General features: G+C 39.9%; 1 protein-coding gene and 1 long non-coding RNA gene across 2 annotated transcripts; both read right to left on the bottom strand.

Annotated features, from left to right (window-relative positions):
- Positions 1 to 23,307: 23,307 nt before the first annotated feature.
- On the bottom strand, positions 23,308 to 25,646 carry LOC140779828 (uncharacterized). Its single transcript, XR_012107405.1, has 3 exons — positions 25,591 to 25,646; positions 24,594 to 24,700; positions 23,308 to 23,417 (listed from the first exon to the last, which is right to left on the bottom strand). It is a non-coding gene; the product is annotated as an uncharacterized lncRNA (long non-coding RNA).
- A 24,433-nt stretch (positions 25,647 to 50,079) lies between these two features.
- On the bottom strand, positions 50,080 to 51,326 carry LOC140778439 (thaumatin-like protein). The gene has a single exon (XM_073123152.1). The coding sequence runs from the start codon at positions 51,119 to 51,121 to the stop codon at positions 50,363 to 50,365; it is 759 nt and encodes a 252-aa protein (XP_072979253.1). The 5' UTR covers positions 51,122 to 51,326; the 3' UTR covers positions 50,080 to 50,362.
- Between the last annotated feature and the right edge of the window lie 20,763 nt (positions 51,327 to 72,089).

The following is a 72,089-nucleotide window of genomic DNA, read 5'->3' on the forward strand; positions in this document are numbered from 1 at the left end:
TCATGAGGCCTTAAAAAGTAGGTGGAGCATTGGTGAGACCAAAGAGCATCACCCAAAACTCATAGTGCTCGTCTGGAGTCCGAAATACAGTTTTGTGCACATTTGCTAGGTGAACTCTAACTTGATGATACCCGGCCCTCATGTCAAGCTTGCTGAATATGGTCACGTATGCAAGCTCATCCAACAGCTCCTCTATGACCGGAATAGGATATTGATCCTTGACGGTGATAGTGTTTAGTGCTCGGTAGTTGACAAAAAACGCCATATCTCGTCCTTCTTTCGCACCAATAGCACAGGCGATAAGTGAGAGCTATGACTTGGTTGTATGAGGCCTTGCTCCAACATCTCAGCTACCATCTTGGAGATAACTTTCTTTTCCACATGTGGATACTGATATGGTGTCAGTTTATCACTGCAACCCCGAGTACAATCTTTATGCGATGGTCCACTATTTGCCTTGCTGGCAACTCCTTTGATTGCTCAAACAGTCCAACAAATTTATCTAATAAATTAGACAACTCGATGATAGTATCTGGACTCATTTGAGGCTCGTCTTCTACTGGTCCTAACTGAAGAAGATAGGCCAAATCACTCCAACAAGACAGCCCCCACCATCGGCTGCATCGCTAGAATCGGTGAAGATCGAACGCCATCAAGCCGCACATCTTTGTTTCCTTGCTTAAATTTCCTCCACATGCTTCAGAAATCAAAAGTGATAGGTCTCAAACTTTATAACCACTAAGTGCTTTAAACAATGTCCGCTCCTCACAGTGCCAATGGATACAAGTTCACAATGATGTCGTGTCCTTGCACCCGTATATCGACCCAACGACACAAGCTCTCCACCCGAAGCTTCGTGCTGTCCCCAATAGCAACGTCAAACCCCACGATTAGTTCAGCATCCAAGCCCAACTTCCACACTAATCTCTTATCTAGAAAGTTGTGTACTCCCGAAACTAATGAGGATGTGCACGTAATGTGAAAAACCCCTAGACACATGTATGTATCTAACCTCTAGGCGATGATATTTCTCGTTCGCTTAAGTAAAAGTCAGAAGAAATAATGAAAACGAAAGTAGAGATGAACGCCAAGATTTTAACGTGGAAAACCCAAACGGGAAAAAAACCACGGATCCAAACTCGGATCAAAACCAATCACTATGATAGTAGCAGTTACAAGACTGACTCACAAAACAACCCGTCGATCCAAACGACTTTGTTCCTCTCAGTCTTGATCGCTAGAACCCACGATTCACTGCTTCTTGTGATTGAAGTCCAATCTCAGTAGCCCTCGAGATTGATCTTTCGTCTAGATAGCCCTTAAGACGAAGGATTAAGATTTGTAGATGCGAAGGGCCTTGTTTGTTGAAGAACCGATGTAGCCTCCAAAAAGTCTCCTTGAATAATCTTCTTCAACACCCCTAGGTTAGGGCAACACTATCCTTATATATGATCTCCAAGATAGAGCCAAATCCAAGTCATATTTGTACTCATGAAAATCCAATAAATTGCAAACTTCATAGGTGCGTTCGAACGCGGCCCGAGTGCGTTCGAACGGCCTAACTTAATCTCAGGTGCGTTCGAACGGGCCCAAGTGCGTTCGAACGCGACAGCTTGAATTCTTCAGGTTGCGTTCGAACGCGTTTGTGAACGCTGCTCTCGGTCTGTGTGAACGCAGTACCCGCGTTCGAACGCGTTTGTGAACGCGGCTCTCTGTCTGTGTGAACGCACTGCCCGCGTTCGAACGCGCTTGTGAACGCGGCTCTCTGTCTGTGTGAACGCCGTGCCCGCGTTCGAACGCGCTTGTGAACGCGGCTCTCTGTCTGTGTGAACGCAGTGCCCGCGTTCGAACGCGTTTGTGAACGCGGTGAGAACGCGAGGATTTTCTCCAATGATCTTGCAATTCTTCACACCAGTGATATTCTAGACTTGTGTAAAGCTCAAATACATGAAAGAATACACTTAGAATATTTTGTACAAAATTGCCAACAAATAAAAAACCTAACATAATGCTTTCTAACGAGTTCATCTACCCGCAATGTCCTCGGTGCGAAAATACCCGAATATGCATGCATCAATAGTTCAGCTTAGATATCTTCCTCCTTGCCCTCCTCCACGGCCTCCTCTGAACACTCCCCATCACCAACAACCTCATTGTCCTCCTTGAGATCGTCGATGAGCATCACACTCCCAATCGATTTGGAACACCAATGACCGAGGGTGAAATGTTTATTGCATCGAAAGCAAAGGACATTCGCTCTTCTCTCCTCCACCTAGGCAGGTGTGAGAGTCTGAACGGGGGTTCTTGTGCCTCCTCTAACATCGGAAGAAGGTCTCAAATATGGTCGTGGTCTAGTACTAGCAAACGCTGCCATCTTGAGAGCCTTATGCTTTTGCTCCATCCTCAAGTCCTTCTCAAAGGCCTCCTCTAGAGTAGTAGGACAAAGAGCATAAGCATCCGCTTGTATCTCATGCCGCAGCTCTGAAATGAATGTTCTCATCAATATCAGTTTAGGCCAAGGTGGCTCACAACGACTACTAACTCTTTCAAATTCTGCTTGGTACTCTAATATGGTCATCCTTTGAACCATCTTCCTTAATGTGGTAGCAAAATCATCATATGCCGTTGTCCCAAATTTGCATGTAATCCTTCTATAAAAGTTAGCCCAATTAGTAAATCCTCCACCACAAATAGTCGATCTATACCAATACAATGTCGTTCCTTCATTCCTTGGAGGTGAAAGCTTGCCATCTGGACCTTTGCATCCTCTGTGTGGCAGCAAAATCATCATATGCTGTCGTCCCAAATTTGCGTGTAATCCTTCTACAAAAGTTAGCCCAATCAGTAAATCCTCCTCCACGAATAGTCGATCTATACCAATACAATGTCGTTCCTTCATTCCTTGGAGGTGAAAGCTTGCCATCTAGACCTTTGCATCCTCTGTTGTCCCTTAACAATCAAAGTATTGTTCTACTTGAAACACCCAATTCATCGGATTGCCGCCTTGAAATTTTGGGAAGTCCAAGTGTGCGGTTCTCCCTCAGATAGAATTGTCGGGTTCGCAAAAGATCCTTGGTTCAGATCTAAACTTATGTGCTTGCTGATCTCCTTCTCTAAATCCTCGAGCACATCCATCACCATCTCCAAAGGGATCAACATCATCCTCTAAGTGCTAATCCTCTTCATCGACAAAGTGCACCAGTGCCGCACGCCTTTCGGGTTCGACCACCACTAGTCTTGGGTTATGTATCAGAGGAGGGGAATGTGATACACTTAGTTAGGATTTAATCTAATTAGCTAAATCCAGCTCTGCGCAGTTTTGAAAAAAATATTTATAGAATATTCGACATATATCCTAATATCAAACCAGTTGGATAAGGTCGAAAAACTGTAGATCTACAACTTTGATATTCATGACTTCTCCAGATTCGGAATATATCTATGACAAAACGATAGCTTAATCCAAAAGGTATTCGGAGAAGATAAGAAATACTGGTTTAGTTGGTTTGTTAGAGTTTCATTTTGTTTTAGAACTTGTTGGCTAGCCTCTATAAATATGTGGATGGCACCCAACTTTACATTGCTATTGGATTCTTGATTTCTTACCTCCTATCTTCTCTCTAGACTCCTCCCTCCTCCGTCTGTCAAGTCACCCCTCTTCTTTGGGATCTCGACCACTTCGTTCCCTTCTTCTACTTCCCTTAATCACTTCCACAATCCACCCTCATCGATATACCCATTCATAACCCTAACACACTCCACCCGTCACCACCACCATCACCCACGTTATTCCATATTTTCGTCCCTACTACAGTTCGAATCTGCGAAGGGCATAAATACAAAAGTTGTAGATTAGGAAGATACAGATCCAACCCAATTAGTGTTGTAATTTTCTAACTACTGAAGAATATCTGACGAATATTTTCCCACAGTTGCACGGACTACTTTCTACAATAAATTCAGATCTTCAGAAATTATTCTGTAGCCGATCTTTCGGTTCTAGATCCCATCAATTTGGTATCAGAGCTTTAACAAATTGGTATCAGAACTTAACAATTGGTATCAGAGCTTATCAATTGGTATCAGAGCCTATCAATTGGTATCAGAGCTTATCAGAATGATGTGTAGGAATAGTTAAAAATGGATCATTAACATTAACATGTCGTACCTAGACCTGTGTTGTATCAATTCAGTGTGGTCCCATCGCTAGTCCTTCTTAAGGCATCGATCTTCGTCGAGGAGATGACAAAGCCAATCGATTCATGACATATTCCTTTAAAGCATTATGATCATTTTGTATTGTGTCAACCCTATGCAGCAATGTTTGGAACATGCCCCTCTAAGTTCATCCGCCAAGCCCATGTTCACACCCATGGACATTGGTTGACTCGGTCCTACCGTGGTCACTCCGAGGGTTATCGTGGATTGAGTATTCTCTTGTCGGTGTGTTCTCCATTGATCTCCTTGTTGATGCCATCTTCTTTGTTTCCACCATTAATGGAGGTCTGAGGTTCGCCTAGATCTAATACCAATGATATGTTATGGAATGACTCCTTCAAGATCTGGATTTATTGTAGGAAGTAGTCCGCGCAACTAAAGGAAAATATTCACTAAATATTCTCTTGTAGTTAGAAAATTATGAAACCAAGTAGGATCGATCCATAACTCCCTGATCTATATTTTTTGCATTTACGCCCTTCACAGATTTGAACTGCAACTGGGACGAGAAAACAATATAGTGCGGATGATGGTGGTGGTGATAGGTGGAGTGGATATTAGGGTTATGGATGATAATGGAGATGAAGGAAGATGTTTGACGTTGTTTAAGGGATAAAGATGAAGGGAAAGAAGTGGTTGAGATTCCAAAGAAGAGGGAAGACTTGACAGATAAGGGTATTAGAAATTAGGAGAGACCTTACCAACAGTAGAGGTGGTAGGTTGGTGAAGAGGGAGAAGGAAGATTAGGGTAGAGAGAAGATAGAGAGATAAGAAACTAATATTCCAATAGTATAATAATTTTGGTTGCCATCCACACCTTTATAGAGTTTAGCCAAGAATCCAAAATAATAATTATTAACCCTTATTCTAGTGGACTCCCATTGATCGTATTCGAACGCACAAAAGGCATTATCTATTCTTGCGAACCTGATGCAGGCGTTCGAACGCGCCCGACCTTGTTCGAATGCGACCCTTCCGCGTTCAAACGCGACCTACAGAAAATTTATTTTAATGAAAATAAATAACTGATGCAATAAGAAAAGACTCTAACAAGATGTATCAGTCTCCAATATGATCTCCACACTATAGAGTGCAATCGGGTACAAGTCCATGACAAAAGTATGATCCTGAACTCAAACCTAAATTGTATCGCATATGTTGTCGACTCTGAATATTGTCTCCAATACTGACGTCAAACCCCCACCATTGGCTTGGAAGTGAGTCCAATCTTCCAAACTATTCGCTTGTCAATAAAGTTGTGTGCGCTCCCCATGTCAATGAGGATATGCACAGTATGCTTCCTTATCAAACCATTCCTCGAAGAGTCTTTGGAGGTGTTGTGGAGAGAAATGCCCACACTAATCTCCTTCGCCTCAGCCTCTTCTACCTCGATCTATTACTGCTCATCTATCCCGTCCTCTACAACATCCTCATCATCCATCTGACCGTCCTCCTCGGCCTTCCTATTGATAAGCATCAATTTACCAATTTGTCATGCACAGCAATGTCCCAAGGTTTTTTTCTCATCGCACTTGAAGCACAACCCCTTGGTCCTTTGCTCCTCCACCTAGGCAGGTGTGAGAGTTTGTACATAGGTCCTCGGAGCTGTCTTTACTTCTAAAGAAGTGTGAAAGGTAGGCTGTTGTCTAGTTGTACCTGTAAGGATCCTTGGTAGGTAAACCTAGCCGCTAGTGCCACCTAGTGTCATGAATGAAGTTGGATCATGGATGCTTCATATGCCCTCTAAGTGCTTGATGTTTGTCCTCCACGAGCAAAGCGACCTTCATTGCTTACCCTAGGTTCAGAGGTCGCAAGGCACGTACATCGGCTTGAATTTCTTCTCTTTATTCGGCGATAAAAGTGGCTTTGAGTTGTCGATCCATCTAAGGTGACACACATCAACTAGACACCCACTCAACCTCCTCTTGGTATGCCCTCACCATTGTCTTCTAAACCTTCTTCGCCAACATAGCATCAAAGTCCTCATATCCTGATGATCCAAACTATTTGTAGATCAAGCAGTAGAACTTCACCCAAGTTGCTATTCCCCTGTCCATTGTCGCTGAGCGATACCATCGTAATGTCGCGTCTTCCAAATAAAAAAGATGCAAGGAGCACCTTTTGATCTTCTTTAGTGCCATGGAAGTTGAAAATTTGCTCAATGTGGTAAAGCCAATCTAGTAGGTCACCTCCTTTAAATTTGGGAAATTCTAATAGCACTATTTGCCAGCAGATACCGGTGTCATAATTTGGATTAAAGTAAACTCCAACAATAACTGGGGCATAAGGCTGTCAAGCTTGACAAGCGGCTCGGGCTTGGCTCAGGCTCGGCTTGATCAGAGCTAAGCCAAGCCCGAGTCATTGTAACCGGCTCGAAATTAATATCAAGCCGAGCCTAAGCTGGAGCTAGCTTGCTTAGGCTCGACTCGATAGACTCAATAGCCTAACTAGCTACAACTAAGGACACATGGCATACAAAAATATTGCCATGTGTCCCTCACCAACCCTATCATCACCCATCCATCACCCGTCACCCATCCATCGCCCTCATCCATCACCCTCACCCACCCCACCCTCACCTACCTCACTCTCACTCATCACCATCACCCTCCCCATCCTCACCCATCACCCTCACCCTCCCCACCCTCACCCTCATCCACCAGATCACCACCCATAGCCTCACCCCATTCGTCGCCACCTCCTCCCTCTCTGTCGACCTCCTTCTCCTTCGTCGGCCTCTTTCTCCTCCGTTGGCCTCCTCCTCCTTCATCGACATCTCTTTGGCATCACCTCCTCTTCTTCATCCACTCTGTCGAGTTCCTCCTCCTCCATTCACCATCTCCTCGCCGTCACCTCCTCCTCTATTTGTCTCCTACTCCTTCTTTGGCAAGCCGCCGTCCACGCCACCACCACCCATGCCGCCACCGTCTCATTCTTTAATCAAGCCCGAGCTCTACTCGGGCTTAGCTCGGGCTTGGTTAGGCTCAGCTTGAGTTGAGCTGAGCCGATCCTAGGCAGAACTATGAGGCTCGAAAGTAATTTCGAGCCGAGCTTGAGCCGGAGCCGGCTCGCTCAGGCTCGGCTCGTTTATATCCCTACTAGGGGAGGATGCTCCTCAAGCCACTCCACCTCTCTATGGTGTCTTCTTGTAGCAGCCATGATATTATCTTCTTCTTCATCCTTCTTAATCTAGGGATTATCATCATCTTTGTCAACAAACCGCACTTGTCGATGTGGTTCACCTTTAATCAGTTTGAGCGTGGCCTCTCTCCCTTGCCCTTGGTTGACTGGTGGAACCATCATAGAGGGCTCTAGTGAGGAAAATCTAGGTACCTCATGTCCTCGTTTTGGCCTTTCTCGAATTGCCCGTAATAAACCAGTGTTTTGTTATGCAATCTTTTAACTCATGTTTCCAATGGTTTGGGCAATGATGGTGGAGATGGTTTGTCTCAATGCTTCAATGGACATTGATAGCATCTCTATGTTTGGGTTGATGATGGAGCGTGGGGGAGGCAGCGCTGTGTGTGCATGCTCCTCTTGCTCTTGGTTGCCTACTAGTGGAGGTGTAGAGTTCCTCTCTCTCACATGCGTGAATGTCTCCTCTTCTTCTCTTCTTCATGCCGCCATGGATCTAATGGTTGGCGTCATTACTGATGTGTGCCATGAAAAGCTGGCTCCAATACCAACTTGATACGATCACCTTTGTGGAAGATGATTTTCTATCTAAGTTGCTAATCTTGATAGAACTCAACGTGGATCTTTCAAAAAAAAAGGGATTGATCCAACCATTGAAACGATCTGAGATTTGGATATATTATTCCTCTAGAAGTTAGAAATCCAACGTAATTAAAATCTCATTGATTTAGGTAGGTAAATAAAAAGTTATAAATAAAATAGTGACCAAAGGTCAAAGGATGGCGGGATGGATGTGGATGATTTGGTTAGGCGTATGGGAGATGATGAGGGCTATGTGGATAGATTAGTATCTTAAACAAGATGAGGTGGGAGAAGGAAGCTTTCAGGTATGGTTGGTCATTAGGGCTGTCAAAATAATCAAGCCGGCTCAAGCTCGGCTCGATAATGCTCGATCAAGCTCGGCTCGATAATGCTCGATCAAGCTCGGCTCGAAAATAGGCTGAGCCGAGCTTGATCATTAAAGCTAGGCTCAAAATTAAATTCGAGCCAAGCTTGATCATTAAAGCTAGGCTCAAAATTAAATTCGAGCCAAGCTTGATCCCGAGCCGGCTCGATTGAGTTGGCTCGATAAGGCTCGAATATATATATATATATATAAAACTAATATGAACTATCAGATCAAAACTCTTTCACCCATTCAGAATTTCAGCAATTATTTTCTGACATAATTATCTTTATTGTTTGTAATTTATATTTTGATTGCTTGTAGTTTTTTGACACAATTATCTTTGTTACTTGTAATTTATTTGATTGTTTTAGTTTTCTAACCCCATTTATCTTTATTGCTTGTAATTTATATTTTGGTAATATTTATAGCTTTATAATTGAATTAGGTTTTATTTCAATCTTGATTCAAGCCTAAATTAATTCAAGTTTGCTCAGGCTCGAAAATGGTTTGAAATTGATAAGGCTTGAAATTGCTAATTGAGCAGCTCGTTTAAGCTCGAAATTGGCTCGAGTTCGAAATTGGCTCGGATTGAAATTATTTCAATTCAAGCTTGATTACAAAGACAGGCACGAAATTAATTTCAATCCAAGCTTGATTAGATCCAGGCTCGATCAAGCTCGGCTCGTTTACACCCCTATTGGTCATTGGATTAAGGAGGGAGAAGCAACGGGTGGATTAACCTTATCTACAAATGGAAGCTCGGGTTAAATACCGAGGGGGAGGAAGGAGTAGGGAGAAGATTGACTCAAGCATAAATGCAAAACAAAGTTCAATATTCAATAATCCAAAGATGGCTAACTTTTCACATATTTTGGAGGCTAGCCAATTATCCACAAATCTTAAACAAATCTTAATATAAAACAACTTAGATCGGGCATTCGAACGGCCAAAAATAGGGCTCTGAATATGCAAATGTGAATCAGACGTTTGAACGCACTTCGATTGTGTTCGAATAGCAAGATGAGGTGGGAGAAGGAAGCTTTCAGGTATGGTTGGTCATTGGATTAAGGAGAGAGAAGCAATGGGTGGATTAATCTTATCTACAGATGGAAGCTCGGGTTAAATACCGAGGGGGAGGAAGGAGTAAGGAGAAGATTGACTCTAAGCCTAAATGCAAAACAAAGTTCAATATTCAATAATCCAAATATGGCTAACTTTTCACATATTTGGAGGCTAGCCAATTATCCACAAATCCTAATATGAAACAACTTAGATTGGGCATTCGAACGGCCAAAAATAGGGCTTTGAATATGTGAATGTGAATCAGACGTTTGAACTCACTTCGATTGCATTCGAATGGCAAAAAACTATGATCTGTATATGCGAACGCCCTCCACTTGCATTCAAACACGCCTGCTAGAACACGCCTGCTAGAAGTTATCTTTTTTTTTAAACAAAGACAAAAAATAATTTAATTTGAAGTGGTTTGGTCATGTCCAATCTGTATCTCAATCAAGAAACGCAAGATGATAAAGGAAAATTAATTTACTTCTACTTTTAGGTTATCTTACTCTTACTCCTAAGATTACCTTAAGGCTAAAATAATTTTTCAATACTCGAATGATTAAAGTCTTTAAGGACCCCAACCCCTCTATATATAGATGTTGGATACAATGAGTTCTACTAGAACGAGCTCTAAAGGCTTATATGATTAGAATCAAAAATTGTTTTAAAGGCTTATATGACTTAATTAGACTTATCTTAAAGGCTTATTTGACTTAACTAGACTTGTTTCAAGGGTTTACATAATTTAATTTGACTTGCTTTATAAGCTTACATAACTTAGTTGGACTTGCCTTATAAGCTTATATAACTCAACTAGACTTATTTCAAGGGCTTACATTATAAATTGATTAAATGATAAATAAACCTAATCCATCGAGCACAATAACCCCCGTAAATCAATCCGATTAAATCTAAATCATATCACCAAATATGTTTGAGTGCTGAGTTTTAATAGAGGATATTCCTAAAGCATTAAAGGAGCTGAATTAAGTCTACATCGACTACCATTGAGCAATTTGAGGCATGATTTGTAGACTAGATGCATAGGCAATCTAACTATCGACTAGTTAATAGATACAGACTTTGAGCAAGAGACACGGACTTCAACACTTAGACACCAAATTGTATAGAGGGTAGTACTTCTTATTTCTATAAATGATATGATATAAATTGATCCAATTTGGACAAAGTCACAAGTTTTTCTTTTTGATAAGTTAGTCGAGTCAATCGAATCAAATTGAGTTAATTAGCTAGTTTTATTTTATTGCTTCAAATTTTAAATAAAGCGAATAATATATATGCGATCTGATCCGCTATGATTTCATTCCTATTAAATAAAAGGGCGCAACTGTTTATCTTCTTCCTCTCATTTACCCAATATGAAAGGGCGCGACAACACTATTCGTCGGAGCACCATCAGAGAAATCCAACTAATTCATCTTAACCACTAGTGAGTCTTCTATCTCCCCTCTGAATTAATATCATTCTAGTTATTTATTTAGACATAATTCCCTAGTTTTGTATTTTATCTTCATCGGAAAGATTTACCGATCGGCGACCTTGGTAAGGTTTCGTGGCTTCTCTATGAGAAGCTCGGCCTTATTAGTGTCTTTGCAAGAGCCCTCGTAGTCTGGATGCCCGTATGAGTTCTCACCATTGTCGTCGGCTGTGGAGGTAATGCCCATAGTTGCTAGCCACTCCAGCCGGCGACCCTTTAGCCTTGGTGCATTTCCCTCACTTCCTTCTATCTCTTAGAATATTTTCCAGGCCATTTCCTCCACTGAGAGGTGAAGTATTCTTCCCTGTCGCTGCAAGTCTTCTTCGGCCTTTCTTTTTCTACTTTCCCTCTCAGTTCTCTGCAAATAGGCCGGTAACCTATTTAACTCCTAGTCTTGTCCATAGAACGACTGAACACTTAGTCTACCTTTCCATCTTTTTTATAACTCCTTGTTTAGCAGATAATGCAGTAAGGCAGAAATTTTGATTAATAAGAATTTGTAAGTTATGTTATTTATAGAATTACTGCAGAGGCACTTTAATTAATACTTACGAAAATGATCCTAACTATTTGTGATGGTTATAGAAATTTTTGTATCCTTCGTAGCTTTTTGTAATTATACTTAATTAAATTAAATTAATAGAATAACAACCTAATGTAGATTTTATATTAAGAGCACCGATATTTAATAACATTTTAGATTATTGTAACATCTAAAATTACATGTGGACATTTAATTTAAACCTACCCAAATTGATAGTGGCAATGCATAGCCTAGATAATTAGTTGAGTCTAGGTAGCTATGCTTGCTACACTATTATTTTATTATTTGATAGATCCATTATCATACGAGGAGAATCAAGAGACATAGGAGGAGATCGACGTTTAAGGAGGCCTTATGGATAAATTTCTCGACAAGTGAATCTTCCGTAGTCTAGAGATAATATAGATTTTAGCATAATGTGGTGAGTATTATAATAATACAGATATATTGTGGCATACATCATATTCGTACGCTCTTATTCTTTGTTATATGTGCTTACTATATTTTAATGTTATGATTTATGCACTACAGAATCATGTATGCTGTGATTATGATGATTATGACATAACAATATTGATAAAAGAACTTATGAATGTGAGGATGGGATATTAGACCTAATGGTACTCGATGACATAAGGTTAAGCATCTTTTAAGCTATGTGCTCCTTTTTCATTGTGTGCGATGATTTAAAACTATGTGCTCCTTATTTTACTATGTGCAATGATATAGAGGTAGGTTATGGGCTTACGATTGAGGTCCTTAATCTGATGGCCATACATTATCGGTCATATGTAGCGTCGTCAAACATGTACTGTTGATGTTACTGTGTGAGAATATGATGGGTAAATAAGACTTGATATAAGCTTGGTGTGAGCCTTTATTATGACATAAAAATTGCATGACAAAGTAAGAAATTTTTTTTGGATATCTAATAGTTATAACTTTGGTTATTTCTTACATTCAACATTTTACTTATTGCCTTATTCATTTAAGTATGAAATGCACCTTTGCTATATTTATATTATCTTTAGATTATTGTGGGTTACACTTGCTAGGCATTATGTTCACCACCCTTGTTGGATATGTTACAGATTTAGAGGAGGATCATGAGTTCACCATAGAGTAGCTGCTGCATAGTTGAGACATTTTATCCTTATTATATCAAATATATTTTAGCTCTTACATGAGCTAGATATTTTGGAATTGTATGGGCATATATTATTAGAGGCTTGTTGCGACATATGCCTTATGTTAGTTACTTTTCCGATAGACATATTTATTTTTCTTTAGCAAATTGGTTTTATTATTTAATACTTTGTGAAAATGTTAATCATCAAGACACTTGAGTAACATGCGGAGTGCGTAGCATGTGGCTAGCACATGTTACTAATAGTGGGTGTTTCAACTTGGTATTAAAGCTTCAATTTCACTTGATGATCTAGCAAGTCTTCTAGAACATTGTCCATATGAGCTAGGTGCAGAAAAGTACTGAATGTGTAGATAATATATGAGAAGTTAAATGACATCTAAAATAATTTGAACTCTGACGTTGTTATTACAGATTTATACAGGGATGCCTCCTAGGTATGCACAATTGATACACCTTGTTAGAGTATTTTCTTATTGCATTAGTTACTTATTTTCATTAAAATAAATCTTTTTTAGGCCGCATTCGAACGCCTACATCAGGTTTGCAAAAACAGAGAAAACCTTTTGTGAATTCAAACGCGATCGGCGGGAGTCCACTAGAATTAGGGTTAATAATTATTATTTTGGTTTATTGGCTAGCCTCTATAAAGGTGTGGATGGTAGCTAAAATCATTAAGCTTAATGAATATTGATTTCTTACCTTCTCTATCCTTTCTCTAGTCTCTCTACCATAATCTCCCTCCTCCTTCTTCACCAACCAACCACTTCTACCATTGACAAGGTCTCTCCTAACTTCTAATCTCCCTCGCCTATCGAGTCCTCCCTCTTTCTTGGGATCTCGACCACTTCCCCTTCGTCTTTATCCCTTAAACTACATCAACCATCCACCCTCATCTCTATTATCATCCATAATCCTAGCATCCGCTCCATCCATCACCACCACCATCATCCTCATTATATCGTGATTGCGTCCCAATTGTAGTTTGAATCTGTGAAGGGCGTAAATACGAAAAACATATATCAGAAAATTACAAATCAATCTTACTTAGTTTTAGAATTTTCTAACTACGGGAGCATATTTAGTGAATATTTTTCCTCAGTTGCATAGACTGCTTCCTACAACTAATCCAGATCTTGAAGGGATCGTTCCGTAGACCTATCATTGGTACCAAAGCCTGGTTAACCTCGGACTTCCATTAATGGTGGAAACAAGGAAGATCTTCTCTCACTTTTTCTTTCTTTGACGAGCTGTGGTATGCATGTACATTTGACCTTAATATTTTGAGATTATTATAGAAGGTGTTGGATGATTCGAAGCGCCATCTAAGTTGGAGTTTTGTCCGTGCTTACGAAGTCTGTCAAAAGGCTAAGGCAACCACATTAGAACCGACCAGATTACTACAGCCTCTACCGATATCGAACCATGTTCGGGAAGATATTTCTATGGATTTCATAGAAGGTTTTCCATTGGTACGTGGTTATTTTATTATTTTTGTGGTGGTTGACAGGTTAAGCAAGTATGCGCACCTTTCGGCATTGTCACATCCATTTTCAACCAAGTCAGTGGCTGAAATTTTTGTTAGACATGTTGCTCGGTGAGGTGCTTTATTGGAGATATACCAAGACGATGGTTGGAGTTCTTACCATGGGAGGAGTGGTCTCACAACACTGCCCACCATAGCAACATTGGCATGACTCCGTTTGAGGTAGTGTATGGGGCGCACGACTCCAACATTACACACTTATGACTAGTGGTATCTATAGATTGAATAGAGGTGGGTTTAGCTTTGATAGATAGAGATGCCACATTGAGGAGGTTGCATGCCTATCTTAAACTTGCTCAAAATCACATGAAGCAAGTTTATGATTGTAGCTATCGGGAGTAGGAGTTCGACATCAGCAGTTGGGTGTTTATGAGGGTGCAACTATATCGACAGGTGACCTTGCATCTGATGCAGAACTAGAAGTTAGCGCATCGCTATTTCGGTCTGTTTCAAGTGTTAGAGCATATTGGTCCTATCGCGTATTGCTTGGAGCTGTTGAAAGGGTCGAGAGTGCATCTTGTCTTCCATGTTTCATTGTTGAGGGAATAGATTGGTGATCATCAGGTCGTTGGATCAGTTCTACCGGAGCTATTGGAGGAGACAGAGATCATAGAACCAATTCTTGTACTTGTTAGGCGTCGATGGCATCATGGTACTAGATTAGAGATGGAGATTTTAGTCAAGTGGCTCGGCAAGCCATCCGATGAGGCGACACGGGAGTTGAAAACGAATATTTTAGAGCGTTTCTCTAACTTTACACCTTGAGGACAAGGTGAGGGAAGCGTGGTGGGCTGATACACCTTGTTAGAGTCTTTTCTTATTACATTAGTTATTTATTTTTGTTAAAATAAATTTTCTATAGGCCGCGATTGATTAGCGGGAGTCCACTAGAATTAGGGTTAATAATATTATTTTGGCTTATTGGCTAGCCTCTATAAAGGTGAAGATGGCAGCCAAAATTATTATGCTTAATGAATATTAGTTTCTTACCTCCTCTATCCTCTTCTCTACCCTAATCTCCCTCCTCCCTCTTCACCAACCAACCACCTCTACCGTTAGCAAAGTCTCTCCTAACTTCTAATCTCCCTCATCTATCGAGTCCTCACTCTTCCTTGGGATCTCGATCTTTATCCCTTAAACTACATCAACCATCCACCCTCATCTCCGTTATCATCCATAATCCTATCATCCATTCCACCCGTCATCACCACCATCATCTGTACTATATGGTGATTGCGTTCTAGTTGCAATTCGAATTTGCGAAGGGCATAAATGCAAAAAAAAACATAGATTAGGAAGTTGTGGATCGATCCCACTTAGTTTCATAATTTTCTACTACGGGAGAATATTTAGTGAATATTTTCCCTCAGTTGCGCAGACTGCTTCCTACAATTAATCTAGATCTTGAAGGGATTGTTCCATAGACCTATCAGCGATCTACTCGTGCGACAATTTCTAAGGGAGCTTCAACTCCAATCGATGAGCCAACTATTGATGGCCTTAGCAACATGGAGGCTATCAAGCAATTGATTAGACAACAGGGAAGACTCATAGATGTAATTGTACGGGAACGCAATACTGTGGCACCTCAAATGAACTTGCTTGGTGGGCAGTCCGAGTAGACCAATAGGGGACAAGCTTGGCCACTTAATCAGTTTATGCAGCTTAACCCTCCTCTTTTTTGTAGGACGATTGATCTTATGGAGGCAAAGAAATGGATCTTAGATGTCAAGAAGATATTAACAACGTTTAGGTGTCTAGATGATCAATTACTGACTTTTTCTACCTTCCTTTTTTTGGAGGAGGCAGATCAATGGTGGAAGGCTACTAAGCAGTTGATGCCAAGTCACTCTACTAGCGAGTATATTACCTGGCAGGCATTTGCTAACGCATTTGACCAAAAGTATTTTCTAGAGTCGACAAGGGCTTAGGTAATGAGGGAGTTGGCTCAACTGTAGCAGGGCATTATGTCAGTGGCGCAATATGAGGAGATATTTAACACCCTATCTTATTTTGCCCCTAGGATCGTACTAGATGGTGCTACCAGAGTTGAATAGCTTAAAATGGGTCTTCAGATAAAGATTTGCAAATAGGTCAATACGACAAGGAATCTTACTTATGCTGAATTGGTGGAGAGTGTGGATATAGCTGAGAGAGACTTATTAGAGGAGCGCTCACACCGTTAAAAGCGTGCAACTAGATGGCTAGATTGTTTTGATAGTCATCGCCGAGGGGGTGGATTAGCTACATCTTATCAACTAAGGTTTCATCCTTATGCTAGTGGTGCAGATTCTAGTTCTGCTATGAGCAAACTAGTTACGGTGATCTTAATAAGTGTATTGACTTTATTTCTCTTTCAATCTTTGATCTTCTTTGCACAAGCACTCTTCCATGAGGTAATGTCTTGATCTTACATTAAAATAGATTGTACATTATATTCTGAACTATTTTGTGTCTATGAATTTCTCATTACATCAAATTGCACATATAAGTTTCTACAATAAAACATTATTTATGGCATGTTATATAGGGAAAAAGGTTCAGTGCAAGCCTTATGATAAGAAACCTTTCGAATTATAATTTAATAGAAAATTAAATCTAAATCATTTTAAGGTCTGGGTTATGTAGATTAAGTCTTAGATCCTTCACAAAAGAGATCTAAGCTAAGCTAGGAAGTAATCCCCTCTTCACTTAAGGAATAATATTTTTTATTCTAAAATATAATTTTTTATTCTTGAATAATATCTAAATATCATAATAACCTAATTCTAGAATACAAACATTATTCATTAAAATTACATATTAAATGACATACTAACTCAATTACTAATTTACCCTTAATATTTATTCCACCAACCTACTTTATGTCAAACCAAAGAGTATCTATGGTAATTTTATTAAAAATAAAAGTTTTTTTCTCATCCTTTCCTTCACTTTATATCACATTAAAATTAATTATTATATTCTTATTTGAAAATATAAGTGGATATAAAAATAATTATTTCTGAAATACAGACTTCATTTTGGGAATAGCAAAGAAAAATATCTATTCTAGAATTGATATTATTCCTGAGCTAAACAAGCCCTAAGTTATATAGTGTATATTTTGTGAGTATCTTGAGAATAGTGAAGATTGTACAATTTTTTCAATTCTAATAGTATTTTTGAGGCTATGCATGCAGAATTTTTTTAGAATTTGACTATTAAGGATGTTAATTCTATAGAATTATAAAAGAACTTGGCATAAATGTTATCATCATCAAGCCATTTTCTTTGTTGGCGTATTCCCTTTAGGGTGTTTATTTGGTGGGAAAGGAGTGTTGATCACGTGGCTGCCAAAGTGATCATGCATCTCTACTACCTTATAATTATAGGGTAATTATATGAATTTATATGAAAAAGATATTGTATCAAATTTTATACTTGTGTAAACTTATTCTTATATAATTAGGAGTTGGCATGTTCAAGGACAGTACCGTGTAGTCTATATTGTTTGCATTGATTTAGTAACTCATTGTAAGTCATTTAAATAAGCTTATTATATTGTTAGCAACAATAGGCATGCATTGGAATATGTATTTGTGATTTCATTATTATAGATTGTATAAATTCTACTCGCTGGGCTATGTGCTTACCACCTCTTGGTGGCATCATTTTAGAGTTAGGGAAAGCAGATGCAGGTAGCGAGAAGTAGCTGCTTTTACTTTATTTAGAGTTACCTATATTTCAATTAGTTGTATTGAGCGCCTGCGAGTGTATTGTGATTGGAGTTGCATTTTGGACGTGTATCTTTGAAAGCTTGTTGTGACCTGTGGAACTTGTATTTGGACTCATATTTTGCTTGAGATCATTTATGGTATAAATCTATATTTATATATACCTTGTGAAAACATATTACTGACAGATCACACGTGATGCACCACATGGGGGGAATTACCCACGCGATATACACATATATTTGGAGGTTTAGATGTTTCAATCAGTCCATTCAAATTTATCTTCTATATTTTTTGTAATATTAATTTTTAATTGCTCAATATAAATATCTTCTTCTAATTTACTATTTAAAAATACTTTAGCATTCAATTAGTATACTTCTACATTATACATGAAAGTAATAGCAAACATAACTCTAATAGAAATTATCCTTATCATCGATGAAAAAGTCTTCAAATAATCAATTTATTCTCTTTGAGTACAATCTTAGCTACTATCAAGCCTTATTCTTTTTACGTATTTCCATTAAGCTTAAATATCTTAGTAAACGCTCCTTTACTTCCTATAGGCATAGTAGTAGGAGATATATTTACTAGCACCCAAGTTTTATTTTTCCTAATAATCTAATTTTATGATATGACTCCGGCCAACCTAGTCGTCTCGAGTTGAACGGATGGGGGCAAAACCCCTTAGTTTAATTATACTTAATTAACTTTTGCAATTTAGTCCTTAGTCAAATTAGACGGGTCGAGCTCTTTAAGATGGTTGATTGAGTTGAGTTAGGCAACTACCAACTTGTGGCGGGCACCTGACTGTAAACGGATGTTAGGCGTATTTGCCTTCAGTTCTTTAACTCGGGTTAAGTCTAAGCGGTCATACTAGCCGAACCGAGTATACCGTGTCCACCTATAAATATCTAGGTGCTAACCACATTTGGAATTATCGAATGAATATTGAAAAATTGGCTTTGTTGCAAGACTCTTGTCCCCCTCTCTCCTTCTCATTGGATATCACTCTCTCTCGCTGAGCTTTATCCTCGGCTATGGTTATCACCACCGCCGCCCTTCCCATACGTTAGATTGTCCCCTCTCATCCTAGAGAGTACGGTTACCATAATTCTAGTTACGTTAATCTCCTAACTTTCAACGGAACAACTTACAAGAATTTTAGGCCTTTTGGAAGATTAGATCGATCGACATTGCCTTTCAAAATTTTGGTTCTAGATCTGATCAAAGCTAGGTCTTATGGCGATCACAACCACCCTAAGGGTGATCGTAACAACTTGGTAATGTAGCAAGTTGTTTCTCGGACCACTAGCAAATGACGACCAAAAGATCTATGGCATCGAGGTGCATGACAGAGGAGGCTGTATCAGAGGCGTCGATGCGCACAGAGGAGCAGAAGGGTACCTCCCCCAAAACACCTTGGCTCATGAGCAACTGATCTAGTCTAGATCTACCCGCCACCATGGAGACCCTCATGCTGGAGATGATAAGGATGATGAACCGCAACCAAGAGCAACTAGTTCAGCTCCTTACACCGATGGTTGTGAATGAAATAGGGATGACGAACCAACAAAACCAAACACCAGCGCTACAACTGCCAATCCTTTTGATCTGTCTCGAGCCGAGACCCACAGCTAGGGTATTGCTAGGGTTGCATGAGGAAAATGAGGATCATTAGGTGAACCATGATGATAACGCGTGGGATGGACTCAAGTTTGAGTCCGAGCATGAGTTGATCTAACCACGAAGACATGCACCGATTCGGAGACTACTTAACCAGCCACAAGTGGTGCACCGACCTCTTATACTAGATGGGTATGGGTTTGACCCAAACCGAGAGAATTGCACTCAAGACTCGAACCACAAGGCTCAATTTTCCTAAGTACAATGAAGGTGATTCACTCGAGTGGATCTTCAAGGTGGAGCAATTCTTCTAGTTCCAAGGCATGCCCGAGGAACAACAAGGTAACCATGGCCTCACTCCTTCTAGAGGACACTCCCCTATGATGATTCCATTTGACGAGCTCATATCGCTAGTTCCAGACCTGGACCGAGTTCACCAATGCTTTGTGCAAGCGATTTGGTCCAACCAAGTATGACAACTTCCACGCTATGCTCAGCAAAGTGTACCAAAAGCCAGTGAAGGCATATATGGATGAGTTTGAACACATTCATAGCCAATGTGATCCATTATGATCCAATCTCCACCAACAAAGTGCCTCCCTCTTGAGTCTTCACAACATGTCAAGGCCCTAAGGCCAAGGACCTTACAGGAGATGGTGGAGGACGTGCCAGTTATGTAGGAGAAGCACCACGAGTTAAGGATGCACCTGGGAGCATCATAGATTGGGCAATACACGCACCAAGCTAGTCTATCGAGCGTAACCATTGGGAACGCCACAACCAATTAGAGAACATCAACAACTACTACTTGATCGAGGGCTTTATTGAAGCTATCTAATGATATGAAGCATCAATTTAGACCCCCTGGACGGACCTACTTAGGTAGAGGAGCAATGCTTCAAAGGGCTATACTTCCATTGTGACGAGAAGTTTGTGCCCAGACACTACTTCTCACAACCTAGAGGCACCATCTTACCCGACAGCCTAGAGGAAGAAAATGATGACAACACCACGGTGGAGAGCCTAGCTGAGGAGTTACTGGGGGAAGAGGAGGAGGATCAAGAAGAGATGACTGCAAGAGCTTCATTGCACATGCACTCGAGTGAGGTTGCATCGAAGGCATTATGGGTGAATGGGATGATCTAGCGAGCCAGGGTCCAAATCTTTATAGATACAAGAAGTACCCACAACTTCCTAGACAAAAGGCTCATAGGGAAGGTTGAACTTGAAATGAACTAATGAGGGTCATGACGGTGATGCTTTGTGATGGCTCAATGATTGAGAAGGACAAGCAATGCCAACATGTGTCATTGCGAGTGCAAGATGCCATCTTTAATGTTGATATGCACCCCACTAAAACTTAGAGTAAATGCCATCCTAGGAGTTCAATGGCTATAGAGCTTGGGGATGGTAGCAACTGACTTTGTCAGCATGTGGATGGCATTTAAGAGAGATAGGTGAGTAAGGCTGTTTGAAGGCAAGGATACAAGGATGAGCTCCACCCTGCACTCTATGGCCAAGCTGCCTAGGCCACAAGGAGTTGAGGCAAGGATGGCGCACCAATGAGAGGCCTCATCTAAGGCCATGCAAGACAAAGTCCCGTGGGCACTCGAGATAGATCCACACCCAACTGAGCCATGCAAGGTGACTAAAGGGGTGCATCACAAATCATTTTGTGTTTTGTGCTTCAAGCTGGATGGGTGAACAATTAGAGGGTCTAACCATGGTGTAATAACCCAAAAAAAAATAAAATATAATAATAATAGTAACCCAAAAAAATAAATAAATAAATAAATAAATAATAATAAAAATAATTTATAAATTAAATAATAATAAAAAGACAAAAAGAAAGAAAAAAAATTTGGTGTTCCATGGCATGCAAATTGTGGGCGCACGTTGAGGGTGCCAAATGCTCCCACAACTGCCAGCCCAGCCAACCTAGCCGGGCCAGTTGGCTGCGGCGGGCCCCACCGCTGCCGCAGTTGCCGCCCTTCCCCTCATTCACCGCCTCTCTCTCTCTCCCTTTAAATCTCCCTCCCTCTCTTTCAGTCTCTCTCTCTCACTTATTTTCTTTCTCTCTCTCTCTCTTGCCAATGCCGACCTACTATCACCGTCGCCACTGTAACCCCCCTCACCGTCTCTCTCTCTATAGCTCCCTCTCTCTCTAAGACTCATTCTCTCTTACCCTCCTCTCTCTCTCTCTCCCAATCACCTCTCTCTCTCAAGCTCTCTCTTTCTCTCCTTCTCGATAACGGCCTCTTACCGTCGCCGTCATCGCCACCGCACCCCTCACCACCTTCTCTCTCTTTAACGCTCTCTCTCTAACTCTCTCGTTCTCTTTCTCTCTCTTACCCTCCTCTCTCTCTCTCAATCACCTCTCTTTCTCGAGCTCTCTTTCCCTTCTCTTATCGACGCCAGCCTACCGTCGTCGCCGTCGCTGCCGCCGCCACCGCACCCCCTCATCGCCTCTCTCTCTATAGCTCTCTCCCTCTCTAAGAGTCTCGTGCTCTCTCTCTAAGACTCTCTCTCGTACTCTCTCTCTCTATTACCCTCCTCTCTCTCAATCGCCTACCTCTCTCTCTCTCTCTCTCCTCTTATCGATGTCGGCCTACCGTTGTCGCCGTCACCACTGCCATCGCCACCGCCACCGCCACCGCCACAGCCTAGGTGAGCCTCCCTCCCTTCCCTTCTCTTCTTCTTCTTCTTCTTCTTCTTCTTCTTCTTCTTCTTCTTTTCCTCTACTTTTTTTTCCTCTCTTCATTTTACCTATCTGGCAATAAAACACATGTCTAAATTACTTATGTTATTTAGTTAATCTAAATTAGATTTTTAGTTTAATTTTTCAAGAATAGATATATTTAGTAACATGGTTATTAGATAAGTGTAATTAGTGTGATTTTAGTTAATTATAATTATAAATATGTACATAAATATATTTTTAACTTCATATATTTTTATTAGATTAATACATGTCTTTATAATTAGGTATATATATATATATGTACAACTTATTATACATTATTATGCATGTAATATAATAGTAGGCTTATTTAATGTTTATATTACATGATTAAGTAAAGATTATTTTATATGCAACTCTTAATTCGTCTAGTAAGGGTAGTAGTGATAAAATAATTAAAGTATAATTATATAATATTATATAATATAGGTGTTTGTATTTTAAATTATATTATTGTACATGTTGCTCTTTTACGTTCTTTTTTTATCAAAAGAGATTGACTATTATATACTTAATATATAATTAGCAAACTATGGTTTTATAAATAAATCTACAATAAGAATAATAACATATTAATATTATTATAATTAAATATATGAAACAAAAGAAGAAATTTTAAACTTAATAAATCATGATATGTTACACAAACGGATCCCAATTGGATAAACGACTAACTTCATGGTACTTAAATATTTTCAAACCCCGAACCCCTTTATGTGAGACCCCATGTGTAACGCCCCCGCCCGGCACGGCACGTGCACGCCCACGCGCCCACACAACACGCGCGGCGCACAAGACAGGTCGGGCGGGGCCCGTCACGCACAGATACTCTCCTGTGCACATACAATCATGACATCATCAAATAACACCTACTAACATATCCATGATTACATAATCCATCACCAAATAAATCATACTCTTAACCAAATAAATCTGTTAGTATATGAATATCAAAGTCTATAATAATATACACTAGACCGCCACATAATCTGGCAGGACCCACACAGGCCACAACAAACCATCAAGATACAACTAAAATAACTAATATAAGGTTACTCTATGATTCGACATGTATTATACAAATCATTGTCTAATACAAAAGAGTACAAATATCAAATATTGGTACAACTCGATTTCTATATAAACTATCATCTATACCATCTCGCATCTATAGCTCACCTCATCATCGCTCTAAAATATCTTCTCAAGTCGCTATCACGTACCACATATCTGAGGGGGTTAGAAAAGAAATAAAGAGAGTCATGAGCAAAAGGCTCAGTGAATAGACCTTACCCCGAATCAGTGAAGTCAAACAAAGAGTAAATCATGCACTGGATAATATGAATCAGAAAGCAGTATGATGTCATGTATGAACATATATATATATATATATATGTATCATCAATGACATATATATGAATGAAATCAGTTCTCATGAATGACCATATTATATCCTCAACCGAAATTATATAACATGATGAAATTACCATATAACATCACCGATTATAACACCATATCATGTATAACAATTATGATCCAATGATACTAGTCACAACAATGATGATGCATGATGCATGCCAACTACTAGATAATCATATATGTCAGAGCCAGATATAATTCACATATCTCTCACTATCACAATCATCCGTCTCAACTCTGAATATCATCCACCATGCTGGACTACGGTACCCAGCCCCAAACTCGATACACATCATGTCACAAGCTCAGAGCATACCCTGTCATACGCTAAGAGTATCTCTGTAGATAAATCATACCCTGCCATACGCTAAGGGTATCTCTGAAGAAAGTAATCATACCCTGCCATACGCTAAGGGTATATCAATGATAGTTGTACCCTGTCATACGCTAAGAGTACAACTATCAGCCATCACCATACTCTGCCATACGCTAAGAGTATGTCCAGTACCAGTCCGGACCAGATATCGTTCCAGCCATCACATCACATCACATCACATCACATCACATACACATGTACTTTTATGATTTCCTATACATGATAAATCATATGCATATATCCAGTACGACAACAGATCATACAACTCAGGAATTTAGGTGGTAAAGAAGCCGAGAGAAAAATGATGTAATGCAAACTCCAACCATGTATCTAACACATGCATACTCATGCTAATCTATCATATGCATACTCATGATAGATATCATCCCGACATAAAACCTTAATAGCATAATCATCTCCAATCATCTCTATATATCACCAATGTACTCATATCCCAGATCGGTCTAATCAAATGCATGATAAAATATATGCTCGACTGAAATCATCTCTATATAAAGTCATATAATCATGCTGGAGGCCAAAACATGCATGTACATAATATATAATAAATCCTAATTTGAGAAATGGATCTAGGGGATAAGACTACTCACAGTCTGATCAGAAGATACAAACCACGCATCTCTCACGTCCGTCAGGTAACCGAGTGACACTCATCGCTAGCAAGGTCCACGGGGTCTCAAATAAGGGGGTTCGGGATCTGAAAATGTTTAAGTAACATAAAGTTAGTTGTTTATCCCATTATAATCAGTTCGAGTAAAATATGATGATTTATTAGATTTTAGAATTTCTACTTGTTTTTATGATTGGCTAGATTTTAATTATAAATAAAATATAGATAAAAATCTAATTATAATTAAATTATATCTTGATTAATTAGGGACTATGTAGTCATTATCTTATTTGCTACAAAATAATAATGTATAATAAATTAATAGAGTTACTTAAAAATGTATATCATAAGAATATTAGAATATAAATCTAATAATTATAATTTACAAATTTATCTATTAATCTAATATACATATAAGTAAGTAAATAAATAAATATAAGTATTACCTATATTTATGCCTAATTAATCATTAATTATAAAAATTATCATTAATAAAAATACATTGAAGGATATATAATATTATTAAAATAGTTAATGTCTAAATAATCTTTTTGCATTAATTAAGAAGCAAAATATTAAATAAATAACATAAATAAACTAATTAATTAATAAATTAATTACAACTGCCATCAGTGCTGGGCTCGGCCCAGCACTGTCTGCTACAGTGCTGGGCCGAGCCCAACACTGTGCAGAAAGAGAAAAGAGGAGCTGAGGAAGAAGGAGAAAAAGAAAGAAAGAAGGAAAGAAAGAAGAAGAAGAAGAGGAAGAAGAAGAAGAAGAAGAAGAAGAACAGAAGAGAAAGAGAAGAAAGAGGGGAGGTGAGGGAGGCGGTTGCGGACCCGGGCCGGCGGGGAGGGCACCGGCCGCTGCTGGCTAGCCAGCGACCGGCCTCTCGCCGGTGGCTCGGCTCCGACAAGCCCACCCGCGGGCAAGAAAGAGAGAGAGAGAGAGAGAGAGAGAGAGAGAGAGGAGCTCACCGGCGCTCGTGGAGGTGGCGACGGCGACGACCGGCCTCGGCGAGAGAGAGAGAGATAGAGAGAGCCTCGAGAGAGCCTCGAGAGAGATAGAGAGAGATTTAAAGAGAGAGAGAGGGAAGGCGGTGGAGGAGGAGTAGTGGCGGCGCCGGGGCCCACAGCCAGTTGGTTGCGGTAGTGGCCGCAGGCGCATGGCGCCCCACCAAGCTGCATGAGCAGCTGGCATGGGCACGAGGCCGGCCACAGTGTGGCCGGTCGCGTCGTGCCCATGATTTTTTTTTTTTTTTTTTTTGTTTTTTGGGATTGGGTTGTTACACCATGGACCTTGACAATGAGTTGATGTTTGACTAACGAACGTGAGAGATGCGGGATTCGTGTCTTCTGATCAGACTATGAGTAGTCTTATCCCCTAGATGCTTTTCTCAAATTATGTTATATTATATATTATGTACATGCATGTTTTGGCTTCTAGCATGATTATATGACTTTATTTATAAATGATTATAGTTGAGCAGATTTTTATCATGCATCTAATTAGGCTGATCTTCGATATGAGTATGATGATGATAAATAGAGATGATGAGAGATGATTATACTGTTATAATATTATGTCCAGTTGATCTGTAGCATGAGTATGTATGTAATAAATTAGCATGAGTATGCATGTGTTGACTACATGGTTGGAAACTACATTACATCATTTTTCTCTTGATTCCTATTTCATCTAAATTTCTGTTATGCATTGACTTGTTATCGTACTGGATATATGCATATGATCTATTATTTAGAAAAAAAAACATGAAATGTGATTGATAGGATAGTTAATAGAAAGCGTGAGGATATCCGAGAGGGCGCAATAGTTAGGACGTGCTTGGTGAATGATTAATCGCTCGACATAGTCGTGATCCTGTGGCCTTACGTCCAAGATCATTAGTCTGTGTGCGTAGCAAACATTTGGACACATACTGTTCGCTACGGCATATGTAGCGAGTTATCCTTATGAGATTTCTATCAGCTAGAAGGGTGCCCGGTCTAGATGGATGTTGATACCCTTAGCGGATGGCAGGGTATGGTTATATTTGAGATATTCCTTACGGATGGCAGAGTATGTTTTGAGCCTTCGAGCATAATGTTGAGACCGGGTATCGAGTGTTGACTGTACATAGTGGTCTAGTATGATGATGACATATAGAGATGACATTGATGACTAAGATGTTGAGAAATGCATATGATTTCATTATCATTTGATTACCTGATTATCGAGTGGTCAATATATATCATATATGGTTGCATTTGATATCACAGCATGGTCATAGTCGGCATGCATTATGTATCATATTTGAGAGAGTTATAATGATAGTATGACATAGAGATTTGTTTACTCATTATCGAGGATTATATACTTTTATCAGCTATGACATGTTATCTACTTTCTATTTATATATTATTGAGGATATATTCATATACTCATTCATGACATGATGCTCTTTCTGATTCATATTATTCAGTACATGATTTACTCTTTATTTGGCATCACTAATTCGAGGTAAGATCTATTCAGTGAGCCTTTTGCTCATGACTCTCTTTATTTCTTTTCTAACCCTCTCAGATATGTGGTACGTGATAGTGACTTGAGATATCTTGAGAAGATATTTTAGAGTGATAATGAGGTGAGCTATAAATGTGAGACGGTATAGATGATAATTTATATAGAAATTAAGTTGTACTAGTATTTGATATTTATACTATTTTGTATTAGACAATGATTTGTATAATACAGGTCGAATCATAGTGTACTCTTGTATTAGTTGTTTTAGTTGTATCTTGATAGTTTGTGGTGACCTATGTGAGTCCTACCAAATTATGTAGTGATCTAGTGTATATTATTATGGTCTTGGATATTCATATGTTAACAGGTTTATTTGGTTAATAGTATGATTTATTTGGTGATGGATTATGTGATTATGGATAGGTTAGCAGGTTATTTAATGATGTCATGATTATATATGCACAGGAGAGTATCTATGCATGACGGGCCTCGCCCGACCTGTCGCGTGCGTCGCGCGTGCCTATGCCGGGCGGGGGCGTTACACAAGGTGATCAAACTAGGGCTAGAAAAGATCAATTCGACTCCTATGAGATGGATCCCTAAGACCAGGTTCTAAGAATTCAAATTCAAGCCTAAAGGCACCAAGTTTGCCAAACTGCATTAGGCCGATACTACCAAATCCAAGCTTACATTAGGGGAACAAAAATAAGAGTGTGCCTATTAGTGATGAGGCTGAATTGGGTCAAGGAGACTCAACCCAAAGACGCACTCAAGTAGGGAATGGAGTTCAACCAGCCAGAACTGGAGTGCGAAGAGGTCACATTTGATTGAGCGTGTCAAGCAAGCGCTGCTGCATCAAAGAGCTGTGCCCCAAAATAGTGGGACCAAATCAAACCAAGAGGACGTCATTTAGAGACAGGCACGGATCAAAAGAGGGCACAACCAAGCCCGAAGCGGATGAGAATAGAAGCATAAGGGTTAGTAGTGAATCAAGTAAGCCTAAGGACATCGATGGTTTGGGAATAGCGAGAGAGGATGACTCCCTATTGGAACTGCTCGGCTACATAAAGGAGCCATCTACCACAAGGGCACAAAAAAAGGGCAACAATGATGCTATCAATGGCTAATAGGGTGACCTAGGGAGGGGGAGGGGCTGGGGCTAAGGGGACGAGTGCTTCTTCACAAGTAAGAAGAACCCTGAGAAGGCAAGGCAATTGAAAGTCGGGCGGAGACCGAGTTTGAACGAAAATCTATCTACTCAATGACCATTAAGAAAGAACCCAGGGTGGATAGAACAAGAGCGGTGGCTACATCAAAGACTTAGTATTTTTCCCAACTTAAGGTGTCAACCACATCATATGGATGGTTGGCAACTTGAGAAGAGGTCACTCACTAGAGCATAAACCACCACGAGACTGCAAAGCACGCCAAGAATGGGGGAATCATGTAGGTCAGTTGACAGAGGACTTTATGAAAGAAGTTATGACTCAGCCAGTCACTCAGATGGGGCACCAAAAAACAATTGACTAGGTTGAGCCAAGATCACCAAATAGTGCTCAAGAGGTGCATTCAATTAGGAACCTAAGAGAGGTGGTTGTGTTGGTGATGGAAGGTCACCGGAGCATGGATCATCTAAAACGCAAGAGGAAGCCATTGATAGTTACCACCAACTTTACACCTTAAGATCAAGGTGATGGAAGCATGATGGAATGATACGACTCAGCCAACCCAATTGTCTCAAGCTGACCAAATAGAAGCCAAAGCCCCTTAGTTTAACTAGACTTAATTAATTTTTGTAATTTAGTCCTTAGTCAAGTTAGTCAGTCAAACTCTTTAAGCTAGTCGATTAAGTCGAATTAGGTAGCCATCAACTTGTGGTGAGCACCTAACCGTAAAAGGATGTTAAGCACATTTGCCTTTAGTTCTTTAACTCAGGTTAGCTTTAAGCGGTTGGACTAGCCAAACTGAGTGTACCGTGGCCACCTATAAATATCTAGATGCTGACATCATTTGGGACTATCAAATGAAGATTGAAAATGGCTTTGTCGTAAGACTTTTCTCCCCCGATCTCCTGATCATGTGACATCTCTCTCTCTCACCAAGCTTTATCCTCGGTAGTGGTTATCGCTGCCACTGCCCTTCCCTTACATCAGATCGTCCTATCACATCCCTAAGAGTACAGTCCCTTTCACTCCCTCGTCTAGCTTTATGCTTTATCTCCACAATTGCTGTCATACCCATCTTCCGTAGCCCTAACCTAACCTTATTCCATCTTCCACTATCCACGATCATCTTGCCACCTTCTGACCTTCAGTTTAGTAATTTTTACATATCTTTAGATCCATACTTTCGATCACCGTGATTCTATTTGTGTTAAGCTCCTGACTTCTAGGGGAACAAGCTATCAAAGTTTCAAGCTTCTTGGACGGTTAAATCAATCGACATTGCATTCTAAAGTTCCATTTCCAAATTTGGTCAAGTTAGGTCTTGTTGCGATGACAACCACCCCAAAGGTGATCATAACATTTCATTATCTATAGCTTTCTTCCAAAGATGTTAATCGAGAAAAATTATAGTCTCACAACAATCTCGAAGATTATCCTCAAATAAGCAGGTAGAGAAATAAATAACTTATCATCTTTTCCATTTTCATATTTACCCTTTCTACTAATTTTGGAATCTATAGAATATGTAAACATGAGTCCAAAATTAGTTTCTATTCTAAGTCTTCTACTTCTGCTTAATTTAGGTTCTGTATGATGCTATCATCCTTATGAGTTTCATCCTCATTTGAACTTTTTTTTCTTTCGGTTTTCTTGCTTCAAACTAAATCATACAAGAAATCAGGCTAATACAGTAATCAATCTACTAATCTGAAATGCAATAACAAAAGACTCAATGAACTCATAAATTTGGGTTAGACTAAGATTTAGACTTAGCCCAAGCTGTAACAAGGAAAGTAGCTGAACAAATTCGTTGTTACCAATTACCCAACTGCAATGCTTCTATATGGATCACTCAAATAGTAATATATTATTGAAAATATTAGATTCTGGTTTTTCTTTTATAGCAAGTTTATTTATTGACAACCATGTAATAATAATATAAATAAAGCTAAATCCCTCGTCAAGCAAATAAATCTAAACTGTTTGTCTACGAGCGTATTTTGCTTTTTATAGTCCACGTTTAGGCTTTCACCACTTACTCTGGGCCTAGGATGGGCCACACACTGATACACTTAGTTAGGATTTTATCTAATTAGCTAAATTCAGCTCTGTACAATTTCAGAAAAATATCTGTAGAATATTCGACATATATCCAAATAATATCAAACTAGTTAGATAAGGTCGATAACCTCTAGATCTATAACTTTTATATTCATGACTTCTCCAGATTCGGAATATATCTATGACAAAATGAAAGCTTAATCCAAAAGATATTCGGAGAAGATAAGGAATACTGGTTTAGTTGTTTTGTTAGGGTTTCATATTGTTTTAGGACTTGTTGGCTAGCCTCTATAAATATGTGGAAGGCACCCAACTTTATATTACTATTGGATTCTTGATTTTTTGCCTCCTATCTTCTCTCTAGACTCCTCCCTCCTCCCGCTTCACCATCCTTCCACCTCTACCGTTGGCAAGGTTTCTCCTTGCTTCTAATCTCTCTCGACTGTCGAGCCACCCCTCTTCTTTGGGATCTCGACCACTTCGTTTCCTTCCTCTAGTTCCCTTAATCACTTCCACAATCCACCCTCATCTCCATACCCATCCATAACCCTAACATCCACTCCACCCGTCACCACCACCATCACCCACGTTATTCCGTATTTTTAGTTCCTGATACAGTTCGAATCTGTGAAAGGCATAAATACAAAAGTTGTAGATTAGGAAGATATAGATCCAACCCAATTAGTTTCGTAATTTTCTAAGTATTGGAGAATATCGAATGAATATTTTTCCACAGTTGCATGGACTATTTCCTTCAATAAATTTAGATCTTAAGGAATTATTCCGTAGCCGATCTTTTGGTTCTAGATCCCATCAATTTGGTATCCGATCTTTAACAAATTAGTATCAGAGCTTATCAAATTGGTATTAGAGCCTAACAATTGGTATTAGAGCAGGCGAACATCAGACCTCCATTAATGGTTGAAATAAGGAAGATGACATCAACAAGGAGACCTATGGAGAGCACACCGACAAGAGAAGACTCAATGCACGATGATCCTAACTATGAGGCCGATTCCCTTGGAGCGATCACAGTAGGACCAAGTCAACCAACGTCTATGGGTACGAATATGGATGAACTAAGGGGCATGTACCAAACATTGTTGCATAGAGTTGACAACATACAAAAGGATCACAATGAATTCAAGGAATATGTCGTAAATCGATTGGATTCGTCATCTCCTCAACGACGAACGGAGTTTCAAGAAGGACCAGCAGTGGGACCCCATCAAACCGATACTCCACAAGTCCAGGTGCATCATATGAGTGTCAATGATCCCCTCCTACCTATGCCTTCACATCACATCATCCCCCACCTCCGTTACAAAACCCAAGACCGGCAGTGGTAGAACCCGAGAGGCGTGAGACACCGGTACGCTTCATCGATGAGAAGGATTGGCACTATGAGGATGAGCTTGATCCCTATGGAGATGGTGATGGACGTGCTCGAAAATTTAGAGAAAGTGATCAACATTGACAAAGGCTTAGACATAAACCAAGGATCTTTCGCAAACCTAACAATGCTATTCGGGGGAGAAACGCACGTTTGGACTTTTTAAAATTCTAAGTTGAACAATATTTTGATTGTCAAGGTACAGCGGAAGATGCAAAAGTCCAGATGGCAAGCTTTCACCTCCAAGGAACGGCATTGCATTAGTATAGATCGATTATTCGTTGTGGTGGATATACCGGATGGGCTGATTTTTGTAGGAGGATTACACGTAGATTTGGGACATTAGCATATGAAGATTTTGCTGCCATATTAAGCAAGATGGTTCAAAGGACTACCGTATTGGAGTACCAAGTTGAGTTTGAAAAAGTTAGTAGTCGTTGTGAGCCACCGTGGCCTAAACGTACATTGATGAGTACATTTATTTTAGGGCTGCGAGAGGAGATACAAGCGGATGTTCGTGCCCTATGTGCTACTACTCTTGAGGAGGCCTTTGAGAAGGCCGTGAGGATGGAACAAAAGCATAGGCTCTAAAGATGGCAACGAAAACCAATTGGGGCAACCGAGATGGGCGGTTTGCACCTAGAACGCCAGCTGCAAATTCTACGGTTTAAAAAATAGTAGCTGCAACTACTAGACCACGACCACCTTTGAGACCTTCTTTCGATGTTAGAGGAGGCACTAGACCCCCCGTTCGAACTCTCACACCTGCCCAGGTGGAGGAGTGAAGAGCAAAGGGCCTTTGCTTTCGATGTGATGTGCGGCTTGATGGTGTACGGACTTCACCGATTCCTACGATGCAGCCTATGGTGGGGCTGATTGGTGCGTATGATTTGGCCTATCTTCTTCAGTTAGGACTAGCAGGAGATGAGCCTCAAACGAGTTCAGGTACTACAATTGAATTGTCTAATTTATTAGATACTTTTCTGGACTGTTTGAGGAGCCGCAGGAGTTGCCACCGAGGATAGCGGCAGACCATCGTATAGAGATTATACCCGGGGCTGCACCAGCTAATGTGAGGCCATATCGATATCCACATCTGCAAAAAGAAGTTATCTCAAAGATGGTAGCTGAGATGTTGGAGCATGGCCTCATACAACCATGTCATAACTCATACTTATCCCCTGTGCTTTTGGTGCGAAAAAAGGATGGGACATGGTGTTTTTGTGTCAACTACCGAGTACTAAATGCTATTACCGTCAAGGACCGATATCCCATTTCGGTTATCGAGGAGTTGCTGGATAAGCTTACAGGGGCAACTATATTTAGTAATTTTGACTTGACGGCCGGGTATCATCAAATTAGAGTTCACCCAGCAGATGTGCACAAAACGGTATTTCGGACTCCGGACAGGCATTACGAGTTCCGAGTGATGCCTTTTGGTCTCACCAATGCTCCAGCTACCTTCCAAGGCCTCATGAATGATATATTTCGGCCTCTCTTGCGAAGATATATCTTGGTAATTTTTGACGATATTTTGGTGTATAGCAGGACTGAATTGGAGCATTGACGGTATTTGCAGGACGTGCTGAATTTGTTGGAGCAAAACCAATTGAAGATCAAGAAGTCCAAGTGCCGATGGGGAGTACCAAAGGTGGAGTATTTAGGCCATATCATTTCAGCAGATGGTGTAGCGGTGGATCCTCAAAAGGTTGCATGTATGACCGCTAGGCCTATTCCTTCTACTACCACTGAATTAAGAGGATTTTTGGGGCTGACTGGTTATTATCGTTGATTCATCGCCGGATATGGCAAGATCGTTGCTCCTCTCACTTCTTTGTTGAAGAAGGACTCTTTTAGATGGACGGATGAAGCCACTTTAGCCTTTGAAATATTAAAAACAGCAATGATGACGACACCCGTTCTAGCGCTACTAGACTTCACCAAAGAATTCATTGTTGAATATGATGCGTCGGGTGTTGGCATAGAAGCTGGACTAATGCAAGAAGGAAGTCTCATTGCCTATCTTAGTAAGGCTTTATCACAAAAATCTCAGCAATTATCGACTTATGAAAGAGAGATGCTAGCAATTATACATGCTGTGACAAGGTGGAGGCCTTATTTGATCGACAGACGATTCATTATTCGAACCAATCAAATGAGCCTTCCATACTTTATGGGACAGTGTATACACACTCCGGCACAGCAGCGATGGGTCACAAAATTGCTGGGGTATGATTATGAAATTCAATATAAGAAGAGAATAAAAAATAGAGAAGCGAATGCACTATCGTCCCAACCCGATACCACCGAGCTTGCAGTCTATTCATCTCCTACCTTTCCTTTCCTTGATGAGCTGAGGTATGCATGTACATCTAACCTAGATATTTTAAAATTGTTGCAGGAGGTGATGGATGATCCGGAGCGCCATCCTGAGTTGGAAAATCGAGGCGGTTTGCTGCTGGACCGCAGATGCATTCGATTGCCCGCAAATGATGGATTGCGACAGAAATTGTTAGAGCACTTTCACCAAACTCCAGAGGTTGGTCATGAGGGTATCTTGAGGACTTATAGGAGGATATCTTAGAGTTGCACGTGGCCAGGATTGAGATGGGATGTGAGGAGTTTTGTCCGTACTTGCGAAGTCTGTCAAAGGGCTAAAGCAACCACTTTGGAACCGGCCAGATTACTACAGCTTTTACCTATACCGGACCGTGTTTGGGTGGACATTTCTATGGACTTAATAAAGGGTCTTCCGCTGGTACGTGGTTATTTTATTATCTTTGTGGTGGTTGATAGATTGAGTAAGTATGTGCACTTTTCGGTATTATCACATCCGTTTTCAACTAAGATGCTGGTTGAAATTTTTGTTAGAGATATTGCTCGATTACATGGCATGCCACGCACGATTGTCTTGGATCGTGATAGTGTATTTATAAGCGACTTTTGGACTGAGTTTTTCAGATTACAGGAGACTTGATTAAACTTCAATTCGGCCTACCATCCATAGACGGACGGCCAAACTGAGGGGGTTAATCGAGGCATTGAGCAGTATTTGAGGTGCTTTGTTGGAGAGATACAGAGACGATGGTTAGAGTTCTTACCGTGCACGGAGTGGTTTTATAATACCGCCTACCATAGCAGCATTGACATGACTCCATTTGAGGTGGTGTATCGACGCACGACTCCAACATTACGTGTTTATAATCCAGTGGCATCGGCAGATAGGACAGAGGTGGACTTAGCATTGATGGATAGAGATGCCACATTGAGGAGGTTGCATGCTCATCTTAAACTTGCTCAAACTACATGAAACAAGTTTATGATCATAGCCATAGGGAGCAGGAGTTCGACATCGGCAGTTGGGTGTTTGTGAGGGTATAACTGTATCGACAGGTGACGTTACGACTGATGCGAAACCATAAGTTAGCACATCACTACTTTGGTCCGTTTCGGGTGTTCGAGCGTATTGGTTTGGTTGCATATCGTTTGGAACTACGAGAGGGGTCGAGAGTGTTAGGTTTTTTAATTATTGGCAATTATGTACAAAATATTCTAAGTGTATTTTTACATGTATATGAGCTTTATACAAGTCTAGAAAATCTCTGGTTTGAAGAATCTAATCTTTCGTCTTAAGGGCTATCTAGACGAAAGATCAATCTCGAGGGCTACTGAGATTGGACTTCAATCACAAAAATCAGTGAATCGTGGGTTCTAGCGATCAAGATTGAGAGGAACAAAGTCGTTTGGATCGACGGGTTGTTTTGTGAGTCAGTCTTGTAACTGCTACTATCATAGTGATTGGTTTTGATCCGAGTTTGGATCCGTGGTTTCTTCCCATTTTGGGTTTTTCCACGTTAAAATCTTGGCGTTCATCTCTGCTTTCATTCTTAATATTTCTTCGGACTTTTACTTAAGCGAACGAGCGATATTATTGCCTAGTGTTTAAATACATACGTGTGTCTAGGAGTTTTTTCAATTGGTATCAGAGTAGGTTCTCTCACCCTTTGAGAGAGATCATATAGGCATGGATTTTCATAGAGATAGACCATCATCTATTAGACCTCCTATTCTAGATGGATCAAATTATGGATATTGGAAAGCTAGGATGAGAGCTTATTTGAAGTCTATAGATGAGCGAGTATGGATGGCCATTGTGAACGGTTGGAGTCCACCAATGTACATGGTGAATGATAAGTTCTTTGAGAAACCGATTGAGTCATGGGATAAGACAGATTATGAAAAAGTTGGCTGGAATAGCAAAGCAATAAATGCAATTTTTAGTTATGTTTCCTCGGAAGAATTTAGAAGAATTTCTACTTGTGAGATAACAAAACAAGTCTGGACGATCTTAGAAACTACTCATGAAGAAAACTTTGTTGCCTTTGCCTCTTCTCTACTTAATACTGACTCTGTTGTTGATACTGATAGTACAGATGATCTTGATATGTTACCAGCTGAGGAAGATGAATCTGAAATCCAAAAGGCATATAATGACTTGTACCTTGAGTCGTTTAAACTCAAGAGAAGCAATCTTAGACTACTTCAACGACTCAAGGTAATTGAACTAGAAAGAATTCAATTTGAGGAGAAATACAAATTGGAGCTTGAACGTGTCAAAGACCTTTCTGAACAACTTGACAATGTGAAAAATAAAATGAAGGCTGATGAAATTTAACTAGAGCGATCGCATAAGGAAGTTACATTTCTAAAAGGGAAGAACAAACTGGACGAGATTCTAAAAGCTCAGATCTCTGGAAAAGACAAGTATGGTGTTGGATATACTGGTAATTCAAATAATAATAAAACTGTTTTTGTTTCTCCAGGTATACAAAAGGAAGAATACCTGAAGCCATCAATCGTATTTTCAAAGCAATCCTGAATGAATCCTTCTAAACTGAAGTTGAATCTACAAACTAGTGAATCTTCGACGGTACCAAAAGTAAACTCTAGTCACACTTCTCGACAAAATGTGAGTAGAAAAGGGTTTGTTCCGACATGCTATCATTGTGGCATTCTAGGGCATATTCGACCTCATTACAAATTTTTGCAAAAACCTAGAACTGCTTTCATTTATGAGATGAAAACAAAGGCCATATGGGTCAAGAAAAGTGATTTGAAATGTTATGTTGTGCATACAGCCTTGAAAGCTTTAAATTCTGATTTGTGGTATTTAGACAGTGGCTGTTCAAGACATATGTCGGGTAACAAGTCGTTATTTTCTAATCTTGAAAAACATGAAGGGGGAGTTGTGACATTCGGAGATGGTAATTCATCAAAGGTAATAGGTAAAGGAAAGGTAAGTACTATAGGGATTCCTAATCTCAAAAATATTCTTTATGTTAAGGGTTTGAAAGCAAATCTACTGAGCATCAATCAATTTTGTGAAGATTTTGAGGTAAAATTCTCCAAAAATGATTGTACTATTCTAGATCATGATGGTAATGTTATATGTTATGGATCTAGAACATCTGATAATTGCTATGTCGTTAGAACTTCACATAAACTGAAATGTAACAGTGTCTCTTTCAACATTGTAGATCTTTGGCATCAACGTCTTGGATATCTGAATCACAAGGAATCATTTACTCTATCCAAACATGAAGTGGTAAGAGGAATACCTAAGATGAAAGAAATGTCAAAAAGAGTGTGCAGTTCGTGTCAAATGGGAAAACAAATTCGTATCTCACACAAGAAGGTAAATGCATCTACCACTGACCATGTGCTACAATTAGTTCACATGGACTTGATGGGTCCAACAAAAACGAAAAGTCTTGGAGGTAAATACTATATATTCTTAATGGTCGATGATTACTCTAGATATACCTGGGTTGCCTTTCTACGTGAGAAGTCTGAAACCTTTGAAGTTTTTAAATCACTATGCTTAAGATTGCAGAATGAAAAATCTACAACCCTAGTTAGGATTCGTTCTGATCATGGTAGAGAATTTGAAAATGAAATTTTTTTTGTATTTTGCGGTTCTCTTGGTATTCAACATGAGTTTTCAGCTACTATAACTCCACAACAGAACGGGATGGTTGAAATAAAAAACCGAGTTGTGCAGGATATGGCTAGGGTTATGCTTCACGCTAAAAAGGTTACTCAAAGGTTTTGGGCAGAGGCGGTCAATACAGCGGTACATGTGATAAATCGTGTTTATCTAAGACCAGGTACAAAATTGACTACTTATGAAATCTGAAAAGGTAAGAAACCTAGTGTTAAATATTTTTGAGTTTTTGGTAGTAAATGTTATATCTTGCGTGATCGAGAATATTTGACTAAATTTGACACTAGAAGTAGCGAAGGCATCTTCTTGGGGTATTCGAATAATAGTAGAGCCTATAGAGTATTTAATCTTGACACTTCTACTGTTATGGAATCTACTAATGTTATGATAGATGAATCCACGACTGACTTAACTGAAGCTACTCCTATTTCTTTTTCTGTAGATACATATTACGAAGAAATAGGAAAGGAGCTTGATTTGGAAACTGAAAATCATGATGAGGACAAAGTTGAAATGAACAAAAATGACTGTAACGTACCGGAACCATCTGCCAGAGTGAAATCAAATCATGCACTGTCACAAGTGATCGGAGACGTGAATGAACCAATTAAGACAAGACGACAAATCCAAAGTGAGGTATCATTTACTTGTTATACATCTTCTTTTGAACCTAAAAATGTGAAGGAAATGGTTAGACGATTCTTGGGTTAATGCTATGCATGAGGAATTAGAGCAATTTTCTAGGAATGATGTTTGGTATTTAGTTCCTAGACCTAAGAATGTGAACGTCATTGAGACAAAATGGATTTACAAGAATAAGAGTGATGAACATGGCAATATAGTTCGAAATAAAGCCAGACTAGTAGCACAGAGATATACTCAGGTTGAGGGTATAGATTTTGATGAGACATTTGCTCCTGTTGCTAGATTAGAGTTTATTCGTATACTGCTTGCCATTGCTTGTCATTTAAAATTTAAATTGTTTCAAATGGATGTTAAAAGTATTTTCTTGAATGGTATCCTGAATGAAGATGTTTATGTGGAACAACCTAAGGGTTTCGAAGATCAAAAATTTCCTTCTCATGTTTTTAAATTGAAAAATGCTCTTTACGGGCTAAAACAAGCTCCAAGAGCTTGGTATGAGAAGTTGACCACTTTTTTAGTGGATGCGGAGTTCACTCGAGGGGGAGTGGACAAGACATTATTTATTAGACATGAAAATAAGAGTTTATGAAAAAATAAATCCCTAGACACACATATGTATCTAAACACTAGGCAATGATATCGCTCGTTCGCTTAAGTAAAAGTCCGAAGAAATATTAAGAACGAAAGCAAAGATGAATGCCAAGATTTTAACGTGGAAAAACCCAAAACGGGAAAAAACCATGGATCCAAACTCGGATCAAAACCAATCACTATAATAGTAGCAGTTACAAGACTGACTCACAAAACACCCCGTCGATCCAAATGACTTTGTTTCTCTCAGTCTTGATCGCTAGAACCCACGATTCACTGCTTCTTGTGATTGAAGTCCAATATCAGTAGCCCTCGAGATTGATCTTTCGTCTAGATCACCCTTAAGACGAAAGATTAAATTCTTGTAGATGAGTGGAACATTGTTAGTTGAAGAATCGATGTAGCCTCAAGAAGTCTCCTTCAATAATATTTCTTCAACTCCCCTTAAGATAGGGTTTCAGAATCCTTATATATGATCTTCAAGATATAGCCAAATCCGAGTCTTATCCGTACTCATGAACTTCAAGATAGAGCCAACTCCGAATCTTATCCGTACTCATGAAAGTCCAATATTTTTAAACTTTGTTGGTGCGTTTGAAAGGGCTCGAGTGCGTTCGAACGCGACAGCTTGAATTCTTCAGGTTGCGTTCGAACGCGTTTGTGAACGCGGCTCTCTGTCTGTGTGAACGCAGATTTCGCGTTCGAACTCGTTTGTGAACGCACCGCGTTCGAACGCGTTTGTGAACGCACCGCGTTCGAACGCGTTTGTGAACGCGGTGTGAACTCAATAGCTTTTCTCCAATAACCTTGCAATTCTTCAAACCAGAGATATTTTAGACTTTTGTAAAGCTCATATACATGTAAAAAATACACTTAGAATATTTTGTACACAATTGCCAACAAATAAAAACCTAACAATCTCCCCCTTTGGCAATTTGTGACAAAACACCTAGGTTACAAGATATTACAAAGACTTCAAATTGAGAAATCAACAAGTCTAGAATATTTTGCACATCAAGCCCTGCAAATAAACATATACCAATCCAAGATCAAGTGAAAATAACTTGAAATGAATAAACAATCTAAGCACAAGTTATCAATGTAGCATAAATTCAAAAGTACTTAAGCAGACAAAGTTCACAGTTACTTCAAGCAAAGTTCAAAAGTACTTAAGACTCACATAAACTCCCCCTATGCACATACTCCCCCTACACACCTAGACACCTAGACACTAACCTAGACACTAAGACACTCTCCCCCTTTTTGACACAAATGCCAAAGACTAGGAACTCGGAGGAAACTAACGATGAACAATCGTCAACACAGAGTTGAGGTAGGTGAAGAAGGCGACCTTGGTTTCTTGGTAACTGTAGCTTTTTTTAGGCATTCTAGAGAAGGAAAAACGTCGCAAGATTCAACATATGCCCAAAGAATACAAAAAAAAATCCAAAAATTCTAGAAACCATGAAGACCCTAAGTGAAATCCATCTTCCACTTAAAAATGCTAAGTTATCATGTTCAATCGCACAAAAAACATCAAGATATTAACTTTAACGTGATCAAAACTTGAAACTGCACAAAATCAATCAAAATCAATAGACTTTGGAGATGCACTTCTAGAAATTCAAAATACATTCAAGACATAGAATATGACAATCAAATGAAATAAGTCATACACAGATCAATCAAGTCATCAAAAGCATATTATAATCAATTCTAATGCATCACTCAAAATTAAATTAATCTTGATTGATCATAACGATACGCATATGCAAGATAAGCATAGATAACATGAACCAATCTTCTTAAACAAACTTTCCTATATAAACAATGATGCAACACAGTAGTCAAACCGACTTAGTATTGAAATTTTGCACTTTTCGACTTATTCTCCATAACATAACAGGAATTTTTCCTGTATTGTTTTTTTAAAAAAAATAGGTGCAATGATGGCTTTCACACATAAGTAGGTAGCCCTTTTTTTGTAGTACAAATCAAATAAAGTGCAAGAAGAAATTCACATCTATCATTTTTTTTTGAATTTGCATATAATGTACTGAGTCAAACTGGACTCGAAACAAGACGGCTTTCACACTAACTCATTGTAGCCCTTTTCATTGATCTTTTATAAAAATATATTTGATAACTAAGTATGAGGTCAAACTGTGCAAATCAAAGTTAATAGTGAGCTATTTAAAAAAATATTCATGATATCATGCTCACACAAGAATACACATACGTTATGAGTGCATTAAAATTTTATTATTATAGAAGTCGAGGGAGTGACAAAATCAAAATTGAAACAATATACTACAAGATGACAAAATTGACTATAATAACTCATAATCAAGAGAAAAATCATATTTTTATGTCAAGAGTATATTATTGAATCTAGGAGTGCATCAATTTTTTTTTTATAACAAAAACTCTCGACAAATCTAAAACTGAAACCAAAGAAAATTTCAGAGTAAAATAAAACCTAAAAAAAATGAAACAAAATAATAAGAAACTCGCAAACTAAAACACAAATCAACCCAAAGCACAAATCCTTAAAGAAGTGCGAAGATACTGAAATCTCTATAAATCAAAAGGTTTTGTAACAAATCACCCAACTGTTTCTCCGTCTCAACATGTTCTATTGCTATTGTTTTGTCTTGTTACATTTCAGATTATGTGAAGTTCTAACAATATAGCAATTATTAGATGTTCTAGATCCAAAACATATAACATTACCATTATGATCTAGAATAATACAATCATTTTTAGAGAATTCTACCTCATAACCTTCATCACAAAATTGAATGATGCTTAATAAATTTGCTTTCAAGCCATTAACATAAAGAACATTTTCGAGACTAGGAATCCCTGGAGTACTTACCTTTCCTTTACCTATTACCTTGGATGAGTTACCATCTCCGAATGTCACAACTCCCCCTTCATGTTTTTCGAGATTAGAAAATAAAGACTTGTCACCCGACATATGTCTTGAACAGCCACTATCTAAATACCACAATTCAGAATTTAAGGCTTTCAAGGTAGTATGCACAACATAATATTTCAAATCAGATTTCTTGATCCATATGGCCTTTGTTTTCATCCCATAAATAAAAGCACTTCTAGGTTTTTGCAAAAATTTGCAATGTGGTCGAATATGCCCTAGAATGCCGCAATGATAGCATGTCGAAACAAACCTTTTTCTACTCACCTTATGTCGAGGAGAGTGATTAGAGTTTACCTTTGGTACCGTCGAAGATTCACCAGTTTGTATATTCAAGTTCTGTTTAGAAGGGTTCATCCACAATTGCTTTGTAAATGCGGTTAATGGCTTCAGGTATTCTTCCTTTTGTATATCTGCAGAAACAAATACAGTTTTATTATTATTTGAATTACCAGTGTATCCAACACCATACCTGTCTTTTCCAAAGATCTGAGCTTTTAGAATTTCGTCAAGTTTATTCTTCCCTTTCAGAAATGTAACTTCCTTATGCAATCGCTCTAGTTCAATTTCATCAGCCTTCATTTTATTTTTTGCATTGTCAAGTTGTTCAGAAAGGTCTTTGACACGTTCAAGCTCCAATTTGTACATCTCTTCAAATTGAATTCTTTCTGGTTCGATTACCTTGAGTCGTTATAGTAGTCTAAGATTGCTTTTCTTGAGTTTAAACGACTCTAGGTATAAGTCATTATATGCCTTTTGGATTTCAGATTCATCTTCCTCAGCAGGTAACATATCCTGATCATCTGTACTATCAGTATCAACAATAGAGTCAGTATAAAGTAGAGAAGAGGTAAAAGCTACAAAGTTTTCTTCGTCCTTTTCAGAATCATCAATAGATTCATCTGAGTCATCCCAAGTAACTTTCATAGCTTTGCCCTTCCTCTTAAGACGATTAGGGCATTCTTGTGCGATGTGTCCAAAACCAGAACATTCAAAACATTGAACTTTATTCTCAAAATTTTTATTTTTTTGTTTGACATTGTTGTTGGTACCACCTGTATTTGAACTCACAGTATTTTTCCTTTTTACAAAGGCTTTGCTTTTCTTAAGTTTTTCAGCATTTAACTTGTTTGGCTTCCGAAAGAATTTATTGAACTTTTTGACAAACATGGTCAACATCTCAACATCTAAATCACCTTCATCATCCGACTCCTCTAAATTTTGTTCAACTGTAGATAGGGCCATCCCTTTGGACTTCCTCGATTTTGAAAGACTAGACTCAAATGTTTGTAGATTTCCTACCAATTGTTCAACTTTCATTGAATCGATATCCTTACTTTCCTCAATAGCTGTAACTTTTGCCTGAAACCTTTCTGGAAGGGACCTAAGGATCTTACGGACAATTCTGTTTTCAGGAAGTTTCTCTCCTAGGTTGAAACTAGAGTTGACTATATCACTCAGCTTTGCATAGAACTCATCAAATGTCTCATTCTCCTCCATACGTAGGGTTTCAAAACTAGTAGTCAACCTCTGAAGTTTCGAAAGTTTTACAGCCATGGTTCCTTCGTGAGTAGTTTCTAAGATCGTCCAGGCTTCTTTTGCTATCTCACACGTAGAAATTCTTCTAAATTCTTCCGAGGAAACACAACTAAAAATAGCATTTATTGCTTTGCTATTCCAGCCGACTTTGTCATAGTCTGACTTATCCCATGAGTCAATCGGTTTCTCAATAAGTTTTTCATTCACCATGTACATTGGTGGACTCCAACCGTTCACAATGGCCATCCATACTCGCTCATCTATAGATTTCAAATAAGCTCTCATCCTAGCTTTCCAATATCCATAATTTGATCCATCTAGAATATGAGGTCTAATAGATGATTGTCCATCTCTATGAAAATCCATGCCTATCTGATCTCTCTCAAAGAGTGAGAGAACCTGCTCTGATACCAATTGAAAAAATAAATCCCTAGACACACGTATGTATCTAAACACTAGGCAATGATATCGCTCATTCACTTAAGTAAAAGTCCAAAGAAATATTAAGAACGAAAGCAGAGATGAACGCCAAGATTTTAACGTGGAAAAACCCAAAACGGGAAAAAACCACGAATCCAAACTCGAATCAAAACCAATCACTATAATAGTAGCAGTTACAAGACTAACTCACAAAACACCCCGTCGATCCAAACGACTTCGTTTCTCTCAATCTTGATCGCTAGAACCCACGATTCACTACTTCTTGTGATTGAAGTCCAATCTCAGTAGCCCTCGAGATTGATCTTTCGTCTAGATCACCCTTAAGACGAAAGATTAAATTCTTGTAGATGAGTGGAACATTGTTAGTTGAAGAATCGATGTAGCCTCAAGAAGTCTCCTTCAATAATATTTCTTCAACTCCCCTTAAGATAGGGTTTCAGAATCCTTATATATGATCTTCAAGATATAGCCAAATCCGAGTCTTATTCGTACTCATGAACTTCAAGATAGAGCCAACTTCGAATCTTATCCGTACTCATGAAAGTCCAATATTTTTAAACTTTGTTGGTGCGTTTGAACGGGCTCGAGTGCGTTCGAACGCGACAGCTTGAATTCTTCAGGTTGCGTTCGAACGCGTTTGTGAACGCGGCTCTCTGTCTGTGTGAACGCAGATTTCGCGTTCGAACTCGTTTGTGAACGCACCGCGTTCGAACTCGTTTGTGAACGCGGTGTGAACTCAACAGCTTTTCTCCAATAACCTTGCAATTCTTCAGACCAGAGATATTCTAGACTTTTGTAAAGCTTATATACATGTAAAAAATACACTTAGAATATTTTGTACACAATTGCCAACAAATAAAAACCTAACAGTTTAGTTGTGGCACAAATATATGTGGATGACATTGTTTTCGGGGCGACGAATCAATTATTAGCTACGGAGTTTGCAGATCTCATGCACAGTCATTTTGAGATGAGCATGATGGGTGAGTTGAAGTTCTTTTTAGGGCTTCAAATTACTCAATTGGAGAGAAGGATTTTTATCGCTCAAACCAAGTATGCTAAGGAACTTGTGACTAAATTTGGTTTAGAAAATGCAAAACATGCTAGAAATTTGGTTTAGAAATGTCAGTAGCACAGTTGATTTATGTATCTGGTTTACTTATGACTCGGATGCTATCATATCGGGATACACGGATTCTGATTGGGCAGGTTCATGTGATGATAGAAAAAGTACTTCAAGTAGATGTTTTTATGTTAGAAACAATCTGGTTGCTTGGCATAGTAAGAAACAAAACTCGATATCTTTATCTACTGCGGAGGCTGAGTACATTGCAAAAGGGAGTTATTGTTCTCAGTTATTATGGATGAAACAGATGGTCAAGGATTATGGCATTGAACAAGATACTATGGTGTTTTATTGTGACAACATGAGTGCTATTAATATATCAAAAAATCCTATTCAACACTCGTGTACAAAACATATTAATATCCGACATCATTTTATACACGAGTTAGTTGAAGACAAAACAATAGCACTAGAACATGTTGAGACGGAGAAACAGTTGGGTGCTTTGTTTACAAAACCTTTGGATTTATAGAGATTTGAGTATCTTCCTACTTCTTTAGGGATTTGTGCTTTGGACTGATTTTATTGGGATTTGTGTTATTTTTAATTTGCGAGTTTCTTTCGTTTCGTTTGTTTTAGGTTTTCTTTTACTCTGAAATTTTCTTTGGTTTTAAGTTTCAGATTTGCCGAGAGTTTTTGTCATAAAAAAAAATTGATGCACTCCTAGATTCAATAATATACTCTTGACATAAAAATATGATTTTTCTCTTGATTATGAGTTATTATAGTCAATTTTGTTATCTTGTAGTATTGTATCAATTTTGATTTTGTCACTCCCTCGACTTTTATTATAATGAAACTAATTTTAATGCACTCATAACGTATGTGTATTCTTGAGTGAGCATGATATCATGAATTATTTTTTTAAATAGCTCACTATTAACTTTGATTTGCACAGTTTGACCTCATGCTTAGTCATCAAAAATTTGTTCATAAAAGATCAATGAAAAGGGCTAGAATGAGTTAGTGTGAAAGCCGTCTTGTTTAGAGTCTAGTTTGATTCAATATATTATTTGCAAATTCAAAACAAAAATGACATATGTGAATTTTTCTTGCACATTGTTTGATTTGTACTACAAGAAAAGGGCTACCTACTCATGTGTGAAAGCCATCATTGCACCTATATGTTTCAGTAAAAAAAATACAGGAAAAATTCCTGTCATGTTATGGAGAATAAGTCGAAAAGTATAAAATTTTCTATACTAAGTCGGTTTGACTATTGTGTTGCATTATTGGTTAAATAGAAAAGTTTGTTTAAGAAGATAGGTTCATGTTATCTATACTCAACTTGTATATACTTATTGTTATGATCAATCAAGATTAATTTAATTTTGAGTGATGCATTAGAATTGATTATAATATGCTCTTGATGATTTGATTGATCTGTGTATGACTTATTTCATTTGATTGTCATATTCTATGTCTTGAATCTATTTTGAATTTTTTAGAAGTACATCTCCAAAAAGATTTATTGTGTTTTTTATTGATTTTAAAAAAAATCAAATCTTCAAGATCTTCATCTTTTTCATCAAATTTTTCACTTCAAACCCTTTTAGAGGGTAATTCTCCTCCGGATCTAAAGTCTTTTGGTCGAAACTTCAAGATTTTCTTCACTTTTTGCGAGGTATGATCATTCATCAATTTTCTTATTTTTTATTCAATTAATTCTCTTGATCTTGATTGATTTCGTGCGTTTTCAAATTTTGATCACGTTAAAGTTAATACCTTGATGTTTCTTGTGCGATTGAACGTGATAAGATGGATTTCATTTAGGATCTTCATGGTTTCTAGAATTTTTTGTATGCTTTGGGCATATGTTGAATCTTGCGATTTTTTTTTCTAGAATGCCTAAAAAAGTTACAGTTACCTAGAAACCAAGGCTGCCTTCGTCACCTACCTCAACTTCGTGTTGACGATTCTTCATCGTTAGTTCCCTCCGAGTTCCTAGTCTTTGGCATTTGTGTCAAAAAGGGGGAGAGTGTATAGTGTGTGTGGTGAGTTTAGACGCGAGTTTAAAGTTTAGTTTACTGGTGTAGAGGGAGTGTTGGCATAGGGGGAGTTTATTAGAGTTTACTGGTCTATGTTTACTGCATAATAACTTTGCTTAAGTATTTTTGAACTTATGCTTGTTTAATAACTTGTGTTTCGATTGTTATTCATTTCAAGTTATTTTCACTTGATCTTGGATTGGTATATTTTTATTATTTGCAGGGATTGAAGTGCGAAATCTTCTAGACTTGTTGAATGCTCATTTTGAATTCTTTGTAATATCTTGTAAACTAGATGTTTTGTCACAAATTGCCAAAGGGGGAGATTGTTAGGTTTTTTAATTATTGGTAATTGTGTACAAAATATTCTAAGTGTATTTTTACATATATATGAGCTTTATACAAGTCTACAAAATCTCTAATTTGAAGAATCTAATCTTTCGTCTTAAGGGCTATCTAGACGAAAGATCAATCTCGAGGGCTACTGAGATTGGACTTCAATCACAAGAAGCAGTGAATCATGGGTTCTAGCGATCAAGACTAAGAGGAACAAAGTCGTTTGGATCGACGGGTTATTTTGTGAGTCAGTCTTGTAATTGCTACTATCATAGTGATTGGTTTTCATCCGAGTTTGGATCCGTGGTTTTTTCCCGTTTTGGGTTTTTTCACGTTAAAATCTTGGCATTCATCTCTGCTTTCATTCTTAATATTTCTTCGGATTTTTACTTAAGCGAACGAGCGATATCATTGCCTAGTGTTTAGATACATACATGTGTCTAGGGGTTTTTTCAGAGAGTGCACCTTATCTTTCATGTTTCATTATTGAGAGAGCGTATTGGAGATCATGAGATTGTTAGATCAGTTCTACCGGAGCCATTGGAGGAGATAGAAATCGTAGAGCCAGTTCGAGTACTTGCTAGACGCTGACGCTGACACCAGATTGGAGATGGAGATTCTAGTTGAGTGGCTTGGCAAGCCATCTGATGAGACGATATGGGAGTTGGAGACTGACATCTTCAGGACAAGGTAGGGGAAGCGTGATGGGCTGATACACTTAGGATTTTATCTAATTAGCTAAATTCAACTCTGCGCAATTTCTAAAAAATATTTGTAAAATATTCGACACATATCTAAATAATATCAAATTAATTGGATAAGGTCGACAACCTCTAGATCTATAACTTTTATATTTATGACTTCTCCAGATTCGGAATATATCTATGACAAAACAAAAGCTTAATCTGAAAGGTATTCGAAGAAGATAAGGGAATACTTGTTCAGTTGGTTTGTTAGGGTTTCATATTGTTTTAGGACTTGTTGGCTAGCCTCTATAAATATGTAGATGGCACCCAACTTTATATTGCTATTGGATTCTTAATTTCTTGCCTCCTATCTTTTCTCTAGACTCCTCCTTCCTCCCTCTTCACCATCCTTCCACCTCTACCGTTGGCAAGGTTTCTCCTCACTTTTAATCTCCCTCGATTGTCGAGCCACCCCTCTTCTTTGGGACCTTGACCACTTCATTCCCTTCGTCTACTTCCCTTAATCACTTCCACAATCCACCCTCATCTTCATACCCATCCATAACCTTAACATCCACTCCACCCGTCACCACCACCATCACCCATGTTATTCCATATTTCCGTCCTTGCTACAATTCGAATCTGCAAAGGGCATAAATACAAAAGTTATAGATTAGGAAGATAATCCAACCCAATTGGTTTCGTAATTTTCTAACTACCGGAAAATATCTGACAAATATTTTCTTACAGTTGCGCGGACTGCTTCATGCAATAAATTTAGATTTTAAGAAATTATTCCGTAGCCGATCTTTTGGTTCTAGATCCCATCAATTTTGGTATTCTAGCTTTAACAAATTGGTATCAGAGCTTATCAAATTGGTATTAAAGCGTAACACACACATTCAACACAAGGATGGGCGTAAGCTGCGATGAGACGATTTCAGATAGAAAAACTATACTCCTTTGCAGGTACTGGAGTGTAAGTCTGTAACTATTTCTCTTTACCCATTATAGTCCATTTACTAAGAAAAAGGTCACGACAAATGCTTGTATATATTAAAATGAAAAGAAAGTTTACAAATCAATTTTTATTATTGAGGATTTTATAACTCTACATAAAAAACCAAACAGAAGATCACAGTAAACATGATTTATAAATTACCTAAATTACTCTCTAGAAATAGGATATAATTTGAAAAGGGAGATTTAAATTTGATGCTGCGGGATTTAGCTTTGGAAAAGAAAGATTAGATTTAATAAATTAAGTTTTAGTCTGAAATAGGATATAATTTTGGAAAAGATGAAATCGATTTAGCTAGTGTGAATTAGATCTGAATCTTTTAAGAGCATTTCAGTATAGTTACATAACCAACATAACCGTATAACAGGATTAATACTGGTTAGTTAAAATAATACCACAATGTCGTGTAAAAACTATAGGAAAAAACTGTCGGCTTAAAAAATCCTCAAAGTATAAATTTTAATCAGAAAATTTAAAAATAAATAAAAGATGAGATTTATAAAATTCTAAAAACAAATCATCTAGCCCATTTATTCCGCTCATGGTCCTTTTGAATCGTCTGTTTCCCAATGTTACACCAAAAATAATTTTTTAACGTTTAAAGATATTTGGGTTTTAAGAATGACAAGGAATCAAATTCCGAGAAACAATAACTTTACTGTCACATAGAGTAGTCCGAATCAGATCAACGTTTCTAATAACCGATCAATTTAGCACTTTAGCACTTTTATCTTCAGACGTATTTTTTTAATTTAACTGCTGAAAATTAATTAATTTATATGCATAAAATCAGTTCACTTTTTAAAACTCTAAAAGAAAATACGCTAATAAATTATATATATTTATTAGAATTATAGTGAATTAGAACTTATTTAATAATAAATTTAAGGGGCAATCTATTTTGGTAAATTAAATTTAAAAAATAAAAGGCATATAGTTTGGTCAAAAACTCCAAAAGCTGTGCATAAAATGAAAAAAGCGTCAACATCCAGTGCAGAGAAATTAGGATAGATCAAAAGGTAGTATGTAGATTACTAATAAAATGCAACTCCAAACACCGGCTGTCCACAGAGCCATATCCAGGTCTACCAGCGGTAGACCAGATCAGATCCAGTAGTACATCAACCATGGTGATACTATTACTACTAGAAACCCTACAGTACTCTCCCACTGATTAGTAGTAGTACCAAGTAGCACAACCTTCCCAACAAGAAGAAACAGAAAAAAGATAAAAAACAATAACATCAGCTAAAACAAACAGCAAGAAATTAAACCCGGCAACCAGACGGACTCAATGATTATGCGGGCAAAAGATAACGACGTAGCTCCCCCCTGTGCAAGTGAGGATGCTGGTAGGATCATCGTACGCGTAGGAGTACGCCCTCGGGCAGGCGGTTTTGAACAGCTTCGAGTACGCCGTCGGCTTGCACTGCTGCGGGGTCCCGAAGCTCCCCGTGCAACAGTACATCGGCGACCCAAAGGCCGAGCAGGCGCTCTTGCATGCCACCACGCGGTTGTCCGCCCCGGCCCTGACCGCTAAACCGGCGGGGCACACCTCATTGAGGTCTCTGACGCAGCCAGCGGAGGCGCACCGTCCGTTGCCGCCACGGAAGGGGGTCATGGAGATGGCGAGGTTGTAGCCATCTACAAGGCTCACGTCGTAGAAGTCCTGGGCGTTGGGGCTCTGACCGAGGGTGATCTCGGCGAGGGTGGCGGGAGGAGTGCCTCCGAGACCGTTGCAATAGAGGTTGCCACCGCAATCGCCAGTGGCGCAGTGACCACGGCCGGTGGCTGGGTCGAAGTCGCAACCCTGCCGGCCCCACACGCGGCCAGACCAACCCGGGGGGAAGCGGAGGGAGGTGGCCTGATTAGGGAGGAGGCGGAGGCCACCACGGGCGAGGATCGGCTTACCGGCGCTTGGCTGGATGCCTGGCCACACCGGCTCGTGGCATCTGTTGTATAAGGCTAGCGTCGCGGCCTCGGAAGGACCGCCATTGTCCAACAAGGCCACAAGAAGGACGAAAACCATACGTAAAGAATGGGACACCATGACTCCCTCTTTTCTCCCTCTTTTCTTCCTCTCTCTCCCTCTCTCTCCCTCTCTTCTATCAGTAGTATTTACTAGAGAGAAGGCAGAGAGCGGAGGATCCGGGATTTAGACAGGTGGGGCTCGCAGGTTCTAGGAATGCGGGTTAAGGAGGGAGATCTAAAATGAGAACGAGGGATTGGGGTTTAGGGTTGAAATATTGGGAGCAGAGTGTTAGCAAGTGTAGTATTCAATTATGAGGGTGTGGAGCACAGTAAAAGGTTGCAAGAAAAGAGAGCCAGATGGAAATATGAGCAGTGCATCACAATGGGCACCACAAGAGGTGTCAGAATTATTTAGCAAAAGAAGAGAAGTGGTGTCAGATTAAAGCTGTCATGTACGGACTTGAGTAGTAGTGAAAACATTAGTTTTTTGTTTCCCAAGTGCTGCAACATGGACAAATATTTCGTTAAATATATTAGGATTCAAATAATTTATTAAAATAATATGATTTTTTTAACTCAGTATCATGTGAAAAATTATTGTCTCACACAACTATTCCTGGATGATTAATAAAAACTCCTATCCCAAGTTGGTCCCAACACATTGTCTGTACCACCGGAGTTACTTTCCATCATACACAAAGCAATAGCAACCAGGTGCGCTTGCAGGGTGGTCGTCCCCGAGCCGCGAACCTCCTACCAGCTCCTCCCTCTCTCTCTCTCTCTCTCCCAATAGAATCACATTTTTTTTTTATAAAATACATCACATTCTTTCGTGAGCTCCCTATGTTTATCCCTCTGTTTCATCCTTGTTGTCGTGGCCGAATACAGCATGTCCCAACTTTCTCTTTCCCGTCAAAGGGACTTCAAACTATTGACTTAAGTAGAGTTCAACTTTAATCTTACATAATATTATAGAAAAATTATTTAGTAGTTGGTAGTTTGGTAGGTTGGCTTGATTCAGTTGATTACTCGACAGTGCGATTAACTTGAAAGAATAGCTTAGCAATGCAACAGCTTAAAGTAGATCTCGGCGACATTTAGTTCGAAGTAATTATTCGGTGACGCATATCATTTAAAACCTAGGCTAAATAGTTAAAAGCTCGGTGGGACCTAAAGTATCTCTGTATCTACAGAGAGTTGATCTTTTGTCTAACTCATAACTAACCTTCGGACTCACGAATGATCCAAAATAAAATAAAAAAATGAGACCTCAAACTTCCGCAATGAGTTGATGTAATTGTAAATTATATACTAGTAACATCGTGGACATAAAATATTTTAAAATATAATATATAATTTAGTTTTAATGTTAAATCAAGATATATAATTTGTGAAAGAATTCTTATATGGTTAAAGCAATGTTTTGATACGGTTTAGCCATGTGGGCAAACCCAACTACATTTAGTTCAGTACCTAGAAAGAGGTCGGAAGCATTTACATTCTTACCCCCTAACTAGTTATCTATTTTATTTTGCTTTGTATTTGCTAATTTGTTCGCTTTGATGTTAGACCATATAATTATTGTATTTACATTCAAATCGTTTGCTTATGTAGATTAGTTTAATTCAATAATAGGGTACGGAACGAATCCTTTAAAATCTAAATTTATTGTAGGAAGCAGTCCATACAACCAAGGTAAAATATTTACCAAATATTCTCATGTCATAAAAAAATTATGAAACTAAATGGAATCGATCCGTAACTCTCTAATCTACGTTTTTGTATTTACGCCCTTCACAAATTCGAACTACAACTGGGATAAAAACATGATATAGTGTGGATGATAGTGGTGGTGACAGGTGGAGTGGATATTAGGATTATGGATGATAATGAAGATGAGGGTGGATGGTAGATGCTGTTTAAGGGATAAAAATGAAGGGAAAGAAGTGGTCGAGATCCCAAGAAAGATGAAGGATTCGATACATGAGGGAGATTAGAAGTTAGGAGAGACCTTGCCAACAGTAGAGGTGGTAGGTAAGTAAAGAGGGAGGAGAGAGATTAGAGTAGAGAGAAGATTTTGGCTACCATCAACACCTTTATAGAGGCTAACCAATAAGCCAAAATAACAATTATTAACACTAATTCTAGTGGACTCCCGTCGATCGCGTTCAAATGCATCCGATCGCACAAAAGATGTTCTTTATCGATGCGAACATGATGTAGACGTTCGAACGCGCTCGACCGCGTTAGAACATGCATTTCGTATTCTCTATTTTTGCGAACCTAATGCAGACGTTCGAACGCGCCCCCAACAGAGTTCCAACACGACCTATAGAAAATTTATTTTAATGAAAATAAATAATTATTGTAATAAGAAAAGACTCTAACAAGGTGTATCATTCGAGCATAAGAAACCACTAGGCCTTAGCCTCCCTCTTCTAATATGATTTGGATTTCACCAGTGTCGTCTCGAGCATAGATACACTTTAAGGGTGTCTTTTATTCTTATTTTATTATTTTATTTTAGGGAAAAATAAGTTTTCTGTATGTTGTGTTCGAACACGGGTAGGGAGCGTTCGAACGCGCTTGCGAACGCCTACATGTGGTTTGCAAAAATAAAGAACGCAAAATGTGCGTTCGAACACCTGCATCAAATTCACATCGATAGAGAATATTTTTTATGCGTTTGAACGTGGTTGGCAAAAATCCACTGTTTCTAAGGTTAATAATTATCATTTTTGAATTGTTTGGTTAGCTTCTAAAGGTGTGGATGGCAACCAAGGAGCCATTATAGAATGAATTGAGTTTTGCCCTAGTCTTCTTCTTCTTCTTCTTCTTCTCTCTCATTCTCTCATTCCTCGGCGCCACTGCTTCTAGCTTCCCTCGACCGGCCACACTCACCCTAGTCCCTCAGGGCAGCCCACTCCTCCCCTTTCTTCCAATCTATCTATTACCTTGCCCTAACCCCCTTCCATCATCTATAATCTTTCTACCAACACTTACTCACCGGTGCCACCCCATTACTGTCGGTCTATCACCATCCATCATCACCTAGGATCTCGTGCCTCCACCCACGGATTCATAGACAGACTCCCTAACGTTCATCTACTTCTCGGATGATATTTCCACCCCTATAAACCCACCGCCACCGGTTCAGAATCTTCACCAGCAAGAACCTCTGTTGCCACAACCCTATGAGTAGAGACAAGCAAGGATGGTTCCACCAGGCCAAGTTGCAGGTGAGCTCGTCTGACAAGCAAACCAAAATAGAGATCATCTTAGGGATCTAGATCCTTGGGCGGGACAATACGAACCAGAACCGCATCGAGTTAACCACAACCGAAGGAGGGATCATCAACCATTCATGGTGCATCCTCCTCTGGTTAGACAAGGACTTGGATATGATCTAGATCGAGACAATAGTATTCGTGGGCAAACCGTGCGTCTCGAATTTCCCAAGTTCAAAGGTGGTGACCCAATCGATTGGTTGTATAGGTAGAATAATTCTTCACGTACTAGGGTACAGCGGAAGAATATCAGCCGACGCTTGTGAGCTTTCACCTTGAAGATGCGACACTTCATTAGTTTCGAGTAGCCAATGCCATGAAACGATTGAAAGTTGGGCTGATTTCTGCACCGGTATCACATGGTGATTTGGAGCGTCGAGGTATGAAGACTTCGATGCTCTCCTCTTAAAGATGGTGCAAAGAACCATGGTTGGGGCATACCAAGAAGAATTTGAGAGGATAATTAGCCGATGCTAACCTCCATGGACTGATCAACAACTTCGCAACACCTTCATTTCTGAGATGCGGGAGACATACAAGTCGACATGAGGGCTTTAAGGCCTAGAACCTTAAAGGAAGCCTTTGAAGATGCAGTACTCATGGAAGACAAACATCGAGCCATGAAGATACACCTCAAACAAAACTAGACGAGCCAAGAAAACCGCAATCCGGTTTGACCTACCATAGCAGCAGGAAATATTACCGATGTATCAAGAGTTACTGCTACAATGGTGCCTCCTCGAGCACCCCTAAAGCCCTCCCAAGATGTGAAGTATGCACCTAGAGGTCCGAGTCGAGTAGTCACACCAACTCAAGTAGAGGAGGAAAGAGCCAAAACCTATGCTTTTGCAGTGATGAGAAGTTTGTACTCGGATATCGCTGTGCCAAACTAATAGGATTGGTGATGCTAATAGATGGGTTGGAGGAGGCTGAGAATGAGATTGCAGCTAAAAATGAGGGTATGGCTGAACAACAAGAAGGAGTAGTGGAGGAGCAACCCATGGAGGACATTATGGTTGAAATCTCCCTCCATACCTATTCCAGGACAGTCGCACCAAAAACCTTGAGGGTGAACGGTGTAATCAAGGAAACTCTTATGAGAATCTTAATCGACACCGGGTCCACCCACAACTTCATTGACAAGAGGCTTCTTAGGAAAATTAGGCTTGAGTCGGAACCCATGGACAGGTTTGATGTGACGATTGTAGATGGCACTACATTACGAGCATATTTGATTTGTGGAAGTGTGGAGTTGAAGGTGCAAGGCCAAACTTTCACAATGGATCTTTATCCATTGGCCTTGTGGGGTGCTGACATCATCTTGGGGACTCAATGTCTTTGAAGCTTGGGGCCTGTGACATTTGACTTTATAAACCTTAGACTGACATTTTGGAGGAATGACCGGAGAGTGCTGCTGAATGAAAATCAACCGCGGCAAGAACCAGAGTTGCAATCGCTATTTGAACTTCCATGTGTATGGGACGCAAGTGTGCTCGCTTCTTTCTCAGCACCCACTTTTCCCTTTTTCTCAGATCTGCAGAGAGCCAATGTAGAGGATAGTGATCTGGTCTGACTCATGGAGGAGCTGAGAGAGAACCCATCGAGTCACCTTGAGCACAAGAAGCGCAACGAGTTGGTACTCGAGCATGGGCATATCAACATACCCACGGACAAAGAGCTACAGAGACTATTGATGGCACACTTCCATAATACTCTTATAACAGGCCATGAAGGGGTCATACGTACCTACAAGCGGCTGGCCCAAAGCTGTACTGATAGGTTCTACGGTACCAAAAGATAGGCTTTGATACCAATGATATGGGCTACGGAACAATTCCTTTAAGATCTGAATTTATTGTAGGAAGCAGTCCGTGCAATCGAGAAAAATTATTCACCAAATATTATTCCATAGTTAGAAAATTACGATACTAAATGGAATCGATCCATAACTCTCTAATCTATGTTTGTTCGTATTTCACCCTTCGTAGATTCTAACTACAACTAGGACGAAAGTACAATTTAGTGCGGATGATGGTGGTGGTGATGGGTGGAGTGGAAGTTAGGCTTATGGATGATAATAGAGATGAGGGTGGATGGATGGTGTAGTTTAAGGGATATAGTTGAAGGGAAAGAAGTGGTCGAGATTCCAAGAAAGAGAAAAGACTCGACAAACGAGGGAGATTAGAAGTTAAGAGAGACCTTGCCAACAGTAGAGGTGGTAGATTGGTGAAGAGGGATGAGGAAGATTAGGGTAGAGAGAATAGAGAGAAGATAGGAGACAAGAAACCAATTATCCAATAGCAAATGAATTTAGCTGCCATCCACACCTTTATAGAGGCTAGCCAACAAGTCAAAATATAATTATTAACCCTAATTCTAGAATATTCATGCCGATCGCGTTCGAACGCACTCGATCATGTTCGAACGCACAAAAGGCGATCTCTTTATGTGCGAACGCGATGCAAGCGTTCGACCGCGTTCGAACATGCATGTCACGTTCTTTGTTTTTGCGAACCTAATGCAGGCGTTCGCAAGGGCGTTCGAATGTGCCCCCAACCGCATTCGAACACGACCTACAGAAAATTTATTTTAATGAAAATAAATAACTAATGCAATAAGAAAATACACTAACTAAGTGTATCAGCTCACCATGCTTCCCCCACCTTGTCCTTATGGTGAAAAGTCAAGGAAACACTCCAAAATATCAGTCTCCAACTCCCATGTTGTCTCATCTGATGGCTTGCAAAGCCACTCGACTAAAATCTCTATCTCTAATTTAGTACCATGTCATCGTCGGTGCCTAGCAAGTATACAAATTGGCTCTATGATCTCTATCTCCTCCAATGGCTCTGGTAGAACTGATCCAATGACCTCATGATCTCCAATCCATTCCCTCAATAATGAAACATGGAAGAAAAGATGCATTCTCAACCCCTCTAGCAGCTCCAAACAATATGCATGTGTTGACCACATGGTTAGAGACTACATTGCATCATTATTTTCTTAATTCCTATTCCATCTAAATTCTTTTTATGTATTAACTTGTAATTGTACTGGATATATGCATATGATCTGTTATTTAGAAGGAAAGCTTGAAATGTGATTGATAGGATAGTTGATAGAAAGCGTGAGGATACCCTAGTGGGCGCAAGGGTTAGGACGTACTTGGTGGATGATTGATCGCTCGACATAGTCGCGATCCTGTTGGCCTTATTTCCGAGGTCGTGAGTCTATGTGTGCAGCAGACATTCGGACACATACCGTTCGTCGGAGCATATACAGTGAGTTATCCTCACGAGATTTCTATCTGCTAGAAGGGTGCCCGGTCTAGATGGATGTTGATACTCTTAGTGGATGACAGGGTATGGTTATATTTAGGATACTCCTTACGGATGGCAGAGTATGCTCTGAGCCTTCGAACATGATGTTGAGACTGGGTACCGGGTGTTGACTGTGCATAGTGGTCTAGTATGATGATGACATATAGAGCTGACATTGATGACTGAGATATTGAGAAATACATGTGATCTCATTATCATCTGATTATCTGATTATTGAGTGGTCAATATACATCATATATAGTTGCATTTGATATCATAGCATTATCATGGTCGGCATGCATCATGTGTCATAATTGAGAGAAAGTTATGATGATAGTATGACATGGTGATCTATTTATTCATTGTTGAGGATTATATATTTTTATCAGTTATGACATGTTATCTACTTTTCATTTATATATTATTCAGGATAGATTCATATAATCATTCATGACATGATGCTCTTTCTGATTCATATTATTTAGTACATGATTTACTCTTTGTTTGGCATCAGTGATTCAGGGTAAAGTCTATTCACTAAGCCTTTTGCTCATGACTTTCTTTAATTTCTTTTCTAACCCTCTCAAATATGTGGTACGTGATAGTGACTTGAGATATCCCGAGAAGATATTTTAGATTAATGAGGTGAGCTATAGGTGCAAGACGGTATAGATGATAGTTTATATAAAAATTGAGTTGTACCAGTATTTGATATTTGTACTCTTTTGTATTAGACGATGATTTGTATAATATATATCGAATCATAGTGTTCTCTTGTATTAGTTGTTTTAGTCGTATCTTGATGGTTTGTTGTGGCCTGTGTGGGTCTTGTCAGATTATGTAGTGGTCTAGTGTATATTATTGTGGACTTGGACATTCATATATTAACAAATTTATTTGGTTGATAATATGATTCATTTAGTGCTGGATTATGTGAGTATGGATATGTTAGCAAATATTATTTGATAATGTCACGATTATATGTGCACAGGAGTGTATCTATGTGTGACGGGCCCCACCCGTCCTATCGCATGAGCCGCACGTGCCGTGTGGGCGCATGGGTGGGAGTGTTACAAAACCAATGGGATCTTGATGGTGAAGGTTCTGAATCGGTGGTGGTGGGTTCATGGTGGTAGACTCGCGTCAAGGGGTCATTGGTGCATTTTCGATCGTCATAGCTTCTCTTGTCACCTGTATTTCTCGCATCATCTCTATCATCATTTGATTACTGATGGCCAACTGTTCGAAAAGAGATCCAATCATAGCTTGATTACTGATGGCCAACTGTTTCCGTAGTCGTTTCCCCCTCCTCTATTGGGAAAATCTCGTCCTCCTCATTTCACCATACAACCATAGCTCTGGTTGTCATCATAGGAAGCGCATGTTCGAGAAACGATGGCTCTGATACCACTCTTTCTATGATCTCCCCTTGGGCTAAAGTTTGATCTATCCCATTTTCAGATCTGGATAAGATCTTATACGAAACTTTATAAGAGGATTTCAGATGTTATAGCAGTCGGATCAACATGAAATTTTGATATGTTGTAGCCCTGTAAAAGAGCTTTAAACGAATCTAATTTTATGAAAAACCGGACAACGAAATCTGGAGATATCGTCAAGTAAGTAGACAAATGTTAAGGAGTCCATTTTATGGATTCGTGGATGAAGGCACAAGATCCTAGGTGGATTATGGAGATGGGAGGCTGGCAATAATGGGGTGGCACCTATGAGTAAGGTGATGGTGAAAGGATTATGGATGATGAAAAGGTTTAGGGCAAGGGTAGAGAGATTTGAAGAAAGGGGAGGAGTGGGCCGCCCTTAAGGAACTAGGGTGAGTGGCCGGTTAAGGGAAGCTAGAAGCGGCGGAGCCGAGGAATGATGGAACGAGAGAGAAGGAGAAGAAGAAGATTAGGGCAAAAACTCAATTCATTTAATAATCCCTCTTTGGTTGCCATCCACACCTCAAGAGGTTAACCAAATAATTTAAAAATGATAATTATTAACTCTAGAATAGTGGATTTTCGCTGACGAACGCACATTTCACATTCTCTATTTTTGTGAACTTGATGCAGGCGTTCGAACGCACATTTCGTGTTCTCTATTTTTGTGAAGCTGATGCAGGCGTTCGTAAGTGCGTTCGGACGCACCCACCCACGTTCGAACGCGACCTATAGAAATCTTATTTTTCTCTCAATAAAACACTATAATAATAAGAAAAAACACCCACAAGATGTATCTATGCTCGAGATGATATCGGTGAAGTCTGAATCGTATCAATCCACCACGCTTCCGCAACCTTATCCTCAAGGTGACTTGAGTCAAACTTGGTATGTTCAGTGGGTCATCCTTAGTCGAGCTTGGATACTTGTACTCCTATTGGCCCAAAGTGGGATTCGGGTCCGTCTACATCGAGTCCACTTGGTCTTGGGTGGTCGAACCTGAAACGCTCCCACTTGGCACGGGCACATACACGCCCACGCGCCCACATAGCACGCGCAACTCACGCGACAGGTTGGGTAGGGCCCGTCATGCATAAGTACACTCCTATGCACATATAATCTAACACCAAATAAATCATACTATCAACCATTAACCTATTAATATATCAATATCTAAGTCCACAAAATATACACTAGACCACTACATAATCTGGTAGGACCCACACAGGCTACAACAAACCATCAAGATACAACTAAACAACTGAGTCATACACTATAATCTGACATGTGTTATACAAATCATCGTCTATACAATGAAGTATAAACATCAAATAATGGTACCACTCAATATCTGGTTAAACTATCTTCTATACCATCTCACGCCTATAGCTCACCTCATCTTTGCTTTAAAATATCTCCTTAGGATACTCAAGTCGCTATCATCTCCATACGCTAAGAGTATCTCTACAGATAAATCATACCCTACCATACGTTAAGGGTATCTCAAAAGAAAGTAATCATACCCTACCATATGCTAAGAGTATATCAATGATAGTTGTACCCTATCATACACTAAGAGTACAACCATCAGCCATCACCATACTTTGCCATACGCTAAGAGTATGTCCAGTACCAGTCCGGACTAGATACTGTTCCAACCATCACATCACATCACATACACAAGGATTTTCATGATTTCTTATACATGATAGATCATATGCATATATTGAGTACTGCAATAGACCATGCAACTCGGGAATTTAGGTGGTAAAGAAGCCAAGAGAAAAATGATATAATGTAGACTCCAACCATGTATCTAACACATGCATACTCCTGCTAGTCTATCACATGCACACTCGTGCTAGAGATCATCTCGGTATAAAATCATAATAATATAATCATCTCCAATCATCTCTATATATCACCAATGTATTCATATCCTAGATAAAGTCATATAAAATCGAATGCATGATAAAATATGCTTGAGTGAAATCATCTCTAGATAAAGTCATATAATCTTGCTAGAGGCCAAAACATGCTAGTATATAATATATAATATATCATAATTTGAGAAAGACGTCTAGGGGATAAGACTACTCACAATCTAATCAGAATACACGAACCACGCATCTCTCACGTCTGTCAGTCAAACATCAACTCATCGTCAAGGTCCACGGGGTCTTACATAAGGGGGTTCGGGGACTGAAAATATTTAAGTAATATGATGTTAGCCGTTTATCCCATTTAGAATTCATTGATGTAAAATATAATAAATTATTTGATTTTATTAAATAACTTGATATACATTATATATATAATTATGATAACCTTATTCTAATTATATATTAGGCATATAATAATTAATCTCTTTAAGCATAAAAGAATCAGATATATGATAATATAATTAAAATATATGTACATAAAATAACTAACTATAATTCAATTATTTGGCAATCACTACTTTTACTTAACTAGTTACTAATCATACATATAATAATCATTATCCAAAAATATAAAAATAATCTGAGCTCAGCATTTTATTGCATAGAAAATAATATATAATAATAATAAGGTGCTAGAAACACATTGTATACTCAAATATATTAAATATATGCATGTATAAGCATACATAAACATTAATAGAAACTTATATAATTTAATTATTTTTAATAAAACTAACTATATAAAATATAAGATTATTATCAATATGATTACATGTATTAATCTAATAAACAATGGCTAAACTGTATATAATCATATGCAAGTATTTATAACTATAATTAATAAATTATTATACTAAAAATACTTAGCTAATACTTATACTAGTGAGTGTAAATTATCAAAATAATCTACCATCTAAATAAACTGATTTACTGAAATTTTAGAAACTAAATCATATAACTAATGTAAACAAATTAAAAGGGACCAATCCCTTATCACAGTGTTAGGCTCGGCACTATTTGCTACAGTGTTGGGCCGAGCCTAGTACTGTTGTAGAAGGGGGAACAACTGAGGAAGAAGAAGAAAGAAGAAGAAAGAAAGAAGAAGAAGAAGAAGAAGAGAAGAGAAGAGAAGGAGGGGAGGGAAGTGCGAACCCGGGCCGGTGGGGAGGGCATCAGCCGGCTTCTCGCTGGCGGCTCGGCTCCGACGAGCCCGAGCTTAGGTGTGAGCGAGAGAGAGAGAGAGGGAGAGAAAGGAGCTCACTAACACTTGTGGAGGTGGCAGCGATGGTTTCCAAGGACGGCGACGACGGCAATAGTGGGAGAGAGAGAGAAAGAGTTTGAGAGAGAGAGAGAGAAATATAAAGGGGGAAGGAGAGGCAGTGGGGACGTCGGCACTGTGGCTGCGGTGCCGATGGGCCCACCAGAGCTAGTTGGATCAACTTGGTTGGACTTAGAACGTGGTGGGGATGTCATCTCCTCGACGATGATCGGAGTTTCAAGAAGGACCAGAAATGGGACCTCATTGAAACGATACCCCACAGGTCTAGGTGCGTCATATGAGTGTCAATGATCCCCTCCTACCAATGCCTTCACATCACTCCTCACCTCTATTACAAAACCCAAGACTGGCGGTGGTGGAACCTGAGAGGCGTGCGGCACCGGTGCGCTTCATCAATGAGGAGGATTGGCACTATGAGGATGAGGTTGATCCCTATAGAGATGGTGATGGACATGCTCGAGGATTTAGAGAAGGTGATCAACATGCACAAAAGTTTGTACCTGAACAAAGGATCTTTCGTGAACCCAATAACGCTATTCGGGAGAGAATCGCACGCATGAACTTTCCAAAATTCCAAGGCGATGATCCAATGGATTGGGTATTTCAAGTTGAACAATATTTTGATTGTCAAGGTACAGCGAATGATGCAAAAGTCCACATGGCAAGCTTTCACCTCCAAGGAACGACATTGCATTGGTATAGATCGGTTATTCGTTGTGGTGGATTTACCGGATGGGCTAATTTTTGTAGGAGGATTACATGTAGATTTGGGATAGCGGCATATAAAGATTTTGTTGCCACATTAAGCAAGATGGTTCGGAGGACTACCGTATTAGAGTACCAAGCTGAGTTTGAAAGAGTTAGTAGTCGTTGTGAGCCACCATGGCCTAAACGGACATTAATGAGCACATTTATTTTGGGACTGCGAGAGAAGATACAATAGGATCACGACCTTGATGAGAACATTGATGAGCACATTTAATTTTGGCACATTTAATTTTCCTAAACGTCAGTCCACCTTCAACCACCATCACCTAGGATCATGTGCCTCCATCCACAGATCCAAAACAGACCACCCTGACCATCGTCCACTAATCGAACGATATCGTGGGATCCCCACATCCGATTCGCGTGAAACTAGATTCGTTGGAAATTTCTTTTCTAGGGTTATAATATATCAAAATTTCACATTGCTCCAATAGTTCGGGATCTTATTTTAAAGTTCCATGCCAGATCTAGTCTATATCAGAAAATTGGAAGAGATCGAACCTTAGCCTAAAGGGGAGATCGTATCAACTTGGTATCAGAGCTCCATTGCTAGAGGCGAGATCGTATCAAGCTGGTATCAAAGCCACCGTTCCTCGGACAAGCGCTTCCTATGACGACCACCAGAGCCATGGCTGCACGACAAGATGATGAAGAAGAGATTCTCCCAATAGAGGAGGGGGAAACGATTGCGAGGACTTCCACCCGCGGAACCACCCGATCTAATCGGAATATGAAAGAACCTAGCGTTCAAACCGTGTTGGGGTCTCTTTCCTAACAGATGGCCCTCAATAATCAAATAATGATGGAGATGATGTAGGAAAAATGAGCGTGGCTGAAACCTTTTTCAACAAGTAGGGCAATCACAAGGCAGCATGGGGAACCCTCCGCAGCATACCCAACATCCTCCACGGCCTCCTCGTTCCTCATAAAAGTAGGGGAGAGTTCGGCTATCCAGCAAGATCGAGCTTCTACACCTCGATCCCTGGTCAGTCGCAACGAACCGTCGTCGGCTACAATGGGATCCTCAACCATTGTAGCAGCCCTTAGAACCTCCAAATCTTCCTATGCACTGGAGACCTCGCCGACAAACCGCGAAAGGCTAGTCGTTCCTTTCCCGGTCCCTGCAGAAACGGCGAAGAGTCCAACTTCAAGGCAGCAGTTTCCTTCGGTGAGCCCGATGGTTGGCAAGATTCCTTCGACGTCAGAACAGAGTTCTTCGACGAGTCAACAACTGTGCGAACCACTGTTGAATAGAGGAAGACCACACATGGCCGCCGGATATCCCTAATCCGGAATTCTCATCAGTGGTGAGGGAGATGATATATGTCCATGAGGAGGCCGTTGTGGAGGGCGTGGAGGAAGATATCCAAGCTAAAATATCGATGCATGCATATTCGAGTACTTCCACACTAAGAACTTTACGGATAGACGGACTCGTTAGAAAGCATTGTGTGCACATCCTCATCGATTCGTAGAGTACACACAATTTTCTACACGAGAAATTAGTGAGGAGATTGGGTTTGGATGCCGAACTGACCACGGGATTTGATGTTGCTATTGGAGACGGCACAAAGCTTAGGGCGGAGAGCTTGTGTCGTCAGGTCGGTATACGAGTGCAAGGACACGACATCATTGTGAACTTATATCCGTTGGCGCTGCGAGGAGTGGACATTGTCCTTGGTGCTCAGTGGTTACAGAGTTTAGGACCTGTCATATTTGATTTTCAAAGCATGTGGATGAAATATAAACACGAAAATAAAGATGTGCGGCTTGATGGTGTTCGGTCTTCGCCGATTCCTGCGATGCAGCCTTTGGTGGGGCTTCCTTATGTGTATGATTTGGCCTATCTTCTTCAGTTAGGACCAACAAGAGATGACCCTCAAATGAGTTCAGGTACAACTATTGAATTGTCTAAGTTATTAGATAATCTTTTTAGACTATTTGAGGAGCCATAGTAGTTGCCGTCAAGGAGAGCGATGGACCATCGCATAGAGATTGTACCTGGGGCTGCACCAACGAACGAGAGGCCATATCGGTATCTACATGTGTAAAAAGAAGTTATCTCAAAGATGGTAGTCGAGATGTTAGAGCAAGGCCTCAAACAACCAAGTCATAGCTTATATTCATCCCCCATCCTTTTGGTGCGAAAAAAGGATAGAACATGAAATTTTTGTGTCGACTATCAAACATTAAACGCTATTACCATCAAGGACCAGTATCCCATTCTAGTTATCGAGGAGTTGCTAGACGAGCTTGCAGGGGCGTATATTTAGTAAGCTTGACTTGAGGGCCGGGTATTATCAAATTAGAGTTTACCCAGCGGATGTGCATAAAACTGTATTTTGAACTCTAGACGGGAATTACGAGTTCCGGGTGATGCCTTTTGGTCTCACCAATGCTCCAACTACCTTTCAAGGCCTTATGAATGATATATTTTGGCCTCTCTTGCAAAGGTATGTTTTGGTACTTTTTGATGATATTTGATGTATAGTAGGACTGAATTGGAGCATTGCTAGCATTTGGAGAAAATGCTGAATTTGTTGAAGCAAAACAAATTGAAGATCAAGAAGTCCAAGTGCCTATGGGGAGTACCACAAGTGGAGTATTTAGGCCACATCATTTTAGCAGATCGTGTAGTTGCGAATCCTCAAAAGGTTGCATATATGACCGCTTGGCCTATTCCTACTATTACCATCGGATTGAGAGGATTTTTTAGGCTGACCGGATATTATCGACGCTTCATTACCAGATGTGGCAAGATCGTTGCTCCTCTCACTTCTTTGTTGAAGGACTCTTTTAGATAGACAGATGAAGCCACTTCAACCTTTAAAAATTTGAAAATAGCAATGATGACAGCACCCGTTTTAGCGTTACCGAACTTCACCAAAGAGTTTATTGTGGAATGTGATGCGTCAGGTGTTGGCAAAGGAGCTATACTAATGCAAGAAGGACTCCCATTGCTTATCTTAGCTAGGCTTTATCATAGAAATCTCAGCAATTATCGACTTATGAGAAAGATATGGTAATTCTACATGCGGTAACAAAGTGGAGGCCTTATTTGATCGGTGGACGATTTATTATAAGAACCGATCAAAGGAGTCTTCTATACTTTATGGGACAGCACCTACACACTCTGGCATAGCAGCGATATGTCACAAAATTGCTGGGGTATGATTATGAAATCCAATACAAGAAGAGAACGGAAAATAGAGCGATGGATGCACTATCGCGCCAACCCGATACCGCCGAGCTTGTAGCCTATTCATCTCCTACTTTTCCCTTCTTTGACGAGCTGAAGTATGCATGTACATTTAACCCAGATATTTTGAGATTGTTGCATGAGGTGATGGATGATCCGGAGCGCCATCCAAAGTTAGAGAATCGAGGCAGTTTGCTGTTGGACCGCGGATGCATTTGAGTGCCCGTAAATGATCGATTGCGGCAGAAATTGTTGGAGCACTTCCACCACACTTTAGAGGCTGGTCATGAGGTTGTCTTGAGGACTTATAGGAGGATATCTCAGGGTTGCACATGGCTAGGATTGAGGCGGGATGTGAGGAGTTTTGTCCGTACTTGCGAAATCTGTCAAAGGGCTAAAGCAACCACATTGAAATAGACCGGATTACTACAGCCTTTACTTATATCGGACCATGTTTGGGAGGACATTTCTATGGATTTCATAGAGGGTCTTCCGTTGGTACATGGTTATTCTGTTATCTTTGTGGTGGTTGATAGATTGAGCAAGTATGTGTACTTTTCGACATTGTCACATATGTTTTCAGCCAAGTCGGTGGCTGAAATTTTTGTTAGAGATATTGCTCGGTTACATGGTATGCCACGCACGATTGTCTCGGATTGTGATCGTGTATTTATGAGCGACTTTTGGACTGATTTTTTTAGATTGTAGGGGACTCGATTGAACTTCAGTTCGGCCTATTATCCACAAACGGACGACCAAACCGAGGTGGTCAATCAAGGCATTGAGCAATATTTGAGGTGCTTTCTAGGAGAGATGCCGAGGCGATGGTTGGAGTTGTTAGTGTGTGCGGAGTGGTCTTATAACACCGCCTACTATAGCAGCATTGCCTTGACTCCATTTGAGGTGGTGTATGGACACACGGCTCTGACGTTACGCACTTATGATCTAGTGGCATCTAAAGACCAGACGGAGGTGGACTTTACATTGATCGATAGAAACGCCACATTGAGGAGGTTGCATGCTCATCTTAAACTTGCTCAAAACCGCATGAAGCAAGTTTATGATCGTAGCTATAGGGAGCAGGAGTTCGACATAGGCAGTTAGGTGTTTGTGAGGGTGCAACCGTACCGACAGGTGGCCTTGCGTCCAATGCGTAACCAAAAGTTAGCACATCGCTACATTGGTCCAGTTCGAGCATTGGAGTGTATTGGACCGGTTGCATATCGTTTGGAGCTGCCAGAGAGGTCAAGAGTACACCCTGTCTTTCATGTTTCATTGTTGAAGGAGCGGATTGGAGATCACGAGGTCGTTGAATCAGTTCTACCGGAGCCATTGGAGGAGATAGAGATCGTAGAGCCAGTTCGAGTACTTGCTAGACGCTGACGACGACATGGTACCAGATTAGAGATGGAGATTCTAGTTGAGTAGCTTGGCAAGCCATCGGATGAGACGACTCGCTTCTAATCTCTCTCGACTATCGAGCTACCCCTCATCTTTGCGATCTCGACCACTTCGTTCCCTTCATCTACTTTCCTTAATCACTTCCACAATCCACCCTCATCTCCATATCTATCCATAACCCTAACATCCACTCCACTCATCACCACCACCATCACCCATATTATTTCATATTTTCGTCCCAGTTGTAGTTCGTATCTGCAAACTGCATAAATACAAAAGTTGTAGATCAGGAACTTGTGGATCTAACCCAATTAGTTTCATGATTTTCTGACTATCAGAGAATATCTGACGAATATTTTCCCACAGTTATGCGGACTAGTTCCTATGATACATTCAGATCTTAAAGGAATCTTAGCGTAGCCTATCTCTGGTTCCAAATCTTAACAAGTGGTATCAGAGCTTAACAATTTGGTATCAGAGTAGGCGAACCTCAAACCTCCATTAATGGTTGAAACAAGGAAGATGACAGAAACAAGAAGACCTATGGAGTGCACACCGATAAGGGAGAACTCAATGCACGATGATCCTAACAATGAGGCCGATTCCTTTGGAGCGACCACGGCAGGATCGAGTCAACCAAATCTATGAAGGGCGTTAATATAAAAGTTGTAGATTAGGAAGCTACGAATCTAACCCAGGTAGTTTCATAATTTTTGAACTACTGAAGAAAATGTGACGAATATTTTCTCACAGTTGCGCGGACTGATTCCTGTGATATATTTAGATCTTGAAAGAATCATAGCGTAGCCTATCTTTAGTTCCAGATCTTAACAACTGGTATCAGAGATTAACACTGTGATCATAAACTTGCTTCATGCGGTTTTGAGCAAGTTTAAGATGACCATGCAACCTCCTCAATATGGTGTCTCTATCCATCAACGCTAAGTCCACCTTCGTCCGATCTACAGATACTCCTAGATCATAAGCGTGTAATGTCGGAGCCGTGCGTCTATACACCACCTCAAATGGAGTCATGCCAATGCTGCTATGGTAGGCGGTGTTGTAAGATCACTCTGCCCACGATAAGAACTCCAATCATCATCTCGGCATCTCTCCAACAAGCAACTCAAAACTGCTCAATGCCTCGATTGACCACCTCGGTTTGGCTATCCGTTTGTGGATGGTAGGCCGAACTGAAGTTCAATCGAGTCCCTTGCAATCTGAAAAACTCAGTCCAAAAGTCGCTCATAAATACACGATCACGATCGTAGACAATCATGTGTGGTATGCCATATAACCGAGCAACAGCTCTAACAAAAATTTCAGCCACCAACTTGGCTAAAAACGGATTTGACAATGCTGAAAAGTGCGCATAACTGCTCAATCTATCAACTACCACAAGGATAACGGAATGACCACGTACCAGCGGAAGACCTTCTAAGAAATCCATAAAAATATCGTCCCAAATATAGTCCAGTATAGGTAAAGGCTGTAGTAATTCGATCGGTTTCAATGCGGTTGCTTTAGCCCTTTGACAGACTTCACAAGCACAGACAAAACTCCTCACATCCTACCTCAATTCTAGCCACGTGCAACTCTGAGATATCCTCCTAAAAGTCCTTAAGACACCCTCATGACCAGCCTCTGGAGTTTGGTGGAAGTGCTCCAATAATTTCTGCCGCAATCCATCATTTGTGGGCACCCAAATGCATCTGCGGTCTAGCAGCAAACCGCCTCAGTTCTCCAACTCTGATGGCACTCCGAGTCATTTATCACCTCCTGCAACAATCTCAAAATATCTGGGTCAGATGTACATGCATACTTGAGCTCGTCAAGGAAAGGAAAAGTGGGAGAAGAATAGGCTGCAAGCTCAGCAGTATCGGGTTGGCACGATAGTGTATCCATCACTCTATTTTATGTTCCCTTCTTGTATTAGATTTCATAATCATACCCCAGAAATTTTGTAACCCATCTTTGCTGTGCCGAAATGTGTATACGCTGTCCCATAAAGTATGGAAGGCTTCTTTGATCGGTTCGGATAATGAATCGCCTACCGATCAAATAACCCCTTCACTTTGTTATTGCATGTAGAATTGCCAACATCTCTCTCTCATAAGTCGATAATTGCTGAGTTTTTTATGATAAAGCCTTACTAAGAAAGGCCATGGGATGTCTTCTTTGTATTAGTACAACTCTTATGCCAACTCCCAACGCATCACATTCCATAATGAACTCTTTGGTAAAGTCCGATAGCGCTAAAACGGGCACCGTTGTTATTGCTGATTTTAGTTTTTTAAAGGCTGTAGTGGTTCATCCGTCCATCTAAAAGAGTCCTTCTTCAACAAAGAACTAAGAGGAACAACGATCTTGCCAAACCTGGCGATGAAGCAGCGATAATATCCGGTCAGCCCCAAAAATCCTCGCAATCCGATAGTGGTAGTAGGAATAGGTCAAGCGATCATGTATGTTACTTTTTGAGGATCCGCCGCTACACCTTCCGCTGAGATAATGTGGCCTAAACTTGTAATGCCCGTCCGGAGTCCAAAATACAGTTTTGTGCACATCCACCGGGTGAACTCTAATTTGATGATACTCGGCCCTCAAGTCAAGCTTACTAAATATGGTCGCCCCTACTAGCTCGTCCAATAGCTCTTCTATAACTGGAATGGGATACCGGTCCTTGACGATAAATAATGTAGTCAAGAAAACCACAGTGAGAATCTTAATCGACACTGGGTCCACCCACAACTTCATTGACAAGAGGCTTCTTAGGAAGATTGGGCTTGAGTCAGAACCCATGAAAGGGTTCGCTGTGATGATTGGAGATGGCACCACCTTGCGAGCATATTTCATTTGTGGAGGTGTGGTGTTGAAGGTGCAAGGCCAAATTTTCACATTGGATCTTTATCCGTTGGCCTTGTGACGTGCCGACATTGTCTTGGGGACCCAATGTCTTCAAAGCTTGAGGCCTGTAACATTTGATTTTTCAAACCTCACAATTACATTTCGGAGGAATGGTCGAAGAGTGCTACTGGATGGGAACCAATCACAGCAAGGGCCGACGTTGCAACCACTATTGGGACTTCCATGTGCACGGGACTGAGCTCTACTCTTACAAATGACTATTGCTGAACCAGAACATCCACCATCAAGGGAAATACCCGCTGACATGCAAGAACTACTGTAGGAATTCAAGGATCTCTTCGAGGAGCCCCGAGGATTGCCACCGACCTGTCGGCATGACCATCGCATTCAGATTATTCTAGGGGCTGAACTAGTAAATGTTCAGCCATATCGATCCTCGCATGTCCAGAAGGAGGAGATCAGGAAATTGGTGGTGGAAATGCTCGAGCAAGGGATTATTCAACCGAGTAAAAGTGCCTACTCATCGTCGGTGCTACTGGTTTGAAAGAAAGACGGGAGTTGACGATTTTGCATCGACTACCAAGCCTTGAATGCGATCACCGTTAAAGACCGGTACCCAATACCGGTGATCGAGGAGTTGTTGGATGAACTTATAGGGTTGGCTTACTTCAGTAAACTTGACTTAAGAGTGGGGTACCATCAAATCCGCGTCGACCTGGAAGATGTGCACAAAACGGCTTTTTGAACTCACGATGGCCAATATAAGTTCCGAGTCATGTCGTTTGGGCTCACCAATGCACCGGCTACCTTCCAAAGGCTAATGAATAACCTTTTTCACTCGCTCTTGCGTCGGTACGTGCTTGTCTTCTTTGACGATATTCTAGTATATAGCAGATATTGGAGCGAGCACTTGCGGCATGTGCGTGAGATGTTGAATATCTTGCAACAAAACCAGTTAAAAATAAAGATGAGCAAGTGTCTTTGGGGAAAGCCATGAGTGGAGTACATGGGACATATAATCTCAACGAAAGGAGTGGAAGCCGATCCAAGCAAGATCAAGAATACGGTGGACTGGCCGATTCCCATTAATCAGTGAGAATTGAGGGGATTCCTTGGGTTAACGGGGTACTACCGGCGATTCATTGCCAACTATGGCAAGATTGTTGCCCGCTGACCTCCTTAGTCAGAAAAGGAGGGTTTCAATGGATGGGCAAGGCGACGGAGACCTTCGAAGCATTGAAGATAGCCATGTCTACCACACTGGTTCTAGCACTATCGGATTTCAACAAGCCCTTTGTGGCGGAATGCGATGCTTCGGGCAAGGGCATTGGAGCTGTTGCAAGAGGGCAGGCCCGTGACATATATGAGCAATGCATTGTCGAACCAGTCGTAATAGCTATCCACCTACGAGCGCGAAATGCTAGCAATTCTGCACACCGTCACCGAATGGCGACCTTACTTGATTGGCCAACGGTTTACTATCCGCACGGACTAGCGTAGCTTACCCTACCTCATGGAGCAACGTGTGCACACCCCAGCATAGCAA

This window comes from Typha angustifolia, chromosome 15 (assembly GCF_048772165.1).
Source record: "Typha angustifolia cultivar Huaian chromosome 15, ASM4877216v1, whole genome shotgun sequence".
NCBI lineage: Eukaryota > Viridiplantae > Streptophyta > Magnoliopsida > Poales > Typhaceae > Typha > Typha angustifolia.

Excerpts from the sequence above, each read along its gene's own strand:
- LOC140778439 (XM_073123152.1), bottom strand. The coding sequence starts at position 51,121 with ATGGTGTCCCATTCTTTACGTATGGTTTTCGTCCTTCTTGTGGCCTTG.